The 72089-nt window shown below is 41.5% G+C and overlaps 2 long non-coding RNA genes across 4 annotated transcripts; both read left to right on the top strand.

Annotated features, from left to right (window-relative positions):
- Window positions 1–16919: 16919 nt before the first annotated feature.
- On the top strand, window positions 16920–35725 carry LOC309436607. Of its 2 annotated transcripts, XR_014183378.1 has the most exons (7): window positions 16920–17118; window positions 20037–20096; window positions 21738–21828; window positions 22145–22253; window positions 22789–22860; window positions 25348–25444; window positions 35611–35725. It is a non-coding gene; the product is annotated as an uncharacterized lncRNA (long non-coding RNA). The 2 variants fall into 2 exon arrangements; XR_014183377.1 differs by lacking the exon at window positions 22145–22253.
- A 3267-nt stretch (window positions 35726–38992) lies between these two features.
- Window positions 38993–58783, top strand: LOC309436606. Of its 2 annotated transcripts, XR_014183375.1 has the most exons (6): window positions 38993–39167; window positions 44568–44627; window positions 49485–49645; window positions 50813–50905; window positions 57153–57254; window positions 58054–58783. It is a non-coding gene; the product is annotated as an uncharacterized lncRNA (long non-coding RNA). The 2 variants fall into 2 exon arrangements; XR_014183376.1 differs by lacking the exons at window positions 57153–57254; window positions 58054–58783 and adding an exon at window positions 51157–51347.
- The last annotated feature ends 13306 nt before the right edge of the window (window positions 58784–72089 follow it).

The following is a 72089-nucleotide window of genomic DNA, read 5'->3' as shown; positions in this document are numbered from 1 at the left end:
AACAGGAACTGAGCTGCGTGGATTTGTCCTGGAGACCATACATGGCTCTTGGGCCACCAGGTGATCTGCCTGAATGAAATTACCATGGTTAGTATGCTTGACTCAGTTCCTGCTATGTATTCTCTCTGGTTCAGTTTGGACAAATCTTCAAACTGCTCTGAGTGGTTTGAGTGCCGTGATGTGGTGAGTGGCCTGGTCTCAGCCATGCTACAGGGCTTTCATAGCCAAGTTCTTTGGCAAGTAGGAGAGTCTCCAACCCTAAAGTGATGAGCAGACTTCCCCAGGGGCAGGGAGGCAAGCTAAAGAGTAGCTGCTCACTGCTTCTCTTTGGTTTGTTCAGGTTAAAAAATCAGCCTTGTGTATGGAGAAGGAACAGAGGCCTCTGTGGCTGCCTTTCAAGAGACTTGCACCTTCCTTTTCCTCACTTTTGCAGCCAGCAGTTGCGATTTCTTTTCCCTTTTACATACACTTACCCCACCACAAACCTACCCTGTCTCTAAAGCTATCACAAGGAACGTGTCACTTCTCTCTCTCTGCCCTGCACACAGCATCTTAATCCACTCACGCTTTGTTTTTCTCATCTCTTTTTCCATTTCATGTCCTGTTAGGCGAAATCTCTTAGTGCAACTTCTTGACAAACAGCCTGGTTATCCTGGCTGCATAAAGAGAAACAGGTCTGATTCTTAGCCGTCACCACCGAAGCCTGCATTGCTGCTACACCCCATACAGTGCTGAGTTCCCGTAAGAGGAGCAGGTTGATGGGAAGATTTCTGCGGCTGAGTTCCAAAACCCTCCCCAAGAGACTCTGGGAGTGTCAGCAGAATCCTAACCCAGCCAAGAGAGAGGGTCAGCACATCGCCTGGCGAGCTGACAGCACCTCGGAGCTATGTGTCGGATTAGTTGTTGTCACAAGCACAACCTTTCTGTAAACTCAGGGTGTTCAGCTTCAACCGCTGTTCAGCGTTGCAAAGGACAGGGGCTGAGGAGGCATTTGGTCTGCAGGAGTCTGGTTGCAGCATGGTGGTTGATGCGGTATCTCTGGGTGGTGAAAGAGAAGGGGGAGAAGTTGTGAAGGAGGCTTTTTGGTATCATTACATTCTTCCTGCACGCTGTATCCTGCCTGCAAGAGAGCACTTAGCAGATTCATAGACCTGGATGGCCATGTGAGTTAAAAAAAAAAAAAAAAAGGAGAAAAAGTGAGGGTGAGTAAGAGAAAACCAAGGGAATCCATTAAAAATTACCTCTGCTACCTCATTAATCTTTTACAGCAAATAATACATGCAAAACTTGAGCTAGTGAAGTCTCCAAAGAATAACATTTTTTTTGCGAGGTTTTAACAAATTAAAGAAATAAATTAAGTCACTAGCACAGCAGGATAGTGCTTGAGGCCTCCAGGATTTGTATGTTTTACCATTGTTCTAAAAATAAATCGGGGAAAAAAAAATCTTTCCATTTAAAAATAACATTTTCTTTAAGTGGCCATGTTTGGGGTTTGCTTCCACATGGTGTTTCACCACCTTCCCAGCCCTGCAGCTGACTTTTGGAAACAGAAGGCAGAAAACAGGTAAGAGTGGAGGTAGCAAAGCCATGCAGTGAAGGGAGAGGCATGCTGGGTGTTAGCAGGGAGGATGTAAAGCAGAAATTAAAACCCTTGTGCCTCACCTCACTGCACCTGCTGAAACAATGAATGTGTTAGAGATTAACAATCAAGTTTTCTGCCTACCCTAGGCCCAAACCAGTGGGAAAATTTCTGTCAGCTTTGGTGAGTTTTGGAAGAGGGGTGGCTGGTGCCCCAAAGAAATGACCAGGCTGGTCCCCTCCTCTCTTGCTGTACTACAGACTGGTCATTTTCTTAATAAGTGGAGCAAAGCTTTCCAAGTTGCCAGAAATCAGAGAAATGGGAGCTGCCTTCTGATTTTCCTTTTCCATGCTCCTTTTTGTAACTTGGAGTAAAGTGCCTAGAATGAACAGCATTACCTCTCTGTTTTCTCTTCTGCCCTAAACCAGACTGCTTTCCCTCTCATCCCAGCTGCTGCCTCAGCACATGTTTCCACTGCCTCTCCTCCCTGGGCTGTCTCCATTCCCTATTCACTACCTGCTGTCATTTCTTCCCCTTCCACCCAGGCCTTGCCTTGGGGAAGAATAACTACACCAAGTCTCCTTCTTGCCTGTCCCAGAAATTGGAACAACTGCTTTTTGTCAAAGCCAGCAGAGCTGCGTGATCTGCAGGCAAACAGCATTCTGGAGGAGGTTTTTTTAAAGGTATAAGTGATGGGTAAGTTCCTAGCTTCCCACTAAAGATCATCACTAGAAGTTAGGTGTCATAAATTTCTCCTACTTCAGCCATTGCTCACACTGAAGCTGAATGCATGCACATTACAAAGAAATTAGTTAAAGGATGCCTTCAGAGTTGCAAAGGCAAGACTGCTGTTTTCTGGCAGGTTATCTGCAAAGTGACTGTAATTCCCCCCCTGCTTCTCACCTAAATTCTGCGGTAGTAGGAAATATATATGTACATGAGCAGTATAAGGAAACGTATACTCTGGCATTCTGTGTAGCTTTTTGCTGCTGGAGCTCTGACACTTGTTCCTCCAACCTCAGTTCCCTTCTCTGTAGAAGCCTCTTGAGGGACTTGACCACTAATTTTGTGTGGATTGTCTGTGCATGGGGTAATCAAATCTGCACAGCATGCATACGCACGTTCATATACACATGTGCATGACACTTCCAAGTCAAGGAATGACAGAACTCCAGTTTCACCTGGTATCTTCAGTTAGTCCCTTTGTGACTCTGGTTTTTTTGCTGTAGCCTTTAATGACATATGCTTCTGCAATTTTCCCTGTTTCATCCCTGCCTTATTTTGTGCACAGAATGGGCTGTGCTCAATTACCAAGCAGCAACTTTGATATTTAGTTTTTTCCTTACTGCTCAGTGTGTGGCCCCTAGCCTTATTTACTGCACAGTATTCAAGCCCTGCTCTGATGATAAAATAGGTGATTTCCTAATGGGATTTTGTGCGTTTCCTCGTCATTGTGTGCGTATTGGTGGCTACACAAGTGATTTATGGTGGAACTCGTTCTGGTGCTTGTTCCTAGCCTCCTGATGATGCCCACTTACTGCTTTCATTCTTGGGATGGCTTTGGAGTGGAAAAATATGCCATGGAAAGCTGTATAATTTACTGTGAAGGGAGGCAGCTACTTTCTTTGCAGCTAGTGCATTTTCTGGTGTTTTTTTTATAATAGCTGTGGGTGAGCAGCAAAGAGGAAGGCTGTTTTACTCTGCCTGCTTTCTGAAGAGAGGAGAAAGTGGCCCTTTCTCAAAGAGCTATGGAAATGGTAGAAGAGCTTTCACAGAGAGCAGTGTGGGGCATCCCGTTCTCCCCAACACACAGCCTAAAACATGGAGCAGAGCTCATGGGAAATTCCTGAGCATGGCATGGGGCCGTGACGTCCCCACATAGCCCTCACAGAGGGTCTCCTGGGAGCCAACAGGAATGGTGCAGGGCTTGGAGCGGGGCAGAGCACACTGAAAACTGGTTTACTGAGGGAAGGATTGGGAGCTCCCTACCATGTGAACACACAGCAGCCACGAAGGTGCAGTGAGCAAGGAGTGGAGGGGACTGGGACTTTTTTCTGTTCTAAGATCTTTTTTCTGTGTTGGGTAGCCTGGATCACATCTGCGCAGATTCTGTCACCCCCTTGGCATGCTTAGCCTGCTCCCATTAGGCAAAAGTCAGGTTGACACCCAGTTGCACCCAAAATGCAACCAGCTTGGCAGCAGCTGGATTTCTTTGGCCACACCTGGCTGTGTTGTACACTTTTAAATCCTAGTGGCAGTGCTGACTCTGGGGCTCTGTAGAAAGCATCAGGCTCTTGCTAATTGCTGTGCTAACTCCTGAATGGTTTGGGAAGGTAGGTTTTTGGTGGTGCCAACATTTTCCCTTGAGGAGAGAGGGATCGTGTTTTGTTCCTGTAGGACTGCAACAGCAACTGCCTATAAGGAAGATCTGAGACACTGTATGATCTTGGATGCATGTGATTAACAAGGATGGTGTTTCCTGGGCTAAGGATGGCAAGTAATAATCCCCCTTTCCCTGCAATTAGCAAGTCAGGAAGGTGTTTAAGCTATTGATGGTTGGATGGGGCTGAAGGCCAGATCAGTATTTAGCACAAGCCTCCAGCAGGCTGAGGTCTCTGTGACAGCGATGGACTGTTATAAGTGTGGGGCTTATGTGTGAGGAAAAATGAAACTAGTGGGAATACTGCCACATGCTAGTTGAAGCAAAAGTGTTTTTCCACCTATTTAATGTTTCATCGAGGTTCTCCTTTGTATAAGCCTATTAGGAGAGCTTTGTTTTGTGTTTTAAAGGCCAACAGGGGTATCCAAACCAAGAGATTGTTGGAGGTCCATGACCTGATCAGAGTTGTCCAGAGCAGGAGACTAGGCAAAGGGGCTCTCTCATCTTCATGAACTGTCGGGAACATCCTTTAACAGCCATCTTTTAAACCATGAGGAAACATAGCTACATGAATGATGCCTCAATTCCAGCACTGTGGGAAAAAACAATCCTTGTTCACTGGCCCAGTCACAGTGGTATGAGGCCCAGGCTTGGCAGGAACCATGGTTCAGTCTCCTCTGAACTGCCAGCTCTCTAAACAAACTGTATGTTATTGAAATGGACGAATCTGTTTTCCACTGGGACTTGAAGTAATTTGTACTGAGCCCTGGGAGTTTTCAAGCTACCAGATTTTCAAATTGTCTTTCTTAAAACCAGAAAGAGATCCCAGAACATGGAGATTTTGAGTCAGTGGTCTGGATCTGCTCATCATGGGAATGAAGGGGAGATCTGCAACTAGTTTCAATGTCTGGAGAGCAATGTTTATCAAGGTAGGGACAGAGATGCCGGTGGCCTTCCCTTTAGCACTTGCCATGTGTGCAGAGAGCAGCTGTGTTGCTGTGTGGCCCCCTCACCACTCTGATAATGGACTTCAGCCATGAGTACCAAAAATCTGTAGCAACAGGTTTCTGTCCTTACAGAGAGAAAGCTGAGGAGATGGGCTTGCAAGAGTCTTATGAGGTCATGTTACACTAGAAAACTAGCATTTATTTTTGTTTCCTGAACAGCAGATACTAACTCTAGGAGGCAGAAAGTATAGACCAATAGGACAGGTTCTGTTAAGTGACTGTGGGATGGCCTGCGGGGAGCCAGGCTGAATTGAAGCTAAGGAATGTTTTGTGGGCAGCAAGTTTAGAAAGAGATCTAAATTTTTTTAAAAAGAGAGCAGCTTGGAAGCTGTGGCAGATTCTGAACCAGGGTTTAAGCACCGTAATGTGAAGGCATGGGGTTAAAAGAGGCTGACCCAGGTGTGTGATATTCCACATCTAGCCTTGGATTTGAGTCCAATTTCTGTGATAAGAACCATCTTTAATGTAAACCTGAAAAGATAGCATGAAGATGAAACAGTGGGATGTAAAAGAAGTCTGGCCAAAATTTTCATTTATATGGGCTATGTAAACCTCTCAAGCTGTAGTTACTGATCTATTTTTACTTTCTTTGCTTCCCAGAGGCAAAAGTAATAACTCCATGCCAAAAAGGCTGATTTTCCCAGCATTTACCAAAACCAGCATGAATTCCTCAAGAGCCAATGTCACAGAAGTTGCTTGTCTAAAAATTTCAAGAGTTTTGTAAGCATTGACTTTGTACACAGAAAGGGGCCAACTAAACCCCAGGCCCTAGATAAGTTTGGATCTTTATCCACGCTTTATATCTCATTATTGTGATCCAGGTTCCTCTCTGCTTGATGTCTTTCCAAGATTCCCCTGTATTCCTTTTATCCTTTGACAGGCTAGTTAACATATTCCGGCACTTATATCAAAAGGTTTGGAAGGGGAACAGCTGAACATAATCTTCAGATAAATGCAGCATACCATGGCCACAGATAAATTGTCTCTCCCATGAACAGAAAAGTGAGGCTTGTAGCTCTGAAAAGCTTTTGATTAGGATTTCTCCCTAGAGAATAGTGAAGATGATGTTATCACAGTTATCATCCTGTAGCGTAGTGAGCTGGGCTGTGGAACCACTCAGGTACATAACTGCAGCTTGGCTACCCAGAGGATTTGGTGGCTTTGGTCTGGAGTGGTCAGTTGAGTAGTATACTGCTAGGGTTTAGTGGCTTGAGCCTTCCCTAAATTGGCAAGAAGAGAAGAAATGAACTGCATATTCCACCCCTGATGCAGTATAAGAATACAAACAAATGCATCTATCTCTGCTGGGTCACATTCACATGCACATGTTGGTTCCTCAGTGCCAGATCCTGCTATGAACTCCAGCTCTGCATGCTGTTAGAAATGGCAGAAAGAGATAGATATCTGTATCTCTACACACGCACATACATATTTTTTGACCTGCAGCATATGGTGAAGTTTGCTTAACCCGTGGGAAACTCACATACCCATACATGATGTAACGTGTGTTTTCTCCACAAAATGCAATCCCTAGTTTTATGCTGGGAGGTGTTTGTTACTGGATCTTCAAGTGCATTTCTGCTGCGTAGCTAGGCAGGTATTTTTAGTATTTCTGTCGTTTTGGTGTGTGTGTGTGTGTTTGGTTTGTTTTGCTTTGGTTTTGTTGTTTGTTTGGTTTTTATTTTTCTTCCCCCTACTGTTCCAGTTTAAAAAAAAAAAAAAAAAAAATCAGAAAACACATAAACAATTCAGAGCACATGCTTTATGTCAACTGTTTCACTGTTACTATTTTATTTCTATAAACAGGGCAGAGGCAAACCCCATCCAAACAAGGAAGAGGAACACGCATTGCAAAATTATGTCTGTGTCACATGAGTTGAGTCAAGAATACATGAACAGATACATTTTTGGCTGGAAGGCCCAGCTGAGAATATGATGCCTGCATTTTAGTGCTTATGCATTGTGAGTTGCTGAGTGCACGCACAGTAAGTTATGCACACTCTGGCTGCATCTGACTTATTGTATGTGTACAGTCACTATTTGTCCATGACATTGGTTGTCCAGGCTTTCACGTGTTCAGAAATACCACGCAATTATACTGCTACAAGAAACTCCATTGGAGGGTGCTGAATTTCTTGGCATTCACTAGGAATTCGGTACCTTATAAAATACAAAGCTTGGGTCATTTTTATAAGGGAGAAGCCCAGTCCAAGCTCCTGAAGTCAGATGGAGGTGTTTCATTGAATTAAGAAAGGAGTTGGGCTCACCCATAACAGATCTCCCCTCTCATGCAGATGTGGCAGTTTTCTTTGCTTTTTCATCTTGTGGGTTCTTGATTGATTGACAGCTGAGAGAGTTTGTTTAATTTTCATCACACCTTATATACTATGTATATTCCGTGCCAAAGCCCTAGTCTCCTGTTATGGAGATGTTCCTTCACACTCCACTTACTGTGGCTCAACATTGCTGAGAGAGCCTGTCCCTGGTCCTTTGTAGCTACTTGATTTGTTTTAATAATTTGACGAGGTATATTATTGTGTATATCTTCTGTTACACTAGAATTAGACCCATCCCTGTGTTACTGTGGTGATAATAAATATCACCATTACTTGTCTACCACTCCAGTTGTGATATGCACTGCGAAGATAAGATAGCACAACAAACTAGGTAACATATTAGGCTGGCATGTCCACAGTGTAAAAGACAACAGGCCAGTTCAATCTTTCAGAAGACTCATTCCTGAGAGTTATTTATCAGCACCTTTTTAAAAACCTGTATGAAGAACATGCCACAGCATTGCTGTAAATATTCTGTCCCAATACCTGATTTCTCTGCAGTTATATCTCCATCATGTCCAATGTAGTTGTCTTTGATGCATATCTTATTCCCTCCTCAGTGGCCACAGAGGCAATCGGTAACAACCTCTTATGTACCAGATGCATACAGGACCCTGTAACATAGATGCTTCTGCTATGGTTATGAGAAACCAGAATTCTGGGATCCTTTCTATGCCACATATTTCCCATCTGACCTCAGACGAGTCTGTTAATCTCTGTGTCTTGCTACCTCAGAGGGGTGCTGTGAGGGTAAGTTCACTGGTGTTTCAGGCGTGTTCAGATACTGCACTGACAGGGGCTACATAGGTGAATAGAGAGAGAGAGCAGACATACATTTATTAATCTAGAAGAGGACTGATATTTAACTCAGCAATGCTCCCAAACAAATGCCAAAGACTGTATTATCAGCTTGTCTCTTATCTCTGGAATTTTGTTTTGCGCTCTGCTACTTTACTGGTTGGTTTGTGGTTGTTTTGTAGCTTCCTGGAAAAGAGAACTTTAAAAACATGAACAGAAAATGCCTGGTAAAAGTTGTAATCGTCTCTGACTGTCCGTGGTATGACAGCCAACAAATATCACCTGCTGATGATTTACAGATTCCTGTGAGATGTGGTGTTGATTCTCGAAGAACTGGAACAAGAACAACTCACCCAATAAGCTTCTCAGGAAACAGTGTAATATATCCACCCGCTTCATGCTTTTCTAATTTAGGACATGTGTAGTGTGTAATGATGAACGGGCAAACTGATTATGTTCCTGTAAATCTCATTCTCCACCTTACAAAACACCCTTGATTGACCCCTTCTTTCATGAGAGCTCAGCCCAGGGTTTCCAGTCCACCTCTTGGGAGGGAGACAGATCACACTAGCTGTTCACAAACACACTTCTCCAGAGAGAAAAATTCGATGGTTTGTTGTTTTTATTTCATTGGGCAGTCTTTTTCAAGTTCTGTGACCCACTATTGCTTCCCTTTAATCTGTGACCAGTATTTATTTATTCCTTTTTAAACACATTAATTTAATTAAGAAACTAATCAGCAGTGTTGAAATGATCTTTGAACTACACCCCTATCACTGAAGGAAATTTATGAATGCATTATACAAGAAAGATCCGATTATCTAAAAGGCTTTCTACTAAAAGGATTTGACATCTGAAAAGTCAGACTTGAAATCCGCACTAAATGTATAATGTAGAGATGTGGACATTATAGAGTCTAAAAGGTATTCCAGCTGAATCTGATAAGTTTGTCTGGATTGTTTAGTAAAACTGAAACTTTCAAATTGAAAGAATTCTAGAAGTGTGTTGGATATTAAAGAGTCTGAAGGACAGATTGTGAAGGTACCCATGTAACAAATAGAGATTTAATGGTCTAGGTGCCTGTTCAGTTTGTGGAGAGATTGGTATGTTCCAGATATGTTCCATTTTCTTAGGCACTTATCTGGGAGTTTACTGGCTGATTAACTCAGCAGGGCGTTAACAGACCATCCGTAGTTAATCATTATCATAATCTGTCAATTCCAGTTCTCTTGGCTTCAGATCAAGAGAACATTTCTGAAAGCTAACTGAGATAGAGACACCTTGAGCAGAGAGTAACCAGATCCAAAAAAGAGAGTCCCACCTGTTTAGCCCTGCTCAACCTTAGGAATTGAGCTGTTGCTGGTTGTGTAACAGGACAGATTCAACAGGAGTACTTCCTTTCTGCCAGCCATGTGCTAAGTGAACATCAGTACTAGAGGACCTGGTTCTTAAATCCCAAATGGCTTCTGGGGTACGAAGGTTCTAAGGCGTTTGACCTAACATAGTCAAGATAGTTGTGTTTCTGGACATGCTCACTGGAAGTAAAGGTGCTTCAGTAAGTCCTCTGGAGGAGGACCCAGTGGTTAGATAAGGGACAGAAGATCACCTACTTGTCCATTCAATCTAATATCCATTCAATCTAAGTGGCACTGGGGGTACCTAACTGCAAGCTTAGATCCTGTCCTTTGTTCTCTGTGGACTTGAACTGGCAGGTGGAGATAACCAATTATTTCTGTCCAAATGCAGGTCTAGAATCAAGGTCTGATAGCTGGAATTAGTGAGTGGTGTGTGTGAAGCCTGGTTTTCTGTGACTTTGGATCTTGTGACTGAATTACCCTGTGTCTAAGATGGTGTGAGCTTTAATCCAAGGTTTGTCTGTGGTTGGGAAATTCCTTAAAGTGCTTGCCTCTGGGGGTTCTCTGGTGACTGCTAAATATGATAACTCTTCTTAGAAGTCTGTTTTGTTAAGAGTACTACAATTATTTATTGTACTGACTTCTTTCATAATATTTGTGTAAATTCATCTATCACCTCTTACTCCTCTAGCAAGTTGATTTGAAATGTGCTGACAGGTTCAAAAGGCTTTGGTGTGAGGAAAGAAGATAGGTACAGGCTGATGTGAGGTGCTTTTCCTGAGAAAAGTAAGATTAAAAGGGCATACTGTCTGTCCCATAAAGCTCACTGTATCTCTAAAGGATGGGCAAAACACCAGGCTATTGACTTAGAAGACTATGGTATATTAAGGACTTGTGTCAGACAAATGGGGGAATTCTTTTAGTGACCTTATGAGACCCCCAGTTAAGTTTTCCACTAACTACACTGCTGTGGTCTATTGTAATGAGTTTTCTCAGAGGTATTATGCAGAAATCAATAACCTTGCACTTTCCATTGCCTCATATGCTTGGTTATGTATCATATACTCCATGTGAGTTCTGTAGGGAAAAGAGAAATAAAGATGAAAGAGAGGACTGCAATTTTTTTCCATGAAGAGCAGATTGCAAGAGTGTGGCATTTTTCCCACACATCTTGAATAGGTTTGGGCTTTTTGAGGAGTTTTTAATTAATTTATTGTTTAAGTAACTGTAATGAGAAGAGCCCCTGCAAGACTGATTCTAATGAGGATTGCATGTGCTCTTTGTCTTTCTCATTGTGGCCTGTATCATTTAAATATCTTAACCAACATGTGCTGTGACAGATTTCACTTATATCTGCTTAAATTAAAGCTTGTCAGTTTAGGAGCTAAGAAGCCTGCAAATATTTGAGAGAGATTTGACATTCACTGCTGAAATCGTTGCACTAAATATCTGGCATCTATGACATTATTTGAGAAGGGTTAGAAATTCTTGCTGTGTTGTGCAGGCTGGACATTCTGGATTTAAAGAAGAAAAATGTACTTCACCTTCTATGTTCATAATTAAGGTCTCCACCAAAATTTCAGCTTGTTTTCCTTCTGTATTTTCTCTGAGCAATATGTGACTGTTTGAGTTCCTCAAAGTTGCTGCTAGGAGAACAAACAGTACCAATATCTGAGAAGTAGTTGGAGTTAATAGCATGATTTAGCTGTAAAAGGAATAGCATTTCCTTATGGTTTCATACCCCAGAAATGCAAGGGAAGATGGCACTGAACTGGAAGAGTCAGATGGAACCTTGGATATTTTAAGAGCTCTGGCCGCAGGAGATAAAGCTTAATTTCTCATATGTGTGTGTTTTTTCTCTTACGGGTCAGTGTAGCAAAAATCTACACTCTATGTAGTATGTACAGCAGGCAGACCTTTCTGTGCTGGAAACTACCTTCTTGTTGACACACTGAAGTCAAACTTGGTTATTAATGCAGAGATATTACACATCTAAGTTTAATCTCAACTGTAATGTAATTGTACTGGCATTGTCGTTTAACCTGAGCTAGCAATATAACCTTGATAGCTGCTCGCTCACTTCCCTTCCCACCTCCCAGATAGGGTAGAGACTTGAAAGGGAGAAACTTGGATTGAGATATACACAGTTTAATAAAATAACAAAATACTAATAAACTACTAGTAAATATATATATCAAATAGAAATAGAATATTAAATAAATGATACTCAATGCAATTCCTCACAAACTTTGTCCACACCGAGCAGCCAGTCTCAGGAAACAGCACCTGGTCCCAAAAGCCAACCCTGGAGAGAGAGAAAAGGGGAAAAAGGCAGAAAGGCCCTGAGGCCTCTGCAAAATGGCAGGATGGCAAAAGGCCGAACTAATGAAAGACCTGAAAAGGTCTCTGAGAGTGAAGAGAATGCAAGAGAGAAACCGAAAGATCCCAACTCTCCCTAAATATGAAACATGATGCTAATGGGATGGAATACTCTTATTGATCAGTCTGGATGTCAGTCAAGCTCTGTCCCATCTCTGCCCCCCTTCCTCGATGCCTCACACCTGTGGGCAGAGCGCTCAGAATGTCCTTGGCTCTCAGACCAGAGCAATTGAAAACATTAACTCTGTCTTGGCATGTTATCTTCTTGTTCTCAAACTAAGTCCAAATAATGAGTGTGCTAGCTATGACAAAAAAAAAGGTTTCTAACTGCGTGAAGAAAATTAACTCATTTTCAGTCAAACCAGCACAACTGGTACCTAACTGATCATTAGGAAAAGGGACCAGAACCCAAATATTCTAATAACAAGTGAGAGTCTTCACTACCAAATGTAGAGTTGCTTTCTTTTCTCCTACAGGATCAGTGAATATGCAGTAGGCAAACAATTTCAGTGTAGGTAGGATCATAGGATAATTCAGGTTGGAAAGCAACTCAGGAGGCCTCTACTCCAACATCCTGCTTTCTAAGCAGAATCAGCCATGAGCAGGGTTAGAAATTCTTGCTGTGTTGTACAGGCTGGACATTCTGGATTTAAAGAAGAAAAATGTACTTCACCTTCTGTGTTTATAATTTAGGTCTCCACCAAAATTTCACGTTTATCCAGGTAGGCCTTGAAAACCTCCAAGAAGGCTGCACAACCTATGGGCAATCCTGATTGTCCTCAAATGAAGAAAAAGGAAATCCTTATAGCCAGTGTGAACTTCTTGTTTCAGTTTATGCTTTGTCTTCCTACCATGCAACACTGTGAAGAGCTTGGCTCTGTCTTGCTCAGCAACAGAGTGCTCTGCTGAGTGCAAACTTCTGGTGACAGAAATCCAGAGAGGAGGCCCAGATGGTGTTCGACATCTTAGATGGTATAAAGGCAAACAATGGATGTTACATTCAGCATTTCTTCTTCCAAGGTCTTGTATATTGGCCTACTCCCTCATGTTGGTCCTTTCAAAATGCTTTTTGTTCAACCTCAGACTGGTGGGTTTCCTACAGTTCAAAGACTTTGAGAGCTGGGGAGAGAGAACATTTTGTTTGATCTGTATTGACTTATCTTCTTTGCAATTAGGGACAGGAAAAAATACCACTTCCCACTGAAGCCTTTCAGTATCCCATTTTCCACCGTTTATTCCCCATTCCCTTTAAGATCTGATTTCTACCATAATCACCTGTAGTCATAACCTGACTGTTTCAGGCTGCATTCCTTTAAAATTTCTTATTTACCATGAAACTTTGTGTAAGCGGTGGTGTAAGGCCTGACCACAGCCTGCTCTGCAGAGTCACATTAGAGCCATGGGAGAAGAGTCATGAACCTGGGTCCTGTCCCTGCTGCCTGCTCACTCTCAGTTGTGTTAGCTCCAGTTATTGTCCCTTGTAACTGATGTACAGCCCACTGTCATGTCCAGGTCGCTAGCTTTGAAGAAACAGTAACCTGCCCCTCCACTAACTAGGCTCAACCTGTGTGAAGGTCAGATCTGTCACACAGAGCTGTTTATGATTTTAGTGAAGCTGCAGAGGAAGTTGTGGGCAGAACACTGATGGGGTAGCTGGAGTTGACAGAGCTGAGCCAGGTTTTGTAGCACTTGTATCTTTCTTGTAAAGGAATTCTGCTTAGTGTTCAAACTCAAGGCAGGTCCAAGTGGAGGTTTTGTTTGATCCAGCAAAAACCATATGGAGGAGTGGGTTCCTTTACCCTAAAATGTCATGCAACTCTACCCCTTTGACCACACTCCTCCATGCTGTGGATTCCCCTCTGTGATCTTCTCCCTGTCCTCTATCTCGCCTAGTTTCAGACCTGGAATGATCCTTGTTGACAGCCTCCCATAGCACTGGAATGCTGTTTTAGGCTTACTGGTAGATATTCACATTTTGGATAAGAAAACTGATATATAGGAAGATGAAATAACATTGTATTGCCCCCTGTGCTTTGCAGAACTGTTGTTTACCGTTACCTGGACCCCTATTACTAAAAAAATTTTCACAGGGGCTCAGGAATTTCATACAGTCAGGGTTCCTCTGCATTTTCTTCTCACTGATTGCATTCAATTAATTTGTTTCCTCTGAAGAGTTGGATAGGCTTTCTCCAGCTTTGGTGCTGCAAATTAATACTGATATGGCTTAAAGAAAAGATGAATTGGTGAGTAGTCTGGAAACCTGAGGCACATTGCCCTTTTGAGTAATGATTCTGCGTGTGGAAGGGGGAGGAAAATATTGCCATTGGGGCCTCTATGACCTGTTCACGGGTAAATAATTATTTAGAAAACATTGATTTGGAATGAAAAGTCAACTCAGAGGCCTGATGGCTATACAGCAGTCCATGGGGTTAATCTGGGAAGATTTTGAAGTCAGTCAGAAATCAAATTAATCCTTCAACGAAACCATCCTGGCTAAGATTTTATTTTGGAAAACAGAGAGAAAAACAAAGCAGTGTTGATTGCTGTAGGTGGAGAAAAGCATCCTCCAGGCTTGTGACATTTTTAAGACACAGAGTTTTGTAGATCAGATGGATCGAGCCTAGTGCTGTCTAGAGCATATATAACGATGCACATGAACAATATCCTTTTGAGCGAAGAGTGTGTAAGCTCTGCTAGCCTCCAGTGCATTAAATACTTTCAAGTGAACACATCTAAGTTTCTATAGTGTGCTACAAAGCCAGCAAAGTGGAGTTGGAGAGTCAGGCAAGGCACCTGGACAGGCAGAGGTGTCCCAGCAATCTTTATTATCTTGGATGTCTCCCCTTTTCAGCTTCTGTTTCCCAATTGGAAAATGAGGATAATGCCAAGGTCTGTCAGACAGTGTCTGCTTTCTTTGTTCTCAGTTTATAGGTTAGCTTTCTTTTTAAAAAGACATAGTTGTCTCAACTACAGTCCTTGTGAGAGGAAGGTAGATCTTCCTACCCTTTAAATCAGTGCAGCAGCTTCTAGGAGGAGGTGATTTCACAGCAGACTAAGGGTACAGTGGACAGGGAGGAGCAACCACTCAGTAAGAGAGGCCTCCAGCCTAGTGGGCAGGTTGAGAGATAGCAGAGATAAGCAATAAGCAGACTTGCGATCAACTGTCTTTGGGATGGGAAGAAGCAGCTTTGTAGGCACTGAAGAGACTATGCATGGCTAGCTGTGGTCCAGATATTGACTGAATTGAATGAAACCAGGCTAGAAGGTGAAGACTTTCCTTGTAAGGATGCAGTGGGCAGGGGAAAATTGATTTATGTTATCCATTTTATAGTGACTCTGTTTGACCTACTAGTCCAGTTTACACTGCTGTGAAATGTTAAGGATTCTAATTTATACTCTAGTAAAATATCATGAAAGCCTTGCTGAATTCTCTAGAGATTCAAAGAAGTTACTCCTTGAAGTCATGCTATTCTCCTCTGCTGATACCAAATACATGCAAAAGCAACAAAGGTTCTGCTTCACAGAATCACAGAATGTTAGGGATTGGAAGGGACCTCGAAAGATCATCGAGTCCAATCCCCCTGCTGGAGCAGGAACACCTAGATGAGGTTACACAGGAAGGTGTCCAGGCGGGTTTTGAATGTCTCCAGAGTAGGAGACTCCACAACCTCCCTGGGCAGCCTGTTCCAGTGCTCTGTCACTCTCACTGAGAAGAAGTTTCTTCTCAGATTTAAGTGGAACCTCGCGTGTTCCAGTTTGAACCCATTACCCCTTGTCCTATCATTGGTTGTCACCGAGAAGAGCCTGGCTCCATCCTCGTGACACTCAGCCTTTATATATTGGTAAACATTACTAAGGTCACCCCTCAGTCTCCTCTTCTCCAAGCTAAAGAGACCCAGCTCCCTCAGCCTTTCCTCATAAGGGAGATGCTCCACTCCCTTTATCATCTTTGTTGCCCTGCACTGGACTCTCTCCAGCAGTTCCCTGTCCTTCTTGAACTGAAGGGCCCAGAACTGGACACAATATTCCAGGTGTGGTCTCACCGGGGCAGAGTAGAGGGGAAGGAGAACCTCTCTGGACCCACTAACCACCCCCTTCTAATACACCCCAGGATGCCATTGGCCTTCCTGCCCACAAGGGCACGGTGCTGGCTCATGGTCATCCTGCTTGTCTTGGCTGAAGTGGAAACATCTCCAGCCAATTAAACAGTTAAAATTATCTTTCATTCTTTGATCCGTTTTTGTTCCCCTCTGTCCCTTTGTTATATCCTCTCTGATCCTGAAGTGAAGGCTCTTTGGACACAGCGCCACCTCTGCTTCTACATCTCCGGAGGTGGGCAGATCATCTCGCAGTGCTGCTATGGAGTGGTTTCCATCAACCCCAGCTCCCAGTGGGGCATATAATTCTCCATAAATTGAGAGGCAACTTTCCAAGCTTTAACTCAAAAGAAATACACAAAAGAAAATGTGTGATATTTGGTTTTCTTTCTTTTGATCCCTTTTTCTGTAGATAGTGCATGTCAAATTTAAGTTGAATAGTCCCAGTGAGATCCAGTTCATTAGCTCTAGTAGTTTATGTGTCTTACAGGCACAAACCTTCCTTCTTCCCCATTCCTGGAGAAGTCACCATACGAAATTCCCAAAATATAGTCTGAGCCTACACAGATATCAAGATCCCACTAACCTGACTATGTTGTTTGTCACTGGGAATTCTGGAAGTATCACCCAAAGTCAGCTACTAATTGTAAATAATAATATTAATTCTTATTAATTATAGCTGCAGAATTACATTGGACCCTCTCCATTTTTTAATGTTTTTAGGCAATGCTCCATGACACTTTGACCAACATTTAGAAAAATGGCTTGTATGTGTTTTTCTCAGAGCAAATAAATTAATTTTTATGGAATGGAAGTGGAGGGTACAACTGAGTAAGCTAGTTGCAATGGAAATAGTCTTTCAAAACATTGGAAAAATTAGACACTCGTAATAGCAAGTGGTCTAATTTCCTGAACCTGTGAGAAAGGACATGAATTATTATATAGCTCACTGCTGAACACATGCTTGCTTCCTCATGTATCACAGAATCACAGAATGTAGAAAGCAAGGGCGGAATATGCGCATGAGGCAGGTCCAGCATTTCTCATTTTGTCTTTTATGAGTTCAAAACCGAAGCAGACACCATGAGTGACAAAAAAAAGTGTGCATAGAAGTGAGCCAGAGCAATTTAGAGTAGTCTAGATGCTTCTAAACTGGACAGAAGAAGAAAAGTAAGTTTTGCTAACAGGTACCTTTTTAATTTGTTAGTAGCTTTTGTTTTGAAAAAATCTTTTCAGAAGCTTTAGAGTTATTTTTTTTTTCAGTGGGTGCCAAAATTATCAGTGTTGTAATTTTTTGTAAGAACCATACTCATCCTCTGCTCCTCTGACATGATAGCCTTTCTCCAATATTCCTGCACTGTTTCCACAACATTTCCAAATAATTTTATAGAAGCTTGAAGCTGGGGTGGGGACAAAAGGAGTGCATTGGCTTTTTTTGTTGTTGTGGTGGTGTTTTTTTGTGGTTTGGTTTTGTTTTGTTGGTGGTGGGGTTTTTTTGCCTGTTTGAGTGTTTTGGGGGTTTGTGGTTTTGTTTGTTGCTTTTTGTCATTTTGTTTCTTTGTTTTTAAGAAACAAACATATCCCCACATTTGAAATTTGGAAGGAATTATGGCTCCTTTGAGGCAGCATCTGGGTGGGATCCTGCGAACATAGGTCCAGTTGCCATCTAGGGAATGTAGCGTGTTCACAATTAATATTCAATTTGCTGCCTTTATGTGAAAGGATTCCCTATTTCAGAGCCTGATGGTGGGGTGACATTGAATACAAGATTGTGTAGCACTTTATAGAACTTTTCTTTTATTAGGAGCTCTATAATCATATTAAGTTAGACTGAAAATTTGAACTAATTCTTTCCCTTGAGGCCCAGGGTCTAATAATGGTAAAAATCTGTGAAATAGGATAAATACAATTCAATAATTATATTGATAAATAAAATGAAAATCAACTAATTGTGTCATTCAGTCAGTTGCCTGCGTCTGTTGTTGCTGCCTTTCTGCATCAGCGACTGCTAAACTTTTTCTGTCACACTTCAATAAATTTAATTGTGCAGAATAAATGAGCTAATTTTTGAAGTCACAGGCTCTGTTTGCAAGATAAGGATGGTGATTTATTGACCTCCTCTAACTCTATAAGAGTGTCACCCTCCTTTTTACTGACAACTGTAAGAAGGGGTTTTGTCCCTCTTCACCCAGTGCCTTGCTAAATCCTACTTTGTATATTTACCTTCCCATCTCATTTTCTTGAAGTCACTTCATACATCACAATGGAGCAAAGATCCCTGCTTCAGTTGGTGGCTATACAGACTATTCCAAGTGATTAGCAGAGCAGTGGAGTTTTTATCTTTTTTAATGCTGTTTTCTTCTCGTAATCGCTTCATTCTCTGGATTTTGGATAGAAGGCTGCTAAGGGGAAGTATGAGAAAAGGGACATAGATTAATACTTGTTTTTTTCTGGAAGTTCTGGTCTAATCTCATTCATGAATCATGAGCTCATCCACCCTACCGTTGCTCATTCATATTGATAATTTGACCATGAACACAGGACAAAGGCAGGTATTAAGCACAGGACATGCCTTATGAAAAAAATGCTTGCTTTTTTTACTTTTGTTTCTCTTTCGTTCAGCTGCTGAGAAGACAAGGTGAAGATACTGGTTATATTGTCTGTTATATTACTGCTGCAATTTTGACAGCGATAGCTTTGTTAAACTGACACAAAATGGTCAATAGGCTGCACCCTTTCTTTCCCACCTCTCTGATTTATTTTGGTTGTGAGTCAGAGGTTTTTTAGCAAAGCATCTGTATGACAGCCACAATTACCCATTTTCATAAGGCTGGATATTTTGGTCTATTCTTTGAATTAAAGCCATAAAACAACCTATATGCATATGATCAGAGATCATTAGATACTGTGGTACAACTCTCTGTTTTAGCAAACAAATCTGTTGTCATGCTGTAGCAATATGATCCCTGAATCAAAAGACTTGGTATTGTATTAAGTCAATAAAACTCTTTAGAGAAAAATAAAATCAGCATCAACTATGTTAAAAAATTATTTCAAAGTTCTGCCTCCCTGCCTCTGGCAAATAAACCCAATAAATTAGAAGGATGGGGACACCTTCTTCATATTACTAAATGGCTACCTGCTGAGGTGCATAGGGATATGCAAACCAAACTGTTTTCTGCCTTAGTGTACACTATGTTTGTTCTTCACAGTAAAACTGAATCTGCTCTTCTCTGGCTATGATGCTAGGCAGCATAGCAAAGTCAAATATATATGAAAGCTAGCTAGACTTTGACAAACTTGGCCTCCTAGAAGTGCACAGAAAAAGACTTTTTATGGAGCCAGGATTTCAGCTGGGCACCTAGAACACAAACTGTGAGAAATCTTTTTCTTACGTTTTAGTTGTTATATTGGACCTCTTTCTGCTGTAATTTTCTTCTAAAGAAGACTTATAACCTCCTAAATATTTCCTGTCAGGTGTTGGCTAGGTGAAATGCATCCTAGGGAATTGCAGCTGGAGGAATCATAACATCCCACACAGAGAACAGTCTAGATTTCTGCCAAACTCTTCACTGTGTCTTTAACTCAAACTGCTTGTACTCTTTGTGATTGGTGCTTGTAGCAAAAGGCAGACCTAATGCAGGAAAGCCTTCTGCATCATGGCTCTGCCTTTCTTCAAGGAAAAACTTATGTCCAATTAAAACAGCCTGCCCTGGGAACTCCACACAAACCTAACACAGCCTTTTCATGAGATGATAATTGTTGTTCCTCCCTGTTTTCACTGTATAGTTGGTGTTAGTGCCTTGATTGCTGTTGGTCACTTAATTTAGACTCACCTGTCAACCTGCACTTGAGCAATTACATTGGATTTGGAGGGAGTATGAAAGTAAATTAAGCCTGAACAAAACTTACTCTTTGGTGAAGAAACCGTTGCCAACTTTAACAGGATAAAATTCTGCCAGCAGGTAATGTTTGTTGGACTGTAGTGAAATACTTTGGAGAAAGATTTCCAGTTCATAAAACACTTCTAAAATGGCGATTGACTTTACGTTTTGTGAACCATCATAATTTTCTCTTTGCAAACCAAGTTCCTATTGTTCTGCAGATTCCTTGCACCAAGAACAAGAAGATAAAGCTTGTACTGAAGAGCTGGACCTTGTGGGAGGTACAGGAGATTTCTGAAAATGCTAAGTTTTATTCAGGCCAACGTTTCTAAAACTGTGACTTTCACTGAAAGACTACTTGTGCACTTCCTCTGAAAGAAGTAGTCAGTAAACCCTTACAATAAAAGTAATGTTCATTTCCCAGTTCAGATATTTTTTCTTCTGTGACCTTCACCAGATCTTAAATTGTAAGGAGAGGAGTAGAACATATTTTCTAATTAATCCAAAATGAACACATTCATCATGCTCTGTAAATCACAATGCAATTCTGCCCTTCTTTATCCTTTTTCGTTGGTGTTCTGGTTGTGTGGGTATGACTAAGAGTTGCTGGTCTGATCTGGAATTGACTTGGCAAAATGCCACCCACTTGTCAATCCAAGTCTGATTTACAGACCAGCTGAAGGGTACAAGCTTTGGTGAAATGTGCTATCTGTAGATGAAACCAAAGTCAAATGGGGGCTCTTCATGAAAGACAATCTATCTTCCCTACTGCTGATTGTAGAAGCTGAAATGGCCAGGTGTGGAGAGAAATCAGAACTGAATACAGAGATGAGTATTCACACTGCCTGGTGGAATTTAGGTAAATAAATACCAGGCTTTTGGTTCATTCTGCTGAAGACATGGAGAGCAGCCCCATTCTTCAGGAAATGCATGGCTAAGGCCAGGGTTGAGATTCGAGTTCTTTCTGTGTTCTTTGATATTTGAAAACTAAGGTTGCAATAACAAAACCATCCAGCTGTGTAAAAATAGGCTTGAGGGTGTGCTGAAAAGAAAGTGAAAAGAAATGGAAAATTATATCTGGAGACAGGAGCCATTCTCTGTATATGGCTCACTTGGGTCCTTGCATTGCCAGACCTCCTCAAGTCCCCAGGACAGACCTAATATGAGTAGATCGGAGCATACTCAACTTCACAAAATATGCTTACTGCAAGACAATTGTGTCCATTTGGGATTTTTTTTTTTTTTTTATGTTGTAGTTTTGAGTCTGCCTTGGAATATTTTATATAACATCAGCCACTGTGCAGATTTATGTATTGTACTGTAATTACTTAAATAGGGGATTTTGTATGCTGCAGCCAGTGATTCATGAACTGCAGGGTATCTGCAAAAACAGGCTTTCATTGGGATTATGGGATGTAAAATGCCTAAAGGTTTTTGCCTTTGATAGCAGACTTGCCATTGCATCCACACAGGGTTTGTCTAATAAATTGTGTTAGTGCTTTCCAGCATCCTGATAACTTCCCTCCCCCAACTTCTTGCTATTCTGAAGTGTTTTGAAGGAAAACTGGTTCTCTGTGAATTACTGCTGTGGCAATCACTAAAACATACGTGCAGTATGCTTGCTGTTGGCCATGCAGGATAACAGAGAAGAAAGCTGAATAGGTTCTTCAGGAAGGGCTTTGCAATATCTGCAATTACATGATTTCTGACTAAAAATAACAGAGATGTGGAGGTATGGGAAAAACACCATAGTTGGATGTTCTCAATGTCTTCAAAAGATGTAGTCAGTTATCTTCCATCGGTTTAGGGTTATGTAGCTAAATCCCCTACCTGCTTTTGGAAATAGTCTCAGCCACTGCAGAAAATGGGGCTACTCTTTGATTTAAGGCATTATCTAACTTGGTGTGTTAAATTATTTCAAGCCCACAAGAAGGAGGAGGACATACTGAAGACACCATAGTCTTGCCTGTGTATCCAACCAATGTGTTAGACTAGGAATCCTTGCAGATACAGGTAAGTCTAAAGCTTTTTCTTTGTGTTAGATCCAGCAGGAAGTAGGCAAGGGGAATCATAAATATATGATAATAACTTGCTGCCTGATAAAAAACCCTAATTCATCCAGAGGATAGCAGGTTTCTATCTTGTGAAATTTCCTTGCTCACTTTTCTGTAAGCCATTTCTAAGTGTCTGCAGATTTCATGCTATAAAGACAGAAACAGAGTTGTTTTCTAGTTGCTCATGAGTTTTAATCATAGCAGGCACAGTATTTCAGACATGTCGGTGCTTGGTTTTTTCTGTTGGGATCCACATGTCTGCTTTTTCTTTCCAGGGATTGGGAAAGATCCTTTTCTTAGTCATCTTTATGTCAGATCTAGAGCAGTGCGGATAAAAACAACAAAGTTACTAACTCCTTTTCTTCTGAAGTCATCACAGCTCAGGTAAGTATGTTCAGTAGATAGAAAGTACAAGTCAGGGTAAGGAAAATTAGTCTGTTTGGCGTGCACGAGATTTTTCACTGACTTTTATTCCTGTGCATAAGGGGTCATGTCAGACATCAGCAGCAAGAAAATCCAAGGCCTCCCAACCTCCACCCTTGTTCACTTTTGGCTGTGCCTGTTTCAAGTTGCCTAGCATGCAGCAGGTTGCTTTATAGTTTAAAAACTCACTAAAAACATGAGGGCAGTGATCAGTGTATACCTGCGTATATACTGTGTACTTACGGGCAGGGCTGTATGTTCCTGGCTGAAATCCTCTTTTCAGCAGCAGTTCTTTGGGGCTAGGTGCTTTGTAAAGGTTCGGTTTTGTTTTTAAAGACCTGCGTGCTTCCACTCTTGCCATTTTGAGCTCTATTTTACAGCGCTTGGCCATGCAAAGTGACACTTCTGAACAGGGCGTGGAAGGAGACTCAGCTCAGCAAAGCTGCAGGTAGAGCGGAACTCACAGCCACTGTTTTCCATATGTTCCTCTCTATAGGGACCTGACTGGACCTCGACCTGAGGAGAAAGCAGAATGGAAACTTAATGGAGAAGAGAGTCCCGCCCCCAGGTATATGAAGCAGTCAAACTCTTTTGTTTTCATTCTTTCTGGTTTTAGCATGTTTCTTCCTGGGGGGGTTTGGAGGGGGCTGTGTTGGTACTAGAGACAGCAGGTTCATCCCTTGCTCTGCCTAAGTCCACGAAAACATCTCTTAGTGCTCAACTTTAATTTGCAGCCTTTCAAAACAATCTTCCCCTATTCCTCTTCTTTTTCTTTTTCTTTTTTTTTTTCTTTTTTGTTTTAAGTTAGTTCACATTGATTAATAATTTTATAAATGTTTAGGGCTGGGATTGTGAAACCTTTTCTGGCAAGAATTTTTCCCCTGGAGTCAAGGATACTACTCATTAGCATGACTACTTGCCAGCATGCGGGAGGGATTCACAATCTGGACGTTTGTAGTTTTAAAAATATGTCTCTATTTAGCTCATTTGAGCAGCTGAACAGGGCTGGTTATGGAAATCAGACTAACAGGCTGTCACGCTCGGGTGTTTTACTTCAGAATGCATCTATGGTGAAATAATGTATTTTTACGTAAGACACACATTCAAACAGTATTTCAATTGTCTGATTGGTGTCTTCAGTCTTACTTACAAGCATTGTGTGATACCCTTTCAGCATAAACCAAACCAAATGCTTTATTGTTAAATCCACTCTCTATACTCCTCTTAGTTTAGAGACAGTGTAAAAATGTATGTGGGTCAGTATTGATAGGAAAACCATTATAGGCCAGATTTCTCAGAAGTGGCTAGTTCTTGCAGGACACCTGGTTTTGAGTCCAGTAGGTGGAGGGGTTAGAAGGTGAGAACCTGGGTTAAGGTGGTGTCTGCAGGACATGAAGGTGGCATGGCTGTACCTCTTGTTCCTGCTTGCAAGAAACAAAACTCCGAGGCAAGAAGTCTGGCTCTCTGACAGAAAACCCTGTGGTTTATGTTACACCGGTTCCCTACCGTGAGTCAGTCACTCCCCCTTTTTTTCTGAGGACAAGTGAAACAATTCTGCCTCTGCTCTGCATGGCTAACAGTAGCAGTGACCTTCAGACTATCCGCTTAAAACTGGTGTGGGATCATCCCAGTGAAAATTCAAAACAAGGCTGTCTTTCCCTTTCCCCCACGCTCCTCCACCACGCTCTGCTGGGTTTACTCCTCTGCATGCAGCGTGGCCATCCAGCCTGGGCGCTGGGCTGCTGGAGCACAGGAGTTCCCTTCACTCTCTACATCTCCCTCCACCTTGAACAAAGCTAACAGGGGGATTTTTCACCTCCTCACTTTCCTTTTTCCTCTTTGATTAACTTTGGACCAGATGGCCAGTCCCCAATCTCTCAGCATGCATTTGACTGACAGGAGCTTTTGATAAACCTCATAAGAATGAAGTCATCTTCAGGTCACCTCCTCTGCCTGGCCTTTAGCATCCCGCACATACCACCATTATCTGCTGAATAGGAGACAAAGGAAATTAGCTCCAATTCCCTATCATCCCCATTATTTCCACACTGATTTAAACAATGAGGCAATGAGATGCCCTTCACTTTCCTTGGAAAGGTACAAATGTCAGCTGTTAAGAAATGCAAACAAGAGGGTTCCCATGTTAATGGATGGGCTTCTTTGTAAAGCCATGCAGTGGTAAAGTGGATTTATTCACCGCCTGCCTGGAAAATGCTTAACACACTTCTAAACAAATTCTTTAACCACTTTTATTTTATATACAGTGCATGTGCAGAGTGCTTGAGAAGCCTCATTGTTTTGGTCTGGATATATATAATGAAGTGATATGCCTCTCTGTTGTTTTTTCCATAAGCAGTTATCAGAGCTTCATTTGAGACAATCCTGAATGGAAATCTTGGAATTCAAATTCCTTGATATACAAAAAGTTTTTAGCTGTATATGAATCCAAGGACTCAAATGTAGGAAATTACCTCCATCTTCAAGTGAGGAAAGAAATTTGGATGCTTTAGACAGAGGACACAAGATCATAAATCGTAACAGAATCTCTCCAGAGATTTTTAAGTAGTTACCTCACATCCACTCGGCTATTAACCTTTTATCTGAAAAGAGAAATAACAATACACCGTAAGAAGTGTTACTCCAGAGTTATTTTAAGCCAGGCATGCTAGAAAATATCTTTAAAAATATTTAATTTGATGAGATTTCTTTTCCAAGATTGTGATCTTCCACTTGAGTTTATTTGACTGACAGTTAATTCTGTTTTTTTGGCAACTGAAAGTATCTGAATGTTTGGGTGCTTGTATGAAACCACACTCCAAATCACTGGCACACTCACATGTGTTGCAGGAGATTAAAACCCAAAGTAACCCTTGGGAGAACTGATCCATAAATGGTGCTTTACCCTAAAATATAACTTCTATTTTCTTCTTTGCTTACTAATCACTCCCTAGTAAAGCACTCAGGTTCTTGTTTCCGAAACAGGGCTCACTACAGAGTCATTTCCTGACGTACAGTTGAAAAGCACCATACAGGAATGTACCTATTTATCCCACAGAGCAAAGATCATGCTGACAGCTAGAAACTGTGAGCTGTATTCCCATTGCCTGCTATGAAACATGGGAGCAATGACAACGTGTCCGGTCAAGAAACTGGTGAGTAATTCTGACCACCTGTTATGCCAAGATGCTTGGCTTCCTCTGCAGTCACTGGAAAAGAAAAAAAAAAGTCACCTTGGTACTCACGTTAGGCACGTAGAGAATTTGGTCCTGCCTGTGTGATGCGCTGTGACTGCTGCTCACAAAAAGTATGAGTCTGAATCACTCCTTGCTTATTGACCTTAGAAGACATTGTGGTGGGGGTTTCTAAGTTGGGCTCTTAGGTTGGGCAGCCTGTACATGGCACTGAAAGTGATGGTCTGTGAAGGCCTCTCTGTGTTTTAGAGTCTTAGGTAGTGTTTGCCAGATAGCTTTAGCCTCTGATAAAGGCTGGTCTTTTTTGTAAATAGTGTTTTCACAGGCGCCTGCACTTCACCAGTGACAGAGAGAATTCTGATTGTGATCTAGGCTGGTAGATACTTCTAGGCACACCTGCCTAGCTTCCACCATGAAATCTGTGTCTAGAGAGTGGTGGCAGAACTGGAGCGTACTCTTGCTGCTGGAGGAGGATGTTAATATGGAAGTCAGATAACACCTTTCTTTTTTTGCTTGGAGAGAGTAATTTTTATGGCTTCCCTTACTAGTATAAGATCCATATTGTGGCACTGCAGTAAAGGATTTCCATTCAAAGCTAGGCATATAAACTCAACAGAAGTCCACTACTTGAGAGAGGACTTGAGCAAGTAAGTTAAGCCTAATTAATGAAAGTATTCATTCAACTGTTTCTGCAAAAATCAAAAGAAATGTTTTGCTTCTTTCATCTTTCCAGCTGAAAAGCTTCCAGTGTGGCCTGCACCATTAAAGGACTCCAGCTGTTTTGCAATTATACCTTATTCTTCTTTCTTCTATATTCCATCTTATAGGGCTGAATCTTCAATCACCCCAATTTTCTTGGTGCTTACAGTAAAAGGACAGTCTTCTGACAGCTCTGAAGAACCTGAAATTCATGTTAATTCTTGGAATATTTGACTAGCTAACACCAAAGGCCAGATGTTTGCTTCCATTTATCACATATACCCTTTTCCATGCTGATGTTTCTATTTTGATGATGACTGAATTTGTCACCAAGCTACCTTTCTTCTGATCCCTTGACACCAAGCTGGTCAAGTGACTGAAGATAGGCCCTAGGCTTAGCTAGCTAGAAGAAGGCTTAGTCTTGGGATTTACAGGAACAGATATCTTCTGTCCGTATGATCAGCAGCCTTGGTAGTATTTTTAAGGCATCTGATGGCACCTTTGCACTTGTAAGGGTGGGAAGCTCAACATATTTCCATGCATCCTGCTGCATGCTTTCTGATTGAAATCTGGAGGAGAAAGTGAGCTTCTGGCAGTGGTTATGAGTTTGGCAGCTGCAAAGCTTGTTTTGAAGACCTTGCTGTGTCAGGGTGCACATCAAGGTGCAAAAATATTCCTCTGAAGAGCTTATTTTCCTTAGACAGGGAAGACTGAGTTTTATGGAGCTAACCTGTGGCAGTGTTCAAAAGCTGTTTGCAATACTAAGTATTTTTTTAAGGACAATTCTTTCCCATAATTTGGCTTTCACATACAGCCTGTCACTACTTGTCCATCTCTGCACATAAATGGACACACAAAAAAGATGGACAGGTATACTGGCACTGACACAGTTTGATTTGGGTCACTCTACTGTAGATATTCAAGTCAGTCTGAAGAAGCAAGAACATAAGCAAAAACTCTAATCTCAAGGTTTTGACTTTTTTTTTTTTTTTTTTTTTTTTTTTTTTTTTTTAAGCAAAAGTATCAGCTATCTGCAATTCAAAGTGAGAGGTTGAGGGTGAGGGGCTTATGCTTCCCATTTTGCTTTTAAGAAGGTCACAGTGAAAGCCTGTGATTGAATATTTTGCATGGAACTGCCTATGACAAAGACAAAGATGAGGGGTTTGTCAGAGTGCTATGAAAAGAGAGCGAGAGAAAGAGAGAAAAAGATGTGTTAGATTTTAAAGGTATATTTGAAAGAATGAAATAAAAAAATGCTTTCAAATCCTCCGGGACTTTCCAATTTATCAAGAAAGACACATTCTTCCTAATGAAAGGTTACTGACCTTCATGAATGTGACAGTTCAATTACAGCCCATTCATATGCAGAGCAGCCATTGATAAAGGATTTAGGAAATGTGACTAGCATAGCAAAAAAAAAAAGGGGGGGGCAGAATGTCTAGAAAATTATTTTTTATTGTGGAGCAAGAAATATAAATAAGATTCAGTCAGGTAGTAGAACCTTTTCTTCTCTGGCCGAGCAACCCATTAGATTTGCTTCAGTGAATACATTGACTTTTCCCTCTTCTTTTTCTACTAATATTTCTGTCTTTTTAATCCTCTGAACTACTAAACCTAACAAATCATAAAGCCCTTGGGGTGCTGAGATGCCGGGTTTCAACATTTTTTCCCTCTGACTGGCAGAGAAAGCTGGAATGTGTCCTAATGTTATTTTAAGTGCTTGACTAGTATTTAAACTCTTAAATGGATGGAAAGTTAAAGCAGCAGTGAATGCACATGCACATACATGTATACCCCCCTGTTTTCCTTTGCCTTCCACCTTCTCCTCCCTCTGCTTCCCCCCACACACTGAGCTTGGCCTCTCCAAGGCTGTTAATAGCCAAAGCAGATATTGGCTAGACTCTCTGGAGCCAGCCTTCAGCCCATGGAGGGTGACACCTGTGAGCTGATGTTTGTTGAACTCCTCCAGGTGTAGGAAAGATGCTTAAATTGACGTAAGGCAGGAGCTGTAAAAACAGGCAAGGATGTCACTCATATATACAACTCCCTGGAAGATCCCAAGGCCAAGTTGTTGCGAAACAACTAGAAAGAAAGAAAAATGTTTCACTTGCTTTGAAATAATTCCAGATTATCTGCTTATCTATCTGCACGCACACACACACTCATGGATCTAGGCCTATGTGCGCTGTGCACACATGAAGTATGCATGGAAAATAACATGAGGTATATGTCCCTACATACACACATACGAACCCAACTTGTACTCTAAGATGGTAGCAGGCTGAGGACTTTTGAAGTTAGATGAGGACAATCCTTTGCTTGGCGTAAGCTCTCACACATTGTTCCAGATGGAGCAGCTGTGGTGGAAGTTTAGTGCTTACCTATATTTATGTTAGGTCATGGTGATATAGAAGGCATCATCTTCCATGGAGCAGCAAACAGATTCTTGACTTTAAGCAAGTGCTCAAATCCGAGTGCAATCAGATGGGTGTGAAGAAGTGCTAAAACCATCCAAAGAAGTCAGAGCCAGAAGACATTTCCTTGACCTCCACACAGTATCTGTGAAACAGCATACGTGTTTCTGAGAAATGAGCAGCTCAGTTAATTGGTGCTACCTCCACCCAGATATGGGGCGGAAACTTTCCACATTGCTCAGGCTGGGAAGAACTGCAGGGACTGAGGCTCTGAAATCTCTGTTCTTCCTAGTGGAGCAACTGTGGGGAGAAGAGGCCAGTGCAGAACATTTTCTACTTCTGTTCTGGACAATAACTGTTTCTGGTTAACCAGAACCACTCTCTGTACTTCAGGTTGCTACACTCGATATCTGTCTTCCCTGCCTAGTTAACTTTTCTGAGTAAATTCCAAGATGTATCACTAGTGGATATTTTAAGCACCTTGCTTAGTGGATGCTGAAATTTGTAAATGTTCTCAGGAAAGTCCTGAATGGCCTGTTCTTGAGGTCATGAATTTTTTCACCAGCAATCACCCACTGGTACTGACTGCTTTGTAGACTCCCAGCCTCTGTTGGCTCATTCAGGTTTAGGTGATCATTGTAGAGGAAAGAACACTTCCTTGTCCTTAGTCTAATTTTAGATCAAGGGCTGGCATGGAATTGGCTTGGCAGCATTGAGTGATAATGTCTCATAGTGATGCGTACAGATAAAGTAATCAATCTGTCTTTATTGGTTCTTTCAGATGACTTTGAAATGCATAATTGTAAGGTATTGAATTATGGAAATAATGGCAGAAATTGACAGAATCCCTTTGGAATGGTGACATTCTCGCTTCTCTTTTAAGCAAAAGTTCATCTGATCAAAGGGCTTTTTAAGGCAGAATGTTTTGTTCTCCCTTTTGTTCAGCACGTACCTGAGATTTTCAGGAGAGTGTTAGGAGGCCCCAAGAGAAATAAATCCAGTATATTCCCACAAGATCTGTTTCCAAGAAATACACTGATGAAGCGTTGCAGGCAATCCAGTGTCTGTTTTGGACACCCTGACATTTTTTATATGCTTCTTGCTTTTCCTGGTGGTATGCTGCACAAACTGTGGTAGAAGCTCTGGACAGGCTCTAACAAACAGGTGACCATCTCTCATAGCTTTTAGCTGTTTCATAGCGTGACAAGGTTAGAATCAAGGCCCTTTGAACACTGGAGAGGAGCTTTCTAGTAGTATGCCCACCACTTGCTTTTAATGTTGAAAATAAAAACAAGATAAAGGGATTGAAAATGTTGACATTTTTGAGTCTCTTTGCACAGTTAGATTCATTGCAAGTGGGGTTCCAGTCCAGCAGAACAGTTAAACACTGAAGTTGAAACATTATTTTGTCTGAACTGAGGGCTGAATCAATTATATTTAAAATGGAGAGAGTACAAGAACTAATCCAAGTATATTCTATAAAATTCCCTATGTCATTCCTAAAATATGTTTTCTGCAACCTGCTGTATTCTATTTGGACTATCATATGATATAAAGGGTTTGCTGGAATTCATACGGGATAACCTTCCTGCAGTGTTTTGTCTTTGCCTCTTGCAGATAATGCATGCCATCTAGCTTTTATTCGTTTTTATCCTTGTAAGATCGACAAAACACGACTTTAAAACATTTGGCACAGAAAATCTTTACTGTTTTTTGAAATTAGGCTTACTTTTCACCACTAGCAAAATGTATTTAATTTGCTTTCAATGGCAACGGACAATTTGATCAACTCTAATTTTTAGATAGCTTCATTTTCATGACAGATTTTAATATTCAAATTCAACCAAAAGCCTTCTTTACTGAATAGAAAATAATAAGAATTATTATCGGTACCAGCTTAATGCGAACATTTCTGATCACATTTGGTTCGGTTAAAAATAGTCTTTTGTTTCTGCTTACATTTAATTGGCATGGTTCCTTTAAAGTTTACTCTTGGCCCTGAGACTTGAGAGTGCAGTCAGGCATGCGGCTGGGAGCAGACCTAATAGGCAGGCTGCACAACCTCACCAGCTACAGCTCACGGGCTGAGAGGGAGTTGTTCACCAGGGGAAAAAACACAGTCCACTGCCGCTCAAGCTAGCATGAACTTTACATACTGTACGCCTTGCTGATTGATTAAAAATGTAGTCATCCTTAAAGGCAAATCACTGAAGGACTTACAATAAGTGACAAATACAAAGATGGTTTTATGTAGTGTACTTTTATGTAACAGGCTCTTCCAGGATGAGGATTTTGTTTGCAGTCAGCACAAGCTGGTTGATGACTCCTGTTAGCTTGCTGGTTGAGGCAGGTTCTCCTGAATCAGTTCATGTGGAAACCAAACTGCACCTGAGCAAACACTGGAAGGTGGGGAAGGAATTGCTTTCAGTCCACAGCTACAAAAGTTAGAGTGACTTATGCACGTTCCAATAGGGAAAACTTTCTCTCACGGCCAGTGGTTTGATAAGATATGGCACAAATTAATTGTAGTGGGGATAGTAAACGTGAATTATTGTATGGTTGCCCCCCACTTCTAGCTGGATTTAGAGGTGTACCTGGAGGAAAAATATCAGTCGGACTCTGTCTCAGTAGCTCTGATGCCCTCAGTCAACTGTTATGAGATAGCATACAGGAAAGCATTTGCATAAATAATCTCTAGATAACCAAAAAGAGTAAGCAGAGAGATGTACATGACAGTCCATGTCATTCTTATGGTAGGCTTAATAGTTTGTAGCCTCAGTTTCAGCTCAGCCTGGAGATCATCAGGAACAGAACAACAGGTCAGTGTGCAAAAGCACGTTGTGACCAGCCCAGCAAAATGGCCTCTGAAAGAGTACTCATCCCAACAATAGTCAGTCACCGGATAGAACTGTTGACAGATTTCCTTGTGTGAATTAAGGGGAAAAACGTTCCCTTTCCAAGCAGATGTGATGCACTACCAGTGTGTGCCAGCAGCCCTCTTTTCCTTTAGGTGGACATTTTCAATATGTGCATAAATTCTTCCAGGTGCTGCTCATTAAAACTATGGTGAAGAAGGCACAGCAAGTTGCCTGTCTCACCATTATCTGTCTGGCCTAACATATACTCCATGTGTTAGGGTAGAGACCATTCTGTCTAGTGTCCCACAACATATTGATAGTAAGAACTGGATCCAGACAAGCAATGTTGGCTCATATCCAGAAAATGTTATAACTATATGTGTGTATATCAAACTTGAAGTATTTAAACAGACCCCAACTCTGGTCTATCAAAGTGTCTAGAAAACATGTTTCTTCAAAAGAACCTTTCCTACTTTGGAATAAGCAAGAAAAATACAGTAACAGGCAAGATATATTACCAGATCTGGGCCTCAGTCCAGGAAAAGCACAAGTTTCCAAGATCCTCACATTTTTACATTATGGCCTATATTGAGGTCAAACCTTTTTAAGGTGTAAATTTTTCTTCTGGGTACTTGACAAGGAAATAATGTGGGTTCATTTCCGTTTTGTTTCTTTACGGTGCATGAAGGAATCCTGCGATATTTGTTTTTTAAAAGGTTGTGGCTTCTTTTTTATTGCTATGTTCTATTCTTGTCTTCTGGTTTGCAATGAGTCTTGCCGGAGATCTTAGGGCTGAGAATTGTGGATCCCTCCTGAAAGAGGACAGGTGCTGAACCTTTAACATGCTTTCTCCAACATGCTTTTTAGCAATCAAAGAAAACCTATGAAAGTTTAAGAAACTTTTGAGTCTTTGTTAACTTAAAACAGGTTTTGCTTTCATTGTATCTCATAATGCTACCCGTTTTCCAGTCCTCCAGAATCTCACTATAGCAATGAGATAAAGCATGAATAGCTATTTTCTGAAAAGAAGGCACTGGGAAAAATATCTCAAAAATAATATTAATAAAGAAAAAAAAAAAACAAACTGAGAACAAATCTTATCCTTTTATATAATATAAGCATGGCCCTTAAAGATTTTTGTAGGATAAAGAAAAATCCCCTCAGTGGGTTTAACTCTTCTGAACACAGTAAGGGAGGGTGTAGCCAGGGGATCACTCTGCTCCAGGTACCATCCCCATAGAGAGCAAACTAGCACAGATCAGTACATAAGGCTGATTTCTGATCCCTCTCTTGGGTTCCCTTGAGGGCAATGCTGGGGTGACTCCACATCAGGACTGTGTTCAGCCTGCCAGGGCAGTTGGTCTTGCCCTGCTGGTTTGTACCAGGTTAGAGTTATAGCAGGAATATTGTAGATTGCTTCCTGCCCTTGGCCTTGCTGTGTAGACACTGATGAAAATCCTTTCCACTCATCCCGCTGCCTGGTACAGTTAATCCTATGCACCCATTCTTTTTTAATGATGTGTGTGGATACACGCAGATGTTCTTACTAAGATGCCTTGTTTGGTTTTATCTTACTTTCTATCTGCCTTTGAATGTAAAGGAGCCCAAGGGATTTCATACTGGTGCACTTGCTGACCATTTAGTGGTGCTAATAAGAAGAGAGAAGTAAGATACAATGTAGGTGAATCTTCATTATAGCCAGTCAGCTACATGGTATAACACTGATGCTACTTTTATGTTTTTCATGAATCACTGACAAAGTCAGTATTAATCTTATGAAAAAAGTAACAGTTTCAAGTGGCTGCTCTGTCATATATTAACAATGTGTACATCCATTGCACAGGCTTTGCACACAGATACTGTTTGAACATTTGCATGTATTGATGGACTGACAGATGGAGAGCACATTAGACCTACCATGGATGTGCTGTGCAGATATCTGTGTGTCTGTCCTGAGCTCATCCAACTCGCTGTCTGTGTGGGCTGCCTGTTGGCTCAATGCAGCTGCATTGGCCTGACTTGGCCTGGGAAGTGCTGAGCTGTGCTCCTTGGGGTGCTCAGCATTGCTGGACATCTGCAGCTTAGTGAGAAGTGTGTCACTGCTTCTGCTCCGACCTGTCTGTGGGGCAGCCAGCAAGCCTAGGCAAATGTCCCAATGCTGCTTTTCAGACAGATTTTCAAACAGATAAAAGAGAACATGTCTGGTGAAACTGGCCTCTAGAGTAGCCTTAGTAATCTGCTGGTTCTTGGCCTCCTGTCTGCCAGTTTCATTTACTATTTAGGGAGTCTTCTCCGGTACACTTCTGGAGTGGCACAAACTGGTCTACCTTTGCGCTACGTGTCTCCTCTCCTGCAAAGAAGGCCAAAAGAAGAGGCAAAGGTAGTAGAAAAGGGGTTGTCTCATAATCTCCAGTGACTGGATTAGCCCTGCAACCTTGCTAGAGACACTATAATTTATAAAGGTAAAGTGCTGCAGAAGAGTCAGTCCTTAGGTTTCCATCCTGGACACTAACTAGTGTGAATTTTGTTGTTTGCTGGCCTGTTCTTGAGTTAAGTGGTAGCCACTAATCTCAGTGTCTCATACTGAGAAACCTGGAAAGTCTATGCTTTCTACTTCTGCCTCGTAAAAAGGCTTGCTTCGTATACAATGAAAGCTAAGGGCTTTATTTTTTTTTTCTGCTAGAGAATGTGTGGGTAGGAAAACATCCAATCTGTCAAACTCTTCGTGACTAATAAATATTAACTGCTTCAAGTCTTCTAATTATCTCAATTTTTAAAAAATCTGTGGCCAACTACTTAAATATTTAACCATCTGTGAGAAAGCACTCTTGAAGGTTTATTCTACAACATACAGGCAACAATGTTGTTGAAAATGGAAACTTTTAATACAGTGTCTAGATTAATATGACATTGATTTTTTTCTTAAGTTGAGAGAGATAGTGCTTTAAATTTTGTCAGGATCTCCACATAACAACCCCCTGTCTCCTCTAAGCATTCCTCCATTTGAACATGACTGAAGATCAAATTGGCACAGAAAGGTTGAAAAACTCCCTGTGTTAGGATATAGAACAGTTAGTTAACTCATGCTGAACACAATGCAGCTAGCCATAGGATATGCTTGTTGCCTCTTCTATGTGATGCAACAACTAAACACAGTAGGATGTGTGCAGAACAATAATGATACTTGTTTTCAATTCAAGCTTAGCAAAGCAGATGTATACCAGCTGGGTTCCCAGCTCACAGTCTTCTCACTTTCACTTTCTTTTGCATTCTTTGCTTCTCTTGATCTGGCACTGTCTGTAAGACTGATGCCTTGGGGGGAAAAAAGGGAGATAGAGAAAGACTTTGAAATCCCAGGCAGCAAGCAGGAACAATCCAGACAGCAGGTGATATTTCAAAGCTTCAGGTCAAGATGAGTCATCAAGCCCTGAGGCCTTATATACCTTCAGATCTCCAGAAGTCTTCTGAATTCCAGAAGTTTACTGACCTCTTTAAGGGTAATAATGAATAATCAATACTATATTTGATCCTTTGCATGAAAGTATTACAACAAATGGCACTAGATCTTTTGAAGGGAAGAATAACATTTTGATCTTAAATTGTGAAACTGCCATGCTCAAGACTACCTCCTGGCTCGTATGCTTAATTATGTAATGACATCCAGCTGGACTACAAAGGACTCTTGCAGAAAGCCAGGCTCCTCTGAGAATAAAGTGTCTAATAGGAAATGTTTAGACTCTGAGATCCTCTGACACAAAATGCTGTTTCTGAGGAGGATCCTCTGTCCTATCATTTTTATGGTGCTCTGCTTAGGACAGAGCAACCAAAACATACAAGCTCATTCTCAGTACAAAAGACACTGCATTTCTGGGGAGACAGAACAGACTTCACCAACCAGGTTTCACCAATACATGAAGAAAATGCCATTCAGTAAGATCCTGAAAAGGGCTATAGAAGTGACCTATATAAGGTCAAAGTCACTTCCCTCCTTTTCCTTCATTACTTCTTTCCCACCAATTGTACTTTCTCTCCATTGTTATATTAGAACTGTCTCGTGAGAAACAAAGGGTGAGTGACATTAGGCTGAGCTGTCCCCTCACTAGTCAGGAAAAGTAAAATGTCTTTTGGCTATGGAATAAAGTGTGTTGTGTTACAGATGTCTGAGCATGTGTGGACTTATGAAACTGCATTTGCTATCCAACCAAGGCAAGGAGCCCTGCTGAATTCAGGAAGAAGTCCTGGAGAGGTGACTGCCTCCTTTCAAGATGTCTGGGTAGTATTTATGTATTTTTTTTTTTTAGGGTGGGGTGGTGTGTGTGAAAGCTCTGAAACACTTGTTGTAGAAGTTAAGATTCAAGGATGCCTGCCACAATAGCTTATGTTTCAATCTGAATAACATGTGGGACTTGCATATCTTTCTTGTTTTCTGGGTTGGGATATTTACATCTTGGTTTATATAACAGTTGCCTCTTCAACATAATGAAGGGCTAAGAGAAACAGTATGTACAGCCTTGGGTCTGGAGCTTGAGATTATTATATTTCCACTAACAGTGCACCAAGGGCATACTGCAACACAAAATCTCTAGTATTGATCCTGACGTGGACCTGACACCACACCTACCATTAGCAAAGACCATTAGTGGAGCTCTGGCTCTAGTTGTGTGTTGCTTTAGTGGCTGAAAGCTCTTCATTCAGTGACGAGGTAGAGCAGCTTTGCTTCTCATAGTTTTTGGCTGAGGACAAGGATTGAATGATGCTTCACAAGAAGCGACTTCACAGGTTCTCTGGATGAAGAGACTTGCTTTTATTGTCTTCAATGTGACTAAAAATTTTGTGCCCTGTTTATGAGGTACAGCAATTACTTGCAGGTGAAGTTTGCATCTATATTGCTATTAGAACCAAATAGGTATGGAAGGAGGTATTGCATGATAAGAAACTATAGCACAGGAACAAGTCCTAATGTTGGGCCAAAGCTCCTTGAAGTTGGTGAGGATGTGTACAGTAACTTCACTGAGTTGCCATTCTGGCATTATTGACTTGAACCTACTTCTCCTTTTCAGCTCCTGTTCAAAGACAAAGGCTCCATCACTATTACCACTCTTCACTGACTGCTATAGTCTAAGCTTTACTAACCCAAGCATTGCTCTTTTCAGTCACTTGATTCCAAAGTTATTCTTTCTCTCTATGCAAACTACTCAGATAATTTTCTGTGAGTATCCCAGTTCAATGGGATCTTCCAAAAGGCTCTCTTCCTGAAGGACATGGGTATGCTAGAAGAAAACATCACAAGCACAGAAACAGAATTATGGCAGAAGAAGAAGGAAATGTGAAAGATATCTAATATCTAAGTTGCAATACTTCGTAATCAAGCAATAGCTTTCTTCTGTTTCTGAATATGCTGTTTTTTTCTTGCTTTTCAGGAATTTCTCCTATTCGGTATTGTTCTTTGTGTGTGTATATGTTCATATATGTATGTATGTATTTGTGTTTGTGTCTATATATATGCACACATGTCTAGGTATATACAGAGGTATGTGTCACAGTTTGTTTTAAGGTAAATTTGTAGTAGTTGTTGGTAGTTGAAGCAATAAAAAGAGGAAAATTACTATATAAAGAAACAGAGTTCCTAATCGTTCTATAAGGCAACAATAAAGGAGCTTATATTGTCTTTCTGTTTCATAGAAAAGTCCATGACTGTGCATCTACTAAAACTCATGAAAGTTGAGACACCATAGTAGTGGAATGCATTGACAATGACTGTAGCCCTATTTCAGCTGGTGATGGATTTTCTGTAGATGGTATCAGTAGGCACAGTAGAAATGAGATGCAGTGTATTCGTTCCATGGAAGAGAGCTGCGGCTTCTGACTTCTGTGCCTGGAATTTTTTACTCTTTTTCACTTGCTTTGCTAGACTAGTGATGCTATCAACTTCACAAGAGCCTTTGTTTAGGGTTGTTTTTTCCCCCCCTTTCCATTTTCCCTCCACCCCCTCAAGCCCCATTATTTCCTGTCATGCTTTGGCTGAATGTGAATGAAATTTTGTGACTGCCAAGAGCAAACCTCTAAATAAGCATAACCAAAGCAAAACTTAATTTAATTGTTAAACAAAAACTCTGGTCTAACCCTAGATCAGTTGTGCCTTCTGGGTTGTCAAGTTAGTAGCAGTGTGCTAGTTTTCCTGATTGTGGCAACCACAGCAACAGAAGTCTGGTACAGAAACATCCAGGAATATTTAAATTAGATGAAATGCTGGTAGCAGTCCAGTTATGGCAACTCAGTACTCAGCACACGTTAATCAGCTGTACCTTTTCACGTAGGTTTGCTGAGTTCTGTGTTGACACAACTACTGTTGAGTTGCAGATAGTTTTTAAGTCTAGCTTGGGGTATGTCCTGGCTTGCATGACACAGCAGCCACCATGTGACTGCAATTTAGACATAACTTCAAGTATTTTCAGCAGGCTCCCACTGAAGGGCCTTGGTGTTCTTCTATCTCCCAGGGGAGATCATTGAAAAGGAGGCAGGGTCACAAAGTGGGAGCATCTCGGCCTGTGACCAGGGAGGAGGTGTACTACAGTCCTTTTCAAGCAAGCTTGCTCATAAAGCCCATTTAAAATCTCCCTAAGTCCAGATTCAAGGACTCAGTTATGATTAAAGCCTTCTTCTACTGTCTATTAAAGACTTCAACTAAGTGGGTAGCTGGAAAAGTCTCAAAAGCTAGAGTCTACAAGCAAATAGTACTTTTCTGTGGCTGATACCTTTGATTTCAACATTTATTTCCTAAATCACTATTCAACCATTTGAAGGCTCTGACCCAGATGGCTCTACCTGGCTTGAAGGGCTCTTTCCTGAGAGATAACTTTTCCCTTCTCTGTGATTAACTGTCAAAAAACATGTCAGGCTTTTCTCCTGTGTTGCCTAGTCAGTCTGTCTAAAATCCTATTCAGACTAAAAAAAGTAGCAAACAACATACTGAAGAAAAAGATTTTCAGTAAATAAAAACTGTATTTTATAAGAAAAGGGTTGAAAGAGTTAAGAAAGTAAAAGAGTTTGTTCCAAGCCTTTACATTTTGAAAACATAGATGAAATTAGTTTTTCACTGTTTTACCAGCACAGTGTTCAGGCTTCCTTCCCACGCTGTTGTGCAAGTTACTTGCAGAATACTCAGGGATACAAATCTTCACAAAGCCTGACTCTTAGATTCTCTGACAAATGCTCATGCTGTGAAAGAAGAGGTATTCGGTTGCCCTGGATCAAGCAGGCTGTCAGACATGCCCAGAGAACTTACCATGAAGAGAAGACTCTTCAAAACTTAGTTTAAAGTGAGGGTTGTTAACCAAGACCTTGGTGCTCTCATTAGAGAGGGGAGGAACCATTTAAAGCCAGGAAGCTGCAGTATATGAAAGTCATGAAATTGAAATGAATGCATCTTTTGCCAGCTGGTTTCACACCCCCAGTTGGCAATCCACAAAGGTTTAGAGGGGGAATTAAATCCATTTTTCAGCAGAAATAACTATTTTTGTGATTATCATATAGATTCCATGAGCTACACTTTGGTCCTATCAAGACAGGCAGGCAGCTGCATGAGAGGTGGAAAGAGAGAAAATGATTGAGATGAAATCACCACCAACAGTGTTGGATCCCAGCCACAGTAATTCTGCAACCTGGTTTGAATGGGCCTGATGAGATGCCATAATGTAACCTACACTGAACAAGGTATGTGGAAAGCTGTCTGACATGGGGCTCTATTTCAAAGAAAAAATACAGATTCCTTCCAGGTTTTAACTGCTTTTATTCTACTTGTTTTGCTCTTGGGACTAAGATTGCCTTCAATAAAATGAGATTAAAAACTGGAGTGAAATAATACTCTAAACCAGAGTCAAGTAAGAAGAGCTTGGAGAAGAAAGGGTTTTCTTAGTGTCAGCCTTTAAGGCAGCTGAAAGGCCAGAATGAAATGGGTGAGTGAAGTTTCTTATCACCGTATAGGGTACAGTTATGTTCTCATTTGGTTTTGGTTTGTATTTTGTTGTTATTTGGTTGGGCTTTTTTTTTTTGGTGGCTTGTTTTGGGGGTCTTTGTGTGTGTTTTTGTTTGTGGTTTTTTGTTGTTGTTGTTTTTCCAAAAGAAATCTCTGGCCTTCCAAGTCCATTAAGTGTTATTAGGGTGCAAGTGATTTTGGTCAGGAAATTGCTGCCTTACTTCAGAACTGATGACTCAGCTCCCACCTTTATCAGCTCTGTGCACAATCTTACACTCCAAGCACAAATGCTGCAACTGAGTTTCCAGCTGCAGAGCGAATCTGTTTTGTGTATCAAAGGTCAGGATCGAGTCCTCAGCTGTGAACTGCAGGAGTATAAATACTTTCTGGCAATTGGACTTCTGTTGTCTGGTGTATCTTCCTAGCCAACAACTGTGGCATCTGCTCTTTCTGATAGCAATTTCCCCATCCCCTTTTGGATTACTGGAAATTCATCCCTGCTCAAAGAGCATGTGTATCTCTTGAAGTCCCAATTTATGTCCTGTTGTGATTATTTAAGAAGTACCTGGGAGCCTTGTAGGGACTCAGCCCTGGGATGAACTAAAGATTAGTTTCTATTTACTGCAAACTGCCAGAAAGTGCCGTAGCCAAACGTCCCTGGCAGGAAAGCAGGGAACAGCAAACCACAGCTCTCCAGCTGCCTCACCACTGGTGCGACCCGAGTGCTCAGAATGGCCCTGACTGCACACATGGGTGGAAAGTCCATGTCTTTCTGTTAAAACAGAGAAAAAGGAGGTTGAGAAGGAGAGAATAAAATAGGTGACCTTTCTGAGCTCTCTTAAAAACAGCAGTTATTTAGACAGCAAAAAAGTGAGGAAGACAATCTATAAACTTCAGGCATTGGTTTAGTGGTTATTAAATATTAGGGAGAAAAATTGCTTTTCTGTCTAGAAGATGGAATGTCAGTTCTTGAAGGCTTACTAGCAAGACTCCCTTGTACCACCCAATTCCTCAAAAGATCCCACCTGTATTTATTCTGTTGTGAAATAGAAATAGGGAGGTCATAGTTTCAGAGTCTGAGTTTAGAGAATTTTTTTTAACTCTGTCTAGAAGTCTCTATTGATTTGTCCAGCAAAAGTGAAGAGAAATAACCACAGTCGCTTGTTTTTGATTTGTTAGTTATTGAACACTATAGAAAAACTGCAGATCAGTAGTACACAACCTTTTCAGAACCCATGTGTCATTCTGACAGCTTTCCAGGACCAAGGGGGGCAGACTTAATCTGCATACATATTAACATAAATTTACATAGGAATTGAATCAGACGAATACACGCAGTTGTTATTATTGTGTATTTACAATAAACTTCAGTGTAAGTGTTGACAGCACTTCACAAAACAGAGAGGAAGACAAAACATTCTTTGAGAGTCAAAGAATAAATGAAGCACCCTTTTCCTGAAAATGGTTCCTCATGTCTTCCCAAAAATTTGATGTGACCACAGGCATGGAGGAATGCAGCTTTGAGGCTGTCAGATGGCTACTGCATTTACATGAATGGTGAAATAAATCTGATCTTCCACAGAGAGGAGCATGCTGTGGTCTGTGGTTGGAGGTACTTTGATTTTTTTTTCAGGGATGGAGATAAGGATTCTGGAATTTCCGCACCCCAACACTGTATCTCAACACCTACTTTTTTACTGATCTACAGGAGTTCCACCTCTCAGAGATCTGTACAGCAAGAGCAAAAGTCTCACATATATTTCTGTCTTCTTGCTAATTAACTGTTTACCCACTGGAGCTGAAATTTATGGGTCAGAGGCAAGTTCTGAGCCTGTGTTGGAAAAGGGGTTGCAACACTGCTGCAGATTTGAGGGCAAGACAAGGAAAATTTGCTACCTCCTGGTATGGGAAAGTCAGTGGTGCAGAGTAGGGTTACAAGTACAGTTCTTTCATGGTATTTCATTCCAAAAGAAGGACATCTTCTGAAAATGCCTTTAAATAGATGTGCTTTTTATGTGGAGCAGAAGGAAAAAATTTTCTAAGAATTAATCAGTAATGGTCATTGACATTTAATAAAATGGCCTGTAGCATCCCTGGCCATAGGAGATCCTGGGAAAAACTCCAAACTGCCAACACAATTGCTGGATAAGCCAGGGCACTGCCAGAAGAAATACCCCTTTAACTTTCAGCCATGGTGATGCTGTGCATTAATTACCAAAGAGGTGGAAGAACAGCACAATGTGCTCTGAATAATTTGTTCTATATTCTTGTTTAAATCTTGGAGTTAACTCTTATGTCGACTGTTACACTAGGTGCCCTTTCTCTTGAGAAAGTGCAGAATAACGGGGAAAAGGATCTATGTGTCTAGCACAGCTCTCTCTGTACCATGTTTTTGGGGGTCATGTTGTTCAGGATAGGAAGAGAAATAAATTAAACCTTAAAACAATACAGCTGTCAGTTCAGATAAATCTGATTTAGACCCGAGGTGGAATGTGGCAGCGCAGGAAGCATCTTGTTTAGAACTAAATGGATCCCAGCAATGGTTTGACGGTCAGATGTGATGCAGGTATAAATCAAAGCCCCTGCAGCCTTTATGGGAAATGTACCACTATGGGAGCCCGGTGTTGTTCAGAACACCTTTTGGCAGGTCTGACCTCCCTTAGGACCTTGGTAATGAGAGAAAAGAAGCTGCAAGTTGGAGCTCACAGTCCCAAGAGCTTTGCAATGGCAGCTTAACTAGTCACCCTGCATCAGCTGCCGCTCATTTGTGAGCTCTTAACCTGTGCTGAGTATAAGTAATGCAATTTATCCTAATATTTTTTTGAATCTGAGTTGTCTCTGTGAGCCTACATCTGAACAGAAGAGAGGAACAGTGGCCTTTTTAGATACTTCTCTGCTGAGCCCAGCTTCAGGCTGTAACTGCACCTACAGGAATAAGAGACTGAGATAGTAGCACTTCTCTTCATCAAGTTTTACTGGGCTGTTTAGTTCAAAAGCTCATATTTTATACCGTATGAGTCACTTTGCTATTGGCACTTTAATACAGGAGAATGAAACAACTCTGCAAATCTTGGGACAATTATTGGCCACCCTAAAACATGTTCATGCTTTATGTCTGAACAAAAAATCACAAATAGTGTTATTCCTGTGAATCAGAGTAACCCAACTCTGGGCTTTTGCTTACAAATCATCTCATAAATTATTCAGCCAGTTCCAATTTTGGGTGACTTGCTGAAGAGAATCTGGGTCATAAATTGATATATCCTAAACTGGTCCAGTGACAGGGTGGATTATATCAATACTTTCTCTGCAGAGCCCCAGGTCCTATCCCCTGCTGCAATAAATACTTATTTTTTATGGAGTATGAGATAAATTCAAGAGACTGGGAAAGCTTTGGTTTAAAATACACTATAGCCTAGTGTTTAGAGACTTTTCCTGGTAGAGATAGGCTGGGTTCTCTGGTCTAACTCAGGCAGAAGAGGGAGCTGAAACTAATCTTCAGTCTCCCAAGGGACAGATCCAGCTGTCAATAGTGTTTTCTGTGAGCACCCACCTAGGAGACAATTTCTGGGAACACAAAAGTCAGGCAAAGGAATGCTTAGTTTGTGAAAATGCAAAGCCAGGTATCAGTCTCTTCAGTGACAGTGTAATACACATCTCCAGCAAATGAAATATAAAGTAATTCCGTCACATAATGTTAAGCATCTGTAAACTTAGTTGACCGAATGGGAAGGGTCCTGAAGATCTAAATTTGAATTCAGGTGCCTGACACAGCAGCCTGTTACTTTAGACCGTTTAGGAGCTTAGCATCATGTGCTTTTATGTTTACTATAATCTTTTCAGCTCTTTCCCCAGATTGCTATGTTGAGCAAACCTCAGTACCCACAGAGGGCTCCATGACCCATCCACCGACTGCTGAGTTTGCTATGAGACTAACTGCAACTCTGAGCCTGGTTTTCCCTCCCATCTGGCAGCAAAAATGAACTGCCGCTGATTGAATGACCACTGATTCTCTTGGAAGCAGAGCTATGCGAACAGCAACAGCCAACTCTGTCACCATTTGTGAGGATTTGTAGCTTGGGCCCTGAGACATCTGGCTGAGATATTTACGCAGTCCTGTATTGCACTCACTGAGGCTCTGCGTTCACATCTGGAGTCTAGACTGACTGACTCTATGGGCTGGCCTTCAAGCCTCTGAACAGCTCACATCCCCCTTGTTCCCTCGCTTTGTCTTTTTATTGCTTTATTGGTTTATTTATTTGCTGTAGTTGCTTCTATCTCATCTCCTGTGACATTCCTGTCACAGCCCTTTGAGAGCTTTGGTGAGGAACAGCAGTGACTGAAAGAGACCAGGTAAAAGCAGGCAGGACGGGTAGGGCAAGAAGGCTGTGTTGTGGCCAGGCTTCAGTTGTGTGGTTATGGTAATGGGAGATGCCTGGTGCTTGATTACGCTGTTTCTTCTGAGTTCTGCAGCTGTGATTGTGGGAAATGACAGTGCTCAGCTGCACACAGTTTGCATTCAACACATGTGACAGGGAGCAGGGTTTTCTGCAGGCTCAGAGCCACGTGGCTGAGCTGCCCACTACCCTGTGTTAGATCCATTGGTGAGCTGCAGGTACAACCTGGGTTCTACCTCAAGCTGGTTGGGATTGGTCTTTGTTCCTTGTCCTGCTTTGAGGATGAGAAGCAGGGAGTCAAAGCCTAAAACAGGACACAGTGGTTAGTATACAGTAGCCTAAAGGTAGAGATCTGAGGTACAGGGCTGGTAGGTGCGTTACAGGTCCTGTGGGAGAGAGCAGGCGCATCTAAAAGAGACATCTAGGTTTAGGAAATTAATCCCTTCAGTTAGTCGTATGTTCCATCTTTGTGCTTAGTTGTGTATTGTTTTGAACATGGAACTTTAGTCCCATGCTGGTGCTGTGCTTTCACAATAGGTGAACTCATGCTTCATCCAATGCTGTCCCTGGCAGTATCAGCAGCTGCTGCTGCTGCCTGCACTGGGAGCAAATCTTCCCAAATGTTGCTGTCCTTATTTCCACCCTTTCTTCATTTCTCTCCCTTGGGCCTTTAATCTGTTAGTTCCACTCACTCCTCTGCCCATCCCATGTTCTCCCTGTAACAGTTTTCCTTTGTTTTAGATTTCCTGGTTGCCTAACAGGTCTGCCACTGCTGAAGAAATACTGCTAGGGAGTCAAGGGGTAAGTATTGCTGACAACAGTGGGGTTATGACCTGGAAATGTAGTAGAGAAACTGAATGGGGTAATAGTGAAAATGTCTGTAGTGCTTGAAAAGATGGATACTATGGATGTACCTGTTTGTGTAGATAGATACGTATGTATTTGAGTATAGATAAGCCAGAATCTACATTAAGAGAATGTCACAACCTCTAGAAATTGAGGCACTGAAATACAGTTCAATTCACTCTTTAAAGAACAGTAAAAAGGGATTTCAGATATTCTCTCTGCACGCCAAGTAGCCAGTAACAGCATGATGGCTGTCCTAAGTAAAGGGCCTTAATCAGAGTATATAAAAAGACAGGAATGATGTTTGAACAACATGCCCAGCTCTCAAGCATTGTTTCTTTCCTGCTATCAATGACACCCTTTGTGCAATAACAACATTTGCACAGAGATACGTCCTATTTTGCACACGGAGAATATATTGAAGCAGCCACAGGGCTGCACTAGCCTTGGCTGGAAAAATCCCCAAGGGCCCATCTGCCAGCTGCTGACTGATGTAGAGTTGCTGCTGCTGATAATAGGGTACATGTGATGGCTTTGAGCTGAACTAGGCAATCTGGGGCACAGTCAGATGTGCTCAACAAGGATCAAGTTCAAACCTGTTTAAGAAGTTAGTTCCCGTCAGTGGTGATTTAAACTAAGTAGTTTTGCTGTGTACTGGAAAGGATGGGGAATGCTCACACAGTCAGATACTTCATCTTGGCTGTCACAGTGGTGATTTCAACACAGCCAGGGGAGTCAGAAAGACAACAAACAGATGAGATCTGTGATGTCTTAAATCACGCAGACACAAGCTGCTAAAGGTGTAGTTCCATTAGATGTTTGTGTGCTTGTATGTAGCAGAACTATGCTACATACTTAATTCTCTCTTTCCCTGTAGTTGAAATCAAGAGGTGCTTAGACTTCTTTGAAGATGTAGATCATTGCTCCACACTGTAAACAGCTGTTGTTGGTTGAATGTTGCTGATCCCTTGAGGAGCTCAACTGCCACAGGCAAAATGTCAGTGTGGGTGAGGTTAGAAAACACAGATTTTTGCTGTAGAGATTGACGTACCGTCATTGGAGAGCAAATGTAAATTCTCCCACTCTCCTAAATGCTCTCACAGGAGAAGAAATTAAAAAATGATGACTGCAAGACTCAAGAAACATAAATACACTAATAATTAGGCAAAAGAACATTGTAATGACATCTGTGTTAATGTCACCCGAATTTATCATCAGTCCCATTCCTTCTAGGAATATCCCACAGTGCTAAGCAGGATATAATTTTGTGTGAATAGTGTTTTGCACAATCCAGTATCACAGAGATCAGCTATATTCTTTTCTAGGCTTGGGAGCCAGACTTGGCCTTGTATCAGAACAGTCATATTATGAAGTTCCTGAGCATAGCCCCTCTGTGTTTCCCAAAATTGTTCAGTTCCTTCATCAGAAGAGTGTGTGTTGCACAGCAGGAAACACAACTAAACATCTTCCTAGTGATTATCGCCTCCTGGAAGTATTAATGCCATATTCATTTTGATGGAGAAACTGAGTTCTGGAGCAGCAATTCAGCTGTAACTGTTCAGCTTTTTCCTCAGAGATGCCCAGTGAGGGCAACTTCATGCAGATCCACAAAATTATCTAAGCCTTTGGAAGGCCCCTAAAAAAAGCCCCAAAAAAACAACCCCACATCAGAACCTGATGTTAGGATTCCTGCTGATTCCTGCTGGTTATGTCAACAGGAGTTTAGATATTAAAAAAAAAAATAAAAATAGGCACATTAATTAAGTATCTTTCTGGCTTGGACAAACTATGTTTGAAACAAAAATGACTTCTTTCTGGAATTAATTGTTCTGTCTGCTAAGTGATCACTACATTTTATAGTGAGATAGCAGGTAAAGAAATACAACAAAAACAGTTTCAATCTTGTTACCCTGGCAAGGATCCCACTGACCACAATAGTATTTTACCTTTGCACAGATGAAGAGAACAGCAGCATCTGAACAGCTGATCCCTTAGTAAACCTATAATAAGGCAGTGCTGCATGCAAATATCTTATAATCTGAACACAGAGATCTTATAGCATCACTCAAGGCCTCTTGAAGCATGCATACAACATATGAATGGAAGCTGTAATCTATAATGCTACAAATCCTTTAGGAGGATTATCTCTGTAATCTCGTCTGGCATCAGAGAATTACATGTAATATAGACACATAAATGATTTAGTCACAGAAAGGTCCTTTAGAAAAAGATAGCAGAGAGGAAGTTTTCTTTGTTTCTAAGCTTGGGAGAAGAGAGGAAGTTCTGCAAATGAAAAGTGGATCGGAACTAAAGTCCTGTTTGGGTTCACTGCAGATCTTGCTCAATTGGGAGAATTAGCAGAGAGAACTGAGTCCTCACTCTCTTGATTTGCATGTAGTCATTTACAGCCACACAAAGGGTGGATGCCATTCATGCTTGTGCCTCCATTTCCCTTTACCAAGGCTGTATGAGTGTTAGGGGCTATGGAAAGTGTAAGACAATCAATTATTAAGCCCTGTAGCTCCACATTGGCCAAACAAAAGCCTTAGATTTGAATAACTCAAGCTCAGGATAGGATTGCTTGATTTATGAGGCTCAGTTGCATAGCTAAACAGAATATTTACTTATTGCAGAGCCAGCCTAAATTCATCTTTGATAGTTCTCTCCTACTGCCTTCACTTCTTTTTCTTTATAAGACCCTGCTGACTTTTTCAAATAGAAAACTGATAACGTATGATGCAGTTTCCCTGCTGTCTGTAGCTTACCTTATGCCTTCTACCTATCTTGTACCTTTTTCCATCCAGATGAATGAGACTCTAACCTAGCCTCGTACACTTGCTCTAGTTACTTTATTCACCTCTACTTCACACCTGTGTATCACCCTATTTTTCTTCTTAAAATCTCACTGTGGCTCTATTTTATAAACAATTATGCTGATTTGGTCTTTCCCTTCTCAGAAATACTTATCCATCAGCATCCCTTCCCTCTCCAGTTACCAACCAATTACCAACTCTTTCCTTCCTTTCATCTCTAATTGCATCTCTAACAGGACTGAATGTGTTGTTTATTGCCTACAAGCCAGTGTCAGAGGTGCTGTCTTAGACCCTCTCCAGTCCAGCCTCTACACTTCTCATTCATCTAAAACGACTCTCACCAAGCTTTCTAATGATGGTAGGACAAAAGGGAAAGAAGGGAAAGGACATGTTGGCTTACCTTGTAAATTTAAATACCTGTTTTGTATCCCTGTTCTGGGAACTGATTAAAACCCCACTAAAACGAAAGAAGTCTTTCCATTGATGTAATGATCCTTAGGCCAGGACCAGTAAAATCATACATTATGTGAGTCAGGGTTCAAGAAGGAATTCCAGTATTTTCATTCATAGATGGCTCATTTCCTGTAGCTTTCACACTGTCCTTTCCACTCCACTAACCTCTGTCTGATCGTATACAATCTCCTTTATATTCCCTCTTACAGGATAAGTAGTTGGATGTGCATGGAAGAATGTTCCATTTTCTGAAAGAATTTCTTGGATTCCCTGAAGAGATTAGTACAAAATTTTAATTAGAGGTATTGGCAGAGTTCCCAAATGCTGGTATATAAGGCTGTGGTTTTAATTTTCATTGCTTGTTTTGGTTCCTATACAATGCATAGGATTTCTGATGAAGTGTTTACTTTAAAGGATGCATGTTTTGTCCCTTCAGTTTTTGTCCATCCTGTTTATACAGATCAGTCATGAGTCGCAGCAAAGTCTTGCCTTTTCCTTCCAAAGACTGGGGAGGTTGCCCAATATTCTGAGGACAACTGTCCAAAAGATGTCAGAGTTTGAAGTGACCAGTAAAATTTCCACTAAAGCTCTGGAAGGCATACAGGATGCAAGTGTCATTAATTAAGCTCTAAGAACCTACAGTGCTGTGGGAACCTGGCATAAAATACAGAAGCTGAACTTTGTTTGCAACTTCCTTCTATTTAGGAATTCATTAAAGGGCTGAAGCACTTGCAGAGATTTCAGGACCCAGTGCTAGAATGGCTAATTGCCAGCTTGGTCTTTTGTATACAGTGGAGCACATAAAAGGACTGTGATCAAAGAATGCAGGTGCTGCTGAGGGCAATGAGAATGCGAGTACGGTGATTGCTTGCCGGATACAATATATAACGTTTCATTTAGCTGTGCTTTGCTTTGGTCCATGATAGGATTTTGCAGGAATTGCTGAATGATTTTGACTGAAGTGATTTAATAAATGCATTGTTTAAGCAGAGCTAAAAGTTTATGCTACTTCTTTCATCTTCCTCCTGGTTTTCTCCCTTCTAGCACCTGAGGGAAATATAACTACTACTGCAGATCTAACTTAGATGAAGGCTTTAGTAAGTTTAAGTTGGTTTTGCCTTCTTCAGTACATTATAGGGGACTATCAGAGTGACTTTAGATGGATCCATGGTCTTATAGTGGAGGAAAGCTAAGTTACACAGTACAGCTTAGCTTATGTATCTTCACAGTGAGAACTAAAGAAATCACAAATAATGTTATGACTATATTTACCATACCTAGATTTTCTTCAGTTTCTGCTCTAACTGTTCTCATCTTGCCAATCTTTTAATACATTCTTCTCAGCAAATAGCAAAGAGAAGTCTGTGGTGAAGCTTTTTCCTTTTTTTAACAGTCATCCTATTTGATCACCCCCCAAAAATAACACAAGCCATATGAAACAAGTGGAGCTGTGGACCCTGTCTTGCAGAGCATGCATGAGTAATTAAATAATATGCCCTTCTGTCACCATTTTTGCAGGGAGGGGGATTAAAATCTGTGTTCACAGGTTGCGAGCAGGTGTCTGTGATGAGATCCCATGCTGTGACATGCACACAGCACATTCTTACATGAAAAGTCCTGGCTGACGAAATGACCACAGGAAGACAACATGGAACTCTCCCGTCAAGATCAGAAGCAGCTTGCTTAAGCTCTGTGGTTAATTATAAAGTGAGTGTGTACTTGTTTTAGAAGAGCATTAAGAAAACTGGAAACATGGCTATTTTTTAATTATATTCTGCTCTTCCTGCTATTCTTCAAACAAAATATCCCAATTGTTGCATGGTCAAATGATACAGTGACTCAGAAGCGAACACATAAATCTTTACGTAGATGGGAATTAGTAACTTGTCCAATGTGGTTTCAGAGTTTGTTTCTTGATTGTGGACGTTTTCTTCTTTGGCAGAGGCATCACTGAACCCACACACAGTTGTTTTAGTTGTAATTACATGACCAAAAGCATAGGTAGACTACAAATGGCCTATAAACTTGTTAGAACTTTCACTAGAGAAGATAAAAATTAGGCAAGACTCAGAGAAAAGATGAATGTTTGTGTTAGAATGGTGTACTGATGGCAACAGTCCTTGTCTTGTATTACTTTACTTTTCCACTACAGAACTTAAAATGCTTTCTTGATTTCTCTGAAACAACTTGAGAAATTCTTTATGTGTGCATCACTATGGCTATTGCAATAGTGGTAAAGCTGAGGTTTGAAAAGTGAAGCCACTTGCTCTAAGAATGCAGTGAGTCAGTGATGAAACTGAAAAGTCAAGACTAAAGTACTGAGGTCTATCTTAATGCAGAATATATGGTGAAAAGCTGTAGCCTAGCTATGTATGGATTGATGGAGTGACATGAAAGAGCCTAAGGCTTCAGAAACACCTTTGCTTTTCTCAATAGAAGAATTTGTTCTCTTTTCCTGGTCTTGTTTTGTTTTGTGGCTTTTGTTTTTCTTCTTTTCTCCTCAATACAGGCTAGGTTTTTCTCAAACATGAAAGAAGGCTCTGTCTGAGCAATTCATTAGCCAAATTAGATATAAAATAATGAGGGGGTAAGAAGAAGACAGCAAGGGAATGGGGGTGGGAGGGAAAACATGGATAAGGATAGCTAGAGACAGCTCTCTGCAAGGGTAGCTGATTGAAACAATGGTACAGTACCTTGACTAATGTAGAGCTAATTAAAACTGTATAGGACAAAGCACTTCTAAATATACTATAGGGAACAACCTTTCTATGGTAAATCCGTGCCCAGTGAAATTCCATTGACTTCAATTGGTTTTCCTCTGGGATGAATTGGGCCTGATAACCTAATAAGTCTTTTCTGTCTCTAATTTCTAAGGACTTTTTGTCGGAAGCATAGCAAGAAACTTCAGTCTGGCTTTAAAAAGTGCTGAATATCCAAAACTCCTACTGAGGTCTCCAGGAATTACAGGTACTCAATACCACTGCAAATTAAAGCTGAATGAACTGCTTCATGTTTGCTTTCTGTACAGTGCCGTCACATCTGCAAAATGACCCTAAGTTAACCTCCTAAGCCCTTTGAGGCAGAAATTTTCTATGCGTAGGTACAACACTTCACATAGTGCAATACAGAGCTTAGCAAAGACCTACAGACATTAATACAATACAATTAATTAGTAAAAACAACAGTAAATTATAAATTCACCATATCTGTATTTGCAGGGCAATGGGGAATACGTATTTGGACTGGTTATGCACAGATGGACTTGCTTTTGTTACCCAGTTTCCAACAGACTGTCCGTGGTCTGCTTTGTCGGATAAATTATGTCCAACGTGTTCATTGTTTTTGTGAACTTAGAAAACTTGTTTTTTCATAACTCTGTAAAAGCCATGCTGAGAAACAGCAAAAAATAAATGAATGCATCTTATTACTGCATTTAGCACAGAGTGACTGACTCTTCCCTTCAACCTCTACAGGTTCATTTACTTCTAATAAAGTCTTTGTGTACCCATTAAATTTGCAGTGGAAGTTACAGTTGGGATCTTTGAGGTGACAAGGACTGTAATGTGAAACCACATCAGACTTGTTTTGAAAGGTTCAGGTCAAACACAACATGCTATTTTGGAACATTTTTCCTTTTACTGCACTAGTTTTGTGAAGCCTGCTCTGCTTTGGCTTCCACTCCATTGAAGGTGTACATTGTATAGGTAGTGGTAGTGTTTTAATAACACACTTCTTTCACTTCTTGGTTTTATCTGACAAAAAAAACCCAAAACCAACCAAACAAAAAACCCGAACAAAAACCAACCAACCAAACAAAACCCAAACAAACAACAAGTTCCCAATAACAGAAGCCCTCCCCATCCCCCTTTTTTAATGAGTTGTGCTCGGTATTATTCTGAGGGATGTCTCTGAGATGAGAAGGACTAGTTTATCTCTGTTACCTTAAAAAGCAGATCTGTTTGGTTACTCAATATTTGGTTTTTAAAAGGGCAGCTCCTGGGGATCTTAAAGAAATCCATAATACAACAGGAAAGGAATATGATAGACTGCTTTGGGGAAAAAAAAAAAAACACAATGAGGGGAAAACATAAGATACATGTAGTGTGAACTTTTCCCAGAAGATTGCCTGAGCCTCATACTTCACTTACATCCAGAGTACAGTGATGCTGGGCAGCCTGCCAGTACTTGTTATTGTAGTACTGTGTGAGCCAGTTCCCTGGTGAAGAAAGAAAGAGAGACTTTTCTTTGCCTTTCATAGGTGTCCCACATTTTCCTCTCTGCTCTCTCCAAACACCTGCCCTTTCTTTACATCAAGGTGCTTTGGTGCATGCTACACTGTGCAGATGTCACGCTAATAGTTTTGCATGTGGTACTTTCACAGTTCAGGAGGACTGACACAGGGCTGTATCGCCTCACTGCGCTGGAGGTTTCAGATGACAGCTCTGCCTGACAGACTAACAGTAAGGCACCCTGTAATATGCATAATGAGGATGAGTAACACCTTGTCCTCACAACAGAGGTATTTGAGAAGAGAAGCATTCCTAGTAGTGGGTGCCAGGAGAAGTTGCATGTCTACACTGAATTTTGCAGTCAAATGTGAGCTTGGGCTTAATACCATGCTACAGACGACAGTGAGGCATCTCCAAGTTATTCAGAGCACTGGCAGACCTCCTTCAGATCAGCCTACAAAACAGTCCACCACTATAGATGAGTTACAGGCTCACAGTCTGGCCCTGAACATCTAGCAAACCTCAGTATGGGTGAAGGAGGCCTCCCACGTTCTTATATCTATATTCTACCTGGAAAGCCATCCAAGAACATTTCAAAATCAGCAAACATGGTATGGGCTTGTTTTTATTCCCACCCTCCACATGCACACACCTCCTCTTCATGCTGATATGTTGCTTTGAACGCTAGAACTACAGCACTCTCCGGGAAGCACTTACACAGCCTCCATCAGAAGCATGCTGGGCTCCCAAATGGGATAAGAAGCTGATAAAAATGATCTGGTTGCTAAAACAGCCTTAGCAGAAGAATGTTTAGCTAGATAGATACCATTTGTCCCTTAAAGTGAGCACGTCCTTGTTCTGCCCTGACCTAATTACCATGAGCTGTTGCTTTTGTGGTGCAGTCCATGAGTGGACTGGCTGTTGTTCCCAGGACCTGGGACGACTTTTTATGGAATGCGGGCTTTATGAGAAACAGCTCCACTTGCAGGGATTTTTTATTTTTTTTTTTTCTTTTCAGGATTAAAAATCAGTAATGAAAACAACATTTTCACCTAATACAGAAAAGTACTGGGCTGGAGCTCAGCTGAACTCTCATATTAGCTTGTACAGCACGTTTCTTTAGGGAAACCAAAGAGGGAAGTAATCCTAAAGAGCTAAAAGTGGCATATAAATTACCAAGAGAAGTTTCACGTCAATTACAAACTGTGCAAATATTTTCCAAGAGACATGGGCAGTTAGCACACAGCACTGGCTCTACAGTTGTTTGAAGCATTTTCTTTACCTCCTCACAGACATAGTGGAACAGAGTTTGGATTAATACTACAGACAGTTTATTGAGCTTCTATGCAGATGCATGGAGAAGAGGTTAAAGACAAGAATCAGAGGGTGACTTGCTCTGAGAACAACTGAGCAAACTTTGGGACTCACAGGATTAAAGCAAAAGCACAGTCTACCTAGAGCAAAGTCCTGAAGAGCATGAGGGCCCCAATAACAGAAGAACAATCATATGTCCCCAAAGAGGGTCAGGTAGTGGGATAGTCACATCATCTAGCTAATCTAAGCAAATTCACACTCATCCAAGTGAATCTGAATATCTGACATGGGCGACATCGAGAGCTCAGCCTAGCTGAGGTGCCTCACTTAGATACCTAAATACCTTTAGGTCAGTGCCCCATGATGGATGTCAGGGCCCTGAGCACAGTAACAGGCCTTAATGGTCATGACCAGTCTGACTTGGGGCTGCTAATCACACCCCTTCCCATAGACCCAAGAGGCCCATTTCAGCTCAGGCCTGGGCCTCCATCTCTGTGCTGTGTTGTAGGTAGAATGGAATAAGAGGGAGAGGAGAGGAGAGGAGAGGAGAGGAGAGGAGAGGAGAGGAGAGGAGAGGAGAGGAGAGGAGAGGAGAGGAGAGGAGAGGAGAGGAGAGGAGAGGAGAGGAGAGGAGAAGAGATAGGAAGAGCTGAGTTGGAAGGGACCTACAACGATCATCTAGCCCAACTGCCTGACGACTTCAGGGCTGACCAAAAGTTATAGCTTGTTATTAAAGGTGTTGTCCAAATGCTTTTTTAACACTGACCAGCATGGGGCATCAAAAACCTGTCTAGTGCTTGACCCAATTCTCGGTAAAGAAATGTTTCCTCATGTCAAGTCTAAACCTCCCTGATGCAGCTTTGAGCCATTCTCACACGTCCTGGCACTGGATCCCAAGGAGAAGAGCTCAGCACCTCCCTCTCCACTTGCCCTCCTCAGGAAACTGGAGAGGGCAATGAAGTCACCCCTCAGCCTCCTTCTCTTCACACCAGACAAACCCCGTGTCCTCAGCTGGTCCCTGCAGGACGTCTTCCCACCCCTCCCCCAGCTTTGCTGCCCTCCTCGGGATGCATTCATAGACCTTCACATCCTTCTTAAATTGTGGGGTCCAATTTACAGCATTGCTTTCCCATACTTTGTTCTCACATAGTATGGGAATGCAATTAGTACAGCTATAGCATCTTATTTCAGGATGTGCAACTCCAGCATGCATTTGCCTTGTGGGGCCTTTTGCAAAGTGGAAAGTGTGGTCTGAAAAACCACTGGCTACCAGTTTCTAACTCAAGTGTAACTCAAAACATAGGCTTCAGCTTACGAACTCCATGTCATGTGAAATCTTTTCTCCTTAAAGACTGTCTTCTTCCTAAAAGTCATCTGGGCAGGGGGCACTCCTGGCAAGGAAATTCTCTAGCCTTGCTCTGCCTGCTAATCCACCAGATCCATGTTTGGGCACATGTGAGGGCCTGTTGTCTCTTCCCAGTGAGTTTGCATCAAAATGTTGGGATTTTTTAACTGAACAGACATATGCTGGCAGCTTTCTGCACTTGTTGCACCAGTTTTTCAAACAAATTACCTAATGTGTGCTAGGAGAGTGTTTTTCACAGCTTCTTTTATCAATTAAAAAAGATGAAGCTCATTTGTATCTGAATAATGTCATCAGTAATTTCATCACACTGATATTCTCAGGTGGTTTCAGGTGAGTGTATAGAAAGCAAAATCCTCAGTCCTTCTTTGCAGCTATCTTACAGGCATGTAGGGACTTTTTAGGAGATGCATTTGCCTTTTAGTGTCGGATGGCCATCTTGCCAGCCAGCTCCTTACCCATATCAGCATGATCAGCAGCAACCTTCTTCACCAAATACCTGCAGAATTCATTTAAAAACTTGGTGACTTTTATTCACACTCCTGGAGGATGAAGCTTATCTCCACAGACAGCAGTGTCATGAACTGCATCACATTGACCTGCCAGTGTTTCATCTCTTGGAGCTTTTTCAGTGTCAAATAAGCTGATTTGACACTTTTTCCAATTAAACTTCCAAAATGGAAGCTCAGTTAATGCCAGCTGTGGTTATTACCTTTCCTAGAAAGCAGATAAAATTTCTAAAGTGACCAGACTGACACCACCAGCTTTCTGTTGAGAACCCACCCACCCACACAGTGTGTCCATTGGTCAGCTGGCCACTGGAGACCTGGATCTGCTGGTTGTGAATGTGTTGAGGCAGACTTCAGCAGGTTACTGATGGGTGAAAGCCTCCTTAACACATCTCTGAGGCTCTATCCTTCAGGCCTTTATGTCGTCAGATGTATGAAATGGTGAAATTTATGGTCAGGTCTTTTGAATTTAGATTGCAGAAAACCATCATTCAAGGTTCATAAGCTTCCTTCTTGAAAAGATACAGTCATTGTCCACATCATACTCTGGATTTCATGGCACTCATGAACCAGAAAAATTTGTATTTCATGGCAGATTTCTACAGCTCTCATGCTCTTTACCAGCTGAAGCTCTGACAGAAGAGATAGCCCCTACATCAATAAAGCATGCGTAAAAAACTGCAGAGTAGAAATAGGTATCCTAATGTCAGGTGGAGCAGCATGAGTTTCTGCTCCAGTTTGGAAACATGGGAGTAGGCACACATTCCTGGAGGCATGAGTAGATCACAGGGTGGCTACAAGCCACCAATGTGATACAGAAGGGAGGAAAGGTCATGAAGATTTCCTCAGCATGTACTGGTAGGGAAAAGAGGAAGTAAGAATAGAGTGGAGTGGAACGGAACGGAACAGAACAGAATAGGATAATATAATAAGGGTTCATAAGAAGAATCAAGCTGGTTTGGGTGTGGTTGATTTAGGTTGATATGAGTTGGAAGAGATCTACAATTACGTTCGAGTCCAACTGCCTGACCACTTCAGGGCTGACCAAAAGTTAAAGTATATTATCTAGGGCATTGTCCAAATGCTTTTTCAACACTGACCAAGGTGGGTTGTCAATCACTTCTCCAGGAAGCTTGTTCTGGGATCTGAGCACCCTCTCAGTAAAGAAGTGTTTCCTCAAGTCCAGTCTGAACTTCCCCTGAAGGACACAGCTTTGAGGTGGGCAGCAGGAGAGGCTTTTCTGTTATCTGCTGTAGCATCCCTAATGTACAACAGCTGCTTCAAGACAGACCCAACAGCATGTGCAAAAGTTGTGGAGGTTATAAATGTGTACAATTCATATGTTTTGTAAGTACGTTACAAGATGGAAAGGATATTCTGTAGTTGTGAATCAGGTGTTTCTAGTGTAAGGAACAAAAGAAGAAATTCAGAATTCAAGTTGCTGGGATATTTTGCTTGGTTTGATTTTTCCCTTACACCTCTGTGACAGAGGATGGCATGTGCAAATAACTTGAAAACAGCTTGAAAAAAACTCGTTGCTGATTTGTACACAAAGGGGTGCAATAGTTAGAAAAGTGGATCCTTGAAATCAGTTCCATTTCTGTGACTACATATGCAAAAAGCCCAGAAGGGCTCTTATGAGGAGAGATGCCTGTGGAAGTGATATCACTTTGGTCAGTTTGGGTAACTGCAGAGTAGCACAGGTTGTGCATTATAAGGATGTATAGCAGTGTATAGCAGTGATGTTATTCAGGGTAGTACTTGCTATGCTCTCTTTTGATTAAAGCTCCAAACCATAGGTCTTCAGATGGGGTGCAGAAGCTGGAACCTCCTAACCAGTTGACCATACAAGAAACCCTTCAAATGTTCACATCTACAGTCAGAGGCCAGCCAGATAAAAGGTAAAATTCAGTTCTGTCATCTGAAATTTCAAGATCAGACCCTAGCAAGGACATTTCTTCCTGTTGTGGAAGGGTGAAATGAAACCCCTCTTTGATGAGCTGGTTAGAAGGGCTGATCTTAGGACCTGGTCTATTTTCATTGCATGTGTTATGCAGATTTCCTTAAAAAGGAATCTTGTGCCTTAGCCAAGAAGATAAATAATAAGAAAACATCTGCTATTTAAGCTCTGGACTGACCTATAAATCTTAATGATGAATGCAATCCCAGAAGTAGAAATCATCTACAGATTGCAAAATTCTCTCACTCTTTTTGGTTTCCCTTTTATTCTGTTTGTTGATTTTTTATTTTTATTTTTTTTTTTAATTTTGTTGTTGTTCCTGTAATTCCTGGTAATTTTGCAACCCAAGTGGGGCTCCTACCTCCCCCCCATTGTTTTATTATAACTGATAGGAGCTGCTGAGAGGAGGGCATGGCAACCATAATAATACAAGAGGGATAGAACAGCCCCTACAAGGAGCTGACAGGCAGAGAATAATGACAGAGTAGAGGATGGATAACTAATAGTTTGGATTATTTACTCTTGAGAAGCTCTGGAGGGTGGGATGCTTCTTTGCCTGTTTATTTCAACCTTACATGCTGAAGAACAAGTTTGCTTAGCTGCTTTAATCCTTTGCCGCATTTTCTCCTACCAGAGGATGGGAATCTGCTTCTCTCTTCAGTGCTTCCCCGTGGCCTGTCTCCCAAAGACAAGATTGCTGTTAAGAATAACAAGAGATTTCATTCTCTTTTCACCTCTAGAGCTGCAACAGAAGGGGCTCAGCAAAATTCAAAACAACTATATCTGTGGTGATCATAAAATTAAAGAGGCTACAACTCAAAATGTTGTGGAGAATGTCAGATTCAGTATTCAGAGAAGGATGTTAGCATTGGGCATGGCTCACCTGCAGCATGAGAAAAGATAAGGAAACTCTCATCTTGAATTTGCCTGAGATGCTGAATAGAACTGGAGGGCCTCTCACACAGCAAGTCACTCTGTTATCTGTTCATTTATTGCAAGGTCAGGCTAATATTATTCTTCAGTTCACATTGCTTTAATCTAAATATTGGAAGAAGTGATGTTGGGGTAAAAGTCTTGGGTGGTTGTGAGCAGTATATGGACCATTCCCCTTGATAAATCATAATAGCAAGGTAGTAGCAAGTAGGCAGGGCTGGAGTAATTCTCCCAAAGCTAAGAGATCCTTGCATCCCATAAGTCAGTATCCTTGGTGTGTAATTTCACAGACAGTCTATGGGTAAGATATCTATGAAAATCATTCACCTACCTGTCCCAGACTGGGACAGGAGGGACAAGTAAGCTGGGCTGAAAGCTCAACCATCTTCTGGGAGTGGTGCTCCCAGGGCAAAAATTACCCCATTGTGAATGACCCTAGAGAGGCACAACTGCAGTTCTGCAGTGACTGGGCTGACACTATCCAGGCACACAAGCAGACTAAAAATAGTGTTTAATGGATGAAACGGCAATTCAGAGAGTGAGAGTTAAAATCAAACACATGGTGATACTCTGTTTTGTTGCTTCTCTTGCCCTGAATACCATCTGCTTGAAAATCAGGTGAATCCAAGTGTTATTCTGAAGGGCTGTCCTTAATAGACTGAGATTTTCTTAAAGTGGAGCAAAGAATTTTTTCTAAAAGGGGAAATAAATAGGAGTCTAACGAGTAAATGCAGAAGAGACTGCAAACTGATCAGTGATCAGAAGAGAGTAGATGGGTTTGACTGACATCTGGAGTAAAGCAGTGCTGTGCTCTTTCAATTACAGGTTTAAGACTGCCACAATTGACAGATTAAAGGTGTTCACCCTAATCCAAAATTATACTTTCTTCAGTCAAATTGACCATTGTGTCAGCTTCAATTTGTTTAGATACGTCACCCACAGTGACTGATTGGACTGATTCACTTGCACACTCTTTGACAAGGTCCCTGTTTTGTGTTCACTCCTTACTCTTGCTGTTTCCCTTGTCAGACAGATACTCTAGAGGCATTTCCATTATCTCCCATGTAGCTGTACTTCAGAAATGTACTGGACTGGAAAGAAAAATCCTCAGGCCAATTATTCTGACATAAACTCTACTTATCAGAAAGCACTAGAATATGAAGCATAAGTTAAAATAGCTTAAAAATAGAACACATACAGACAGACACATATACACCTCAGGCAGACACCTAAGTAATGCTGTGCTCAGAGTCTTTGCCATGACTGAGAATGGATGAGCACTTTAAAATAAAAAACAGCCTAAACATTGCCTCAATATCCAGATTGAAACAGTCTCTCTGAGAATGGAAGTGCTTTGATTTAAAGCAAAACTTACAAATGGTTTGTACAGATCTGCCCTGTATTGTTTTGGTTAGGAGTAGAAGTGGAATACTGCTTGGAGAACAGTTACTCTCTAATCTTCCTGACTCTTTGGAAAAGGAACCAAAGTAAAGAAAGTTTACAGATTTCTGAAAAACATGCTGGTGCTGATGTTCTTTGGGTGAGGAGATGGGGCGGAAGAGACGGGTTGCTTTTCTTTTTTCTTTTGCACAAACTGAAGGAAGCATAAAGACGTGAAGTGGCATTCAGATTAGTTTCAACTTTTGCCAAATTCTTCCTTGTGAGCCAGATTGAAAGCATGTCACATCCCACTGCAGAAAGTTCCCATGGAGAACTTTTGGAGAGCTCTTAGCAGTGTACCCAAACTTTCTGCAAAAGTACAGACAGTCCTGCAGGGAGCAACACATTTACAGTGAGGGAGGATTGCAGGGTGCAGCCTCACGGGCTGGACATGCGCTGGACATTCAGCAATGGTCAAACTCAAGGCAAAGCAAAAGGAATGAATTTGCTTCATCTCATCTCCCTCGAGCTTCATGTAGAAAATGAAAAATCACTTCTTAGGTTTACATACTAGGAGTATATGGTGGTGTGACTGGTATTTGAGCCCTGAGCATGACTCTTGCTGAATCTTCACTTGAATCTTATTTCAAGGTGATGTAGATGCATGTAAAATTAATTTCACTGTCCTCTCAGATTTTTTTGCATCTCTGCTAGTGTTTTGGGTTTGTTTGTTGTTTTGTCATCATTGTTGTTTTGGTGTTTGTTTTCTGTTGTTTTACTCTTTGAAGTTATCCATGGAGATAAAAATGAAATATTTTTGACCAGGTTACAAGTACATAAAAATGTCTATTGTTATCTGTTTCTGTAATCCATCTGTCACAGTTTCACATACAGTTATTAGTGGAGTTTCCAGGCACTGCAATATATAACATTTAAAAGAGACACTACAGCCAGAACAAACACTACTTGCCTGTCCACCAAAAAAGGCTTGCACTAAAGCTGAAGGAAGTTTTTTTTCCCTCTGTTTGCAATAGCAGTGCTGAATGGAATGCACACACGGGTTCTGTGTAGCTCACAGGACAGCGACAGGCTACAGAGGCTTACGAAGCAGGACATTCAGGACTGACTTTGGCATTAATACCACTTATCAGTGCTAGAAAGTCCTTCATTTTATATTCTGGAGAGTCCCATTGTTAGATACTTTTATCCTACAGGGCATTTGCAGAATGTTTATCATTCTGTCAACATTTTGCCCAAAATGTTACATATCCCTTGAAAAGCCCAGAGTGAAGTTGCTGGATTTGGGGTTGTAATTAAGTTTTGAATTATAGAGAGTGGAGGGGGAAATGCACTCTTCCTGTTATGTTTTTAGGCAAGTCTGACACCTTAGAGAATTGGTGTAGATGTTTGAACTTTGGCACATACATTATCCTCAACAACAGCCATGTCTTTGGGTTTTCAGAGTAGTTAAAGTTATCGAGAAAGATATGAAATGTGAAATATAAAAGCACAACAGTACCTAGTAATGTCTGTTTATCTAACAGTTTCATTTGCCTCTATGGGGTCTTAAGCACATGCCTCATACATACCCCCCATTATTTGTGTTCAGCAGCAGGATTTGTTTTTAATTACTTATTTTCTGGTTTTCCATAGGCATGGCTCACATGTAAGGTGGGAACCATTCGTTCTATCTGTTTGGGTATGCTTGCAACCCTCATGCATAAGCAGGCTGAGTGGACACTTCCCGTTAAGATCTATGTTCTCAGGGGATGCAATATGCGAGGGTAACTCAGAGAAGCTAGGGTCCTTCTGTGTGTGTTGACTGTAAAATCAAAACGTACCACTGGAACCATTTATGTGATTCAGTGTTCAGTTTTCATGGAGATGAGCTGTAGCTGTCACTCTAATCTGGAGGTGAGAGATTTTTATAAGCAACTAAGCCATGCAAGGGAAGAAGGCAGGAACAAAAAGGGACCACAGAGGTGAGCTTGTTGCGTCAGTACCAGTACCAGTTTGAAAAAGAGAGGTAAAATAATCAGAGATTCAGTAAAGGGAAAAAAAGAGCAGAAAACCGTCATTAACTTGGCAAGATCTAAAATCCCTATGAGAAGAAGCAGAGAGGAGGAAGGCAGTGCATCAACAGGACTGAGGATCAGTCTGTTCTAAGGAGAAACAGAGGATGACACATTTCTGCATGATTGACATCACCTTGGCCAGCAGAGACTCGCAAGGTGACTGCCCTGTGGATACTGAGCATATGAATGTTTAGCCTAATAATGTTAGTCCTGGCCCACTGCTGTGTCTGTTAGCAATAAATAAGACTTTTTCTATGTGTACAATCCTGCTTTTGGGCCTCTATGCTAGTAAAAGATGCCCAAAACATCAAGGGTTACATTTAATGTGATCTTTTGTATTGTGCAGACTGCAGTACTGGCCTCAATTAATTCCTCCTTGAATTACAGCATATCTGTTTGGAGAAAAAAAAGAAAAAAAAAAAAAAGCATTCGCTCTGATTGAAAAGTTTTCTCTATTGTAGCCCTTGGGAAATAATTCCACTGTTTAATTATCCTGAATGTTAAAAATCTGCATGTCAGTTTTATTCTGAATTTGACTGGTTTCAACTTCCAGCCACAGAATGTTGTTATACATCTGCTAAACCAAAAAGCCCACACATTATCAGGTTTTTGCTGCCTGTTTTAATGGTGATTAAATAAGTCTTTTGTCTTCTCCTTGACATGCTAACCACATTCTCACCCACCTTCAGGTCTGTACCCTTGTCATGTACCCTGAGCCCATCAATCCCCTGAGTGGATATTTTCCAACTGTTTGTTAGTGCTTCGACACCCAGAAACAGACGCAGTACTGCACAGATCATGCCACTACCAAATACATAGGAGAACATGAGTGGCAGGGGAAACAGTATTTCCTGTTAACATAACTGAGCACTGCAATAGCTGATGGATCACCCTGAGATGCCACTTACTGTGTCACCTGCTGTGTCACCTACTGTGTCACCTACCACGGCTCTGGGCAGTGGCTGCTGGAGTAGCCTGTGCACCCCTTCAGTGTGAGGAATTCTCTGTTGGCAGATATAGGCCGGTATCATCAGGGTTGTCATTCGCTTGTGCCCAATTTAGCAAATGCTCCAGACTGGTGATGCGTGATCTTTGTCACTCTCACTGACTCTTTTTGTCAGGGTAGACTTAGTCCAGAATGCAATTATGCTCCCACCCATGTCATTGATAAAAGTGTTTGATAGCAGAGAGGCAAAAATTAATTTGTAGGGGAGCTCACCCATGTCTCTGTGACTGATAGCACTCTGCTTTAATTCTTCTGAACTGACTCTCGTGGCAGGCAGTGCTCTGCTGATCTGGTTTTTATACAGAGAGGTACATCTATCAGTGCCTGTGGAAGCAAACATGGAGTTGTGACAGGATAGTCCAGGCAATGCAATGCACCACATTGTAAGCCAGGTGAAGTCCTGCCCACCTCTCACACCAGACCAAGGAGCTGTTATTTTATCTGATTCTTCTCACCTCTTTCATGCTGCTCCTCTCACCATCAGATTGAAATAGGGCCAAGAACTGATCCTTGCAGACTGGCGCTCATAACTCCTCACCTAGGTGACTCCTGCTGCTCTTACGTTTGCTGGTGAAAACAAACTCACTCTGAGGTTGCTGGCTTATACTGATGGGGCAAATGGTGACTTCAAGTTTAGTGTTTCCTGACTGCCCACTTCTTGTTCTTGCAATATCTATGTTGTTACAACAACTGTTGTAAAAGCAGAATGATATATAAATGTGAAAATCATTCCTATAAAGCATCAAGCAGTATAGCATACAGTGAAGGGAAAGTGCAGGGGATTAAATGTGTATCATACAGGGAATACACTGTATTAACTAAATACAAACATACATTTTCTTGTGTTTTGTCTTTTGGAATGAGAATGAACAGGACAAATCAACAGAATAGGGATACCCTAGTGAAACTTCACTGAAGTGAGTTACACCAGGGATACATTTGGCTGATTCTTTTGGTAACGGCTGCACGAAAGCCTTAATATAGAGTTTCTGCATGTGTGAAACGTATGCCAAGACAAACGCAATGTGCTAAATGGAACCTCTTGATTTACTTAAATAAAAAATACGTTACAAAAAAACAGTGGATAATTGGAGTGGAATGGTTCCAGACTGGAATCGTCTGTCTTATGTCTCCAGAGTGTCTGAGGGAGGAGCAGTAAGGAGTATCTTACTTGTATACCTAAGCAATGTAGGATATGCAGATAGCAGATAATTTCTTGAAACTGCTAAGAAGCACCAAGGGACCCAGAGCTGTTTAGAAGACAAAGGTTGTAATCAGATGTAAAGCAGCACTTTTGGCTGCAGCTGATATGGACTAAGAGATTATCAAACACAGCCTGTTCTCAGCTGTTCATCAGTTACCTTCCTTATAGGCATTTGCCTCCTTTTCCCCTTCCTGTTCGGATCTGCCAGTATCATTGTCACTCCCCACCTGGCCAAAATGGTCTAAGTATTAAAAAAAAAAAATCCTATCAAAAATGTTGAGGCTAAACAAGCTTGTTTTTACTTAACTGGGTTGGAGTATCAGCCTGGAGATGTGCTATGGACATGGTAACCAAGCAGTCATGCTTGGGGCTGGACTAGAAGAGGCCATATCTTTGTATGTATCAGCAGCAGCTTAAACAACATCTGAGCACAGTCTAACTTCAGTGTTTGAACATCATGGCCTTTTACCTTACAACCCCTAATTGCCTGCTAACTGTGGAGGTACCCAGAGACCTTTAATGGCCACCCTGCTGCTTGCGCTGACCTGCAAAACCATTTAAGCTGTGTAATTGTTGAGCTGTTCAGAGACCTACCTCACATCAAAGGTCTGGTGGATTTCTGCCGTGGAGGTTTCAAGCTCTGGGTTTCCCCTGCTCTTAATACCTGGTATGTCCAACCAAAGAGGTACACCCAGAGCACACCTAACTTGCATTTGAGGGCTTGTGCTGGGAGGAGGGAAGGGGAGAAGAGACAGTGTATCCAATAACTTCAGATATGAGAGACCCAGTTTTGAAGGAATGCTAGAAGGAAATCTAGTGCTCCCATGTGTGCTGTTGGAAATGGTGCAAGAAGCTTCAAGACATGAAGCTGTTCTACTTAGCATGAAATAATTATGCAAATGCCTCTAGGAAGAGGTCAGAGAAATTGTAAAAGCTACTGCCCATATTAGCAGTGCATCAGGTACATTGAGTTTCTACAGGTCTCATGAAGGAGCACAATGGAATGGAAAACCTCAGCAAAGTTCTCAGTAGATACGGGTCAGTGTTAGGAGTAATAAGGCAACTTTGTGCCTACATATGCACTCTCAGCTGATGGCAGACTATTTTAATTGTAAGGGACTGTCTGTGATAAGAAACAACCAGCAAGAGGAGAATGAGAAGCTGGAGAGAAGCTGAAACACTCCAGGAAATTCCATCAAATCCCTGGATAGATGTTGTCTCACATCTTGAGAAGTGTGATGCTGCAGCACTGGCGGAGTTATCTTGGTTACATGAGTATTGCATTATTGCTGTGTTTGGTGGAAACACCTGTCAGAAAAGCAAAATGATGTGACAGCACCTTGATAAATCTATTGGAACGGAAAAATACTAAAATATGGTCCATAGAAAGAATTAAAAGTGGGATTTTCAAAACTAGTTTAATAAAGTTGACACTCAATTCTCCCTCATTTCTAGTGGAAACGGGGTATCCAAATTGGACACCTTTGAAAATGCCTCTTTTTTTAAAAGGGATGTAAATTCATTTTAATTGGTTTGTATTCTTCAGCTGTTTAAGCACTTCAGAAAATGTCACCATGAGTCAACAAAGATGTGCTAATTGTTTACATCAGCGAGTTTCACATTAGCATCCCAGTATTAAATTAATTCCTCAAGGTTTATTATATGGCTTCTAGAAAAAGTTGCCTCCTATTAGAGTGGGTTATATGAAAAATAGTAGTAACCTTAGTGCTGTCTAATCCAAACGCCTTGGGGCAGTGTAAATAGTCTGACATTGACATCCTGAAGTTTGAATACTGACATGTGAAATCATAATGTTCTCTCACAGCCTGATCCAGTGTCCACGGAAGTTGATCAGAAAATTTCCAATGACTACAACAGGTCTTGACTCAGGTTTTTAATATGGCTTTTTCCACCCTATTTAATGTCTGACCTCATAAAGTTCTGTTCCTGTAACAAAACGCCTAGGGAACCTCATTCTGTCCAGTACCTGACTTCTGCCTAATTTCTTAGAAATAGTAAGGTCATTTGCTAGCACTGTTGAACTCAGAACCAAGCCTAAAGGCTGGTGAATATGTACCTTCTTTAAACACACGCACATCTTGACAGTAAGGTTTTCTAGAGTATAGGATTCTTTTTTTTTTGGCTAACACTAAGCAGCTCTGGTGAGTGTGTGAGAGCTCTTAGTTCCAGTCACAGTTTGTGAGATTCAAGAGTTACATGCATCTTCAAACACTAAATAAACATGGTGCAGAATGAGACCTGTAATAACTTCTGACTTCTGAGCCCATCCTGCAACCAAGCTCGTCCACTGGAGGGGACAACGTTGCAGCCCAACAGTTAATGTACTAGACAGAGCCCATGAGCTATGTACTTTACTCCTGGCCTACAAACCACATTGTGTGAATTACTACAACTCTGCCAGCCTGCATTTCACTCTGTTTAAAGGATGATTTTTATTTTTTTTTTTTCAGAAAACTCTTTGATAGGTGCTTGCTTTGTTTGATTAGGACCAGCTTGCTTGTTATTACTCAGAGAGCAAAAATAATCCGAAGAAGAGAGAATTTTTTAGACAGTGCCATTAATTTTTTTATACCATGTTTTGCATTGGTAGTGTAAAAAACTGAAAAACCACAGCTTGCTTTGAACCTCACTTTCTTCCCGCACACTAAGGTTTTCGATTTCACAGCGCACCACTGATTCCAGAGGGGGGGCAGAGGGGAGAAGAGAAGTGATGATTTTGGCAGTGACACTCTTACGATTTGCTAAAATAGCAGCTTGGCAAATCTGGTTTCTCAAATATCTCATGTTTTGTTAATTACTGACAGCTTTGTTTTTAACTGAACGTGAAACAATGTGGAGAAATGGGCAAGCGTGGCCCCTGACTCACCACTGCCCAGCTGAGCTCGGCAGGTGGGAGAAAGCCGTCTCCAAGAAGGGGCCCAAACCGCAATTGCTGCTCCAGTTCATGAGGCTCAGTAGATAGATGCAAGAGAAGAGGTCCTGAGACCCAGCTATGGGACGCCCCAAAGGGCCTCTTTCCATCCCGGGCTTGCTGGACCAGTAGAAGTTTGCAAATCTCTTCAGAAAGGAATGTGAAGCAGGTTGCTCAGCCCCTGAGATCTCCTGGTGAGGTACTCCTTTCCCCAGCTATGGTTTGGTATTGGTAAAGATGAGGTGTGGGATGGCTTGGGGGACCTGTTGGCTTCAGTTCTGTTCCATGGGGAGAATCGGGGGGACCTGGCCGCTCCAGACCACCAGTGACTGGAAACATCCCTTCAGGGCCCAGGGTGGTTACCTGGGAATACATCTTCAGGGACAGGTGGATCCAGGTCACCTTACCCATGTTTACTTCCAACTAGGGACCACATGTCATGAAAAGCAGCAAATATGTGACAGATGACTGAAGTAAGTGTGATCAGAGAGGGCCAGACTAGACATTCCTCTTGCAGTTCATCTGTTGGCATTTCCTGGACACCTGGAAGTTCATGTGCAGCAGTATCTCCACATACTTTGATCTCCATATACTTTGAGTGATATTGTCTTCCTAGGTCAACCAACATGGGCATGCACAATGCAGGGCTTCATTGGGCAAGCTCAAGAGCTGTGCTTTGGGCTGGGATCTCCTAGGCAGAAACATGGGAGCTTCATATAAGCAGATACCTATTCTGCAGCTCCTGTACTTCCTCTTCCTCTCCCAGTGAGCGTGATCAGACCCTGGTACCAGAACATGGGGAAATTCAAAGACATACGAAAGTAGAAAATGCAAAGCTAATGAAAAACAGATGATTTCTTATGCCTGCGCGTGTGTAACTAATGTATTCCCTGCTCCAGGAGATCTCAGGAGCCAAGAACATGGCAGGTTTTTCATTTTGTTCTGGGTTTTGTTGTGGTTTTTTTTTTAAAGGTAACCAAAATATCCACCCAGGTTAGCAAATTTTTCAGAAGCAAAAGAACCTCTTCAGCTTCAAGGTTTATACCATTTCTAACAAGTGGAGACTAGGAATAAAATATTCCTGGTAATCAGGGTTACTAAGGATGCTTGTGTGGTGACAGGACACTGGACTAGCAACACTGCTGGCCATGTAAGGCTATTTGTGCATAACTGTGCTCTAATGAACGCATGGCAACTTATTTTTGATGTATGTTTATTGTATTGTATAAATGTCACGTCCTCTTTTGGTCTCTTAAACAGCATAGCTCATGAGGCGCCTTGTGTGTGTGTGTTTGTACATGCACAACACACAGACATAATTACACATAAGTCCTTTGATGTCACTTTTCCCAGAGCAGTGTAACACTTCGCATATGAAATGAATTTTTATAGAAATAATGCTACAGAGATAATTTTTTCCAACCATTTTTTTCCTTTTAACTAATACATAAGAGAAATGGAAATAGTGAGTCAGAATATATCTGTAATCACATGGCATGAAGAGAAATTCAATTTCAGAAATGCTGAGCTTTGTGTCTCAGTGCAGGAGGAAGTCTGCAAACTTGGGCTGTACAACACATATTCCAAATCTGGCATTTATGACTGATTAACTGTTTTGAGAAGCAGCAGCGTCTCAGGCCCGATTAGTCAAAGATATTTTGCAACTGTCCTCTCACTGAAGTTACCTGGAGTGTTCTGGGGAACCGAGCCTGCACAGTGAAAGCAGAGCTCTGGAAACACAGGCTGCTAACTTTGGCGCTTCCACAAACTCATTGCTTGACCTTCAGCACATCAGAAGAAGGACAAGAGTCCAAGGGTGACTGGGGGGTGCTTTCGATCATTGGACCATCCCTCGTTAACTAGTACTTGTTAGTCTTTATATCCATCCAGATCTCGTTTCCTTAGCCCAAAACAAAGCGGGGGAAGGAGGGGAGGGGAGGTAAATCCCCTATAAAAGGGATCCTGAGTTACGAAGTCCAAGCTCCAGTCCCAGAAAACCTTATTGACAGGTTTTTCCTTTCTTACACAGTGCAGAGGAGGAAGTATTACTCTATGAACTAAGATTTTGCTGGGTGAAGCACTAGATAATGTTTCTGCTTTCAGTCATCCCCTCCTACCTCCCCATCTTGCACACTCCCTCCCGCCACAGTGTAAAGAAGAAAGACAGAGCTCCAGCCCCACAGGTCCCACAAACCTGGTCCCACCACCCGGTGTCCCTCCAGGCTTCTGCCGCAGTCCCCAGGGCCCCTCTGTGCCCTTGGATGCTCCCCCAGCACCCCAGGCGTGGGCGCTTGCCATCCTTCCCTCTGGAAGGTCGTTACCTTGACCTCCAAACAATGGGACTGTATCTAAAGAACGAAGAGACAAAAAAAGAAAAAAATATAAAAAAAAGAAACTAAGCGATGGCTGGGATTAAAGCAAAGAAAAAAATTACAGGAGTGCAAAGTACAAAGGGGGTTAAAAAAGGAAGCGAGAAAAAGAGACAGGAGACTTGAATAGCATTGAGTATTTGAATTCCTTTTGTTTGAGAGGGGTTTTCTTTAAAGCCACTTAAAAACGTGGAGGTTGTGTGTTTGTTTTTTTTTTTTTACACAGGTGTTGTGTATACATTTTTTCCAATTAGAACAATTTCCTTTATATATTTAGCACTATTTAGAGGGGACTGGGAAGATAAGGCTGCTGAGGAATGCTTCAGGCTAAAGCTAGGTTCTCCAAACTGGCTTTTGTTGCGCCAATGTGAATCACTTAATAATTCATATTTCAGAATACATTAATGCAAATGATAATTTTAGCTTGCTATTGAATTTTTAAATATGCAATACAAGCAATTTATGTTTCTGTTCATTTTCCCAGGTAAAACTGTTTAGACGTTTTTAACATATGCTTGGTTTCACTCATCATATATCATCCCATTGTTTTAATTTGGGGTAATTAAAAATTAGGAGCATCACAAATAATACATGGAGCCCTATGTTCATGGAAAAATAACATGGAACAGATACTCAGTCCTGCAATTTGAATGAAAGGGATTTTTTTCAGTGGTGCTGCGGTAAGAAAATAGCAGTGTCCTGTTTTTATGCAGATTATCTATATCTAAATACTAATTACTATGATTAATCTGTATCTATGTCTTTCTTCAAATTATTAGGGTTTTGTTCTGGATTTTTTTTTTTTTTTTTTTTTTTTAGATTTGCAAGGGATATTTGGTGTAGGAAGGACAAACATGTTGTTCCTCTCCTGCTGGGCTGGCTAGATAATTACAAGACTGAAAATCAGAGGTTATTGAGGATTTGTTTCATTTTTTTGTTGTTGTTTCTGGAAAATAATTGTCAGCTTTGACCCCTCTTTTCAGAAACATGGTAGGAACTCAAGTGGCAGGTGAGCTGTGAGACCCAGAGACCACAAGCTGGGCTTTGCCCAGGGCAGGGGAAGAAGTTCTGTGATTCTTGCATTACCCCTCATCATTCCAAGCTCCCCAGGGGACAGAACACAGTCCTGCAATGTGCCACTTCATAGGGATATATTTAAAGGAGTGTCTGGGGACAGGGAATGCAGCATCCTGCAGTATCTTGCTCTTCCACAGGAGCACCTGTGCTCTCTGTGACTTGTTGAGAAGAAATAAGATGTCCACAGGGAGGGCCAAGAGGTGAGGAGGACATCCTGAGGCCCAGCTGTTCCTTCTCTCTTCCTCACATGGGGACACTAGTTTGGCCCTTACCACGTTCAAGGGATCAGGTAACTTTTCTCCCATTTAACCATGACTGTGACAAGAAAAGAGACTTCCACACCCTCTTCCCCACACCTGGGGGAGATACACAACCCCCTCATCTTCCCACTTTTCCCTCCTGGGCAGGAGAAATAAAAAATGCTGCTTTCCATCCCTTTTCAGGACAGCAAAGCTGTCCTTTACCACCCATAGTATCAGACGGCATTCCACAAACACCTTCTAGCCCATGGCTTCCACTCGGCAGTGACTGCTCAACTATGATAAAGTGGCAGCATTTCCCAGATACGAGATCTACAGACAGATATGACCCACCTAACTGCTAGACCTATCCCCGAGCTCCCATATGCAAATCTCATCCTGTACTTAATCAAATACCATCCATCCAGGGGGGAACAAAAGAAAAAAATGAAGGAACTATTAGAAACAAAATGGTAATGAGAAGAAAAGAGATATCAAGGAACCAAAATAATTTGTTATAAATTAATATTACAACCTGGGGATATAAATATGTCTGGTTATTGGAACGCACATTCTCCCCCTTAAACCATTGCTAGAAGCATAAAACTTCCCACGACATGCTGTATTGGTCAATGTATCTCTGTAAGAAGGTGCTTTGTATCTCAGAGGTAGCATAAGAGCCATTAGATGTGGGTGTTGCTATGGTAACTGCTCTTTTTTTTTAATTGAATAGCATAGTAAGTAGTCTTGTAAAACCCACCAACCCGTAACTTGCTGGTGCCCTGAGGCAGCATTAATGCAAGCACCTTTTCTTTGTCTTATTTCCTTCCTAGAGACATGCAGGTATCTCAGCTTAAGCTACATCCTTACAAGGGAAGTCTCTCTGCCAGGAGAATATATCCAGCTGCCTCTTCGTAAAGGGATGATAAACAGATGTCAGGTAGGATTTACCAGCTTTATTCCAGGCTGCTTTATACACCATGGGGTCAGGTAGAAAGTTGACTCACCCCTTCTTTTGCAGCTGAGATGAGTAGCCAAAATCTTCTGCTAATGTGCCATTTTTCACTTCTTTCACACACAGAGACTGCCCTCCTGTTCCACCCACCCCATCATTGCTCTATTACAGCCAATTAATAAACTATCCAAATTAAGCCTTCCAGTACACCGTCCAGTTGGATGAGATTACTTTTGTCTGGTGTAAGGTCCTTCTCTTTCTCTTGACATGTGTCAAGTGGACACACGTCAAGTAGACTATTTCTAAATCTACAAAACCTTCTGCATTTATAGTCCTCTTTATTTTCAGAAGGGCAGTGGTCTGATCGACTGCTGAGCTGGATCACCCACCTGGATCTTGGATCCTGCCTATTCTTGCTGCTGTTCATGTTTTAAGTCAACAGCAGAGTATTTTTAAAAGTACAAGAGTACCAGCCCTCCTCCAAGCAGGGAGACTGTCTCCCTGGTTGAAGTAAGGCTTGTTTCATTTAGTCAAACACATCAATTTTTCAGCTTCAGCTCCAGAACTCCCCTTGCCACTGTGGACAGGCATGCCCTGTCACAATTC

The sequence above is a fragment of the Streptopelia decaocto genome (genome assembly GCF_964273445.1).
Source record: "Streptopelia decaocto genome assembly, chromosome: 2".
Taxonomy (NCBI): Eukaryota; Metazoa; Chordata; class Aves; order Columbiformes; family Columbidae; genus Streptopelia; species Streptopelia decaocto.
Note: the sequence above shows the minus strand (reverse complement) of the source record. Positions and strands in the feature narration are given on the sequence as shown.